General features: G+C 42.9%; 5 protein-coding genes across 5 annotated transcripts; all 5 read left to right on the forward strand.

Annotated features, from left to right (window-relative positions):
* The first annotated feature begins 22576 nt into the window (after positions 1 to 22576).
* On the forward strand, positions 22577 to 24590 carry LOC134437341 (uncharacterized). The gene is made up of 6 exons (XM_063186833.1): positions 22577 to 22701; positions 23193 to 23270; positions 23390 to 23455; positions 23541 to 23789; positions 23881 to 24211; positions 24306 to 24590. Exons 1-6 carry the CDS (start codon positions 22595 to 22597, stop codon positions 24588 to 24590), a joined length of 1116 nt encoding a protein of 371 aa, XP_063042903.1. The 5' UTR covers positions 22577 to 22594.
* Positions 24591 to 24932: 342 nt separating this feature from the next.
* On the forward strand, positions 24933 to 29005 carry LOC134437766 (uncharacterized). The gene is made up of 7 exons (XM_063187298.1): positions 24933 to 25159; positions 25245 to 25330; positions 25445 to 25549; positions 26421 to 26650; positions 28021 to 28185; positions 28540 to 28784; positions 28890 to 29005. Exons 1-7 carry the CDS (start codon positions 24937 to 24939, stop codon positions 28916 to 28918), a joined length of 1083 nt encoding a protein of 360 aa, XP_063043368.1. The 5' UTR covers positions 24933 to 24936; the 3' UTR covers positions 28919 to 29005.
* A 5931-nt stretch (positions 29006 to 34936) lies between these two features.
* Positions 34937 to 36837, forward strand: LOC134437342 (serine/threonine-protein kinase Nek3-like). The gene is made up of 4 exons (XM_063186834.1): positions 34937 to 35006; positions 36252 to 36338; positions 36449 to 36494; positions 36643 to 36837. Exons 1-4 carry the CDS (start codon positions 34954 to 34956, stop codon positions 36835 to 36837), a joined length of 381 nt encoding a protein of 126 aa, XP_063042904.1. The 5' UTR covers positions 34937 to 34953.
* Positions 36838 to 37382: 545 nt separating this feature from the next.
* On the forward strand, positions 37383 to 39990 carry LOC134437343 (apolipoprotein L3-like). The gene is made up of 4 exons (XM_063186835.1): positions 37383 to 37625; positions 37758 to 37901; positions 38701 to 38835; positions 39763 to 39990. Exons 1-4 carry the CDS (start codon positions 37383 to 37385, stop codon positions 39988 to 39990), a joined length of 750 nt encoding a protein of 249 aa, XP_063042905.1.
* Positions 39991 to 46427: 6437 nt separating this feature from the next.
* Positions 46428 to 52697, forward strand: LOC134437767 (protein translocase subunit SecA-like). Its single transcript, XM_063187299.1, has 4 exons — positions 46428 to 46528; positions 47624 to 47677; positions 48232 to 48330; positions 48436 to 52697. The coding sequence occupies exon 4, from the start codon at positions 48457 to 48459 to the stop codon at positions 52000 to 52002; it is 3546 nt and encodes a 1181-aa protein (XP_063043369.1). The 5' UTR covers positions 46428 to 46528; positions 47624 to 47677; positions 48232 to 48330; positions 48436 to 48456; the 3' UTR covers positions 52003 to 52697.
* The last annotated feature ends 19392 nt before the right edge of the window (positions 52698 to 72089 follow it).

The following is a 72089-nucleotide window of genomic DNA, read 5'->3' on the forward strand; positions in this document are numbered from 1 at the left end:
CAGCCTGGATAGTGAATCTGCATTGCGGTTTGCGACACCTGGGCGGTATTTAATGGTGAACTGGAAGTTGGCAAGTTGAGCCGCCCATCTCTGCTCCGTTGCCCCCAAGCGTGCCGTATCTAGGTGGACCAATGGATTGTTATCGGTGAAAACAGTAAAAGTGGCTCCCCATAGATAATCTTTAAATTTTTCTGTTACTGCCCATTTCAGACCCAATAGTTCTAGCTTGAAGGAGCTATAGTTTTTGTCATTTCTTTCTGGGGGGTGAAGGGTCCTGCTAGCGTAAGCTATAACTCTCTCCCGCCCCTCCTGTACTTGGGCCAGTACAGCTCCTAACCCTTGTAAGCTGGCATCTGTATACAGGTTGAAGGGTTTTGAAAAATCGGCAAATGCCAGGATGGGGGCGCTCACTAATGAGTTTTTCAAAGTCTTAAAAACTGCGTCACACTCAGGGGTCCATTTCACAGGCTGATCTTTCTTCCCTAGGGCTGCTGTGCCGGTCAACAAGTTGTGGAGGGGGATGGCTATCTTAGAGAAAGATGGAATAAATCTCCTATAATAGCCTACAAACCCCAAAAATGACCGAACTTCCTTGACTGTGGTGGGCGGTTGCCACTGTTGGACGACAGCAGTTTTTTCAGGGTCTGTTGCCACGCCCTCCTTACTCACCACATGGCCCAGGAAGTTGACTTTCCTTTGGAAGAACTTGCATTTGTGTGGTTGGAGTTTTAGGCCGTACTGCCACAGTTTTTCAAAGGCCGCCTCAAGGTGTTTTAGGTGGCTGTCAAAGTCTGGGGAAAACAAAAGGACATCATCCAAATAAATCAATAAGGACTCATTAATCATACCCCCCAGGCACCTTTGCATCAAGCGCTGGAAGGTCGCTGGTGCATTGCATAGCCCAAAGGGCATTCTGTTAACCCTATTCAGACTGGGCTTTTTTGGCATTCCTGGGCCTGGGGGGGGGGGCTCATAACTCATGAACGGAATAAGGTATGACCACCAAACTTTGGGGAGATGATCTACATATGGACATCTATGAATGACATAATTTTTGTGTCATTATCTGGTATTATGACGTCATTATGACATCATCTGTTTATAATACCCAAAATCTCGCCATAATGTATTTTCCATGAAATGTAGGTAATGCACTTAAATTTTAATGATTATATGCTTCAGACCACTTTAATGTTCACAAAGCTGTCTGATGCTAATGGAAATAGCAAAAAAATATGAAAAAGGAACAATAATGAGACTTAGATCAGTGATTTTCGGTCAGACATACCTGTCAGAAAACCGTTGCCATGGCAACGGCAAAAATGATAAACATAATGTTTTGGTACTAAACTGTAGCCAACTAAATGTTAGGAAAAGTCACCAAGTTTCGTAGTCATAGCTTAAGTCGTTAAGGAATTATACTACATCAAAGTTGGTGCGGGCACTTTTAGCCCCCCCCCAGTCTGGATAGTGTTAAATTCATACAGGCAGCAGCTAGACCAGCAGAGCGAGGAGGCGGCAGTGGTGGCTTTGGGCAGGAGTTTAGAGCAGGCAGGAGAGAGGCTCTGGTTCCGATGTTGGTGGAGGAAAGGAGCGAAGTGACAGCAGCCGTTCACCCAGGAGAAGCACTGTGAGTTTGAGTTTCTGGCTTTTTATGGAGAGAAGGATTAGCAACAGCACGAGCCCAGACAGAAAGATATGACAGAGACTCGTCTTCGTGTATAATGGCATTGTATATTCTATTATATACAATCTCTATTATGCTGTGTTGTATTGTGTTGTATTATATGATGATGTGTTATATATTATTATGGATACACAACACATACGGCAAACAATGTATTCACTTACGGAATGATGAAATCATTACTTAAAAGTCTGTGGTTACGGGAGTCTTCACCAAGATGGTGACCTGCTGAGAAATCCGAAAATCGTGAGGCCCCCTGCCAGTCTAGGTTAGTGTAGGTCTGTGACGCCACCACTCATAACATGTAGGTAAAATCGCTTCCGTCAAAACATCCAGGTTTCCCGGTTCTAATTTTTAAACAAAAGTGGGTGACATCATCAGCGTGCGACGCGGCCAGACTGTTGACAGCAGCTAGAACTGAGTTAGTTCTAGAGCAACTGCGTAAGGACAGATGGGAGAAGCAGATGATGTTTTTTATTTAGTTGCAATAGGTTGAGTTTGCACATATCCAGGATACAAAAATAAAATGTCAACTTGGATAAGGTACAGTTTTCACTGGCTTCCTCTCAGTAATTGGGATATTCTGAAGCTGTGGTTTGTCACAGCAGTCACAGAATCAGTCCCACGCTTACAACCAGTTTACAATGCTTGGACCATAGGGCGTGTATAGTGCCCGTTTCTCTGCAAAGGAATTTAATCTCAGGAAAATGTAGCAGGGGGAGGAGTTTGTAGCGACTACGCCACCTAGAGCAGGGAAATTTTACCTCCAGGAAAGATCTAAACCTTAAATTAGCACAAGTTCGAAACACATAGGACAGAGACGGGATCCCAAATATAATTCTCTTTTATTGTTGTACATATGTGTAAGACAAGAATATTAGAACAATGTGCAAGGTCGCACAGGTTTGGGCACAGTACACGGTAGCGGGGGAGGGGCCCCCGAGGGGGGGGGGGGGGGGGAGGGAGAGAGAGAGAGAGAGATGAACCTGGTCGTGCAGCCTGGGGCACCACTGAGATCACTAAACCTATAAGGATCTACTTATCTTTCACTGTGTGCACGCACAAGGGGTTCCTCTCACCACCAGGCTGCCGAAGCATTACACTCAATGGGTTCCGCTACACCACAAAGGGAATACAAGTGAGGCCTCTCTTTCACACACATACACACACACCCACACACTCACACACCCTAGGCACTACCCAAACTGCTGAGGGAGGTAGCAGTTACCAAGAGTTCCCTGATCCCACCTTAACCCAAAATAAACACAATAAATGCAAAATAAAGTAAATTAAACACACAGATAATGCACACAGTAAATGAAATGAAAAGAAGGATAACTAAAACAAAATAAGCACTGCACACATATCACCGTTAGCAACAGGGCTAGCTATAGCTACTGGCACACAAATACTTAAAGCAAGCAGCAGAGCACGCAGGCATGCGGGAGCAGGGCAAGCAAAATGGGAGCATGCAGCAAACAAAAGAAAGAAAAATAAACCAAAATAAACATGCAGAAGCAAAATAACGTGGCCAGCAAGCGGGGTACTTCCCCAACCCCAGCAGAGCAACGCACAGCCAAGCAGCAGGTGAAGCAGGGGTGAAACAGAGATTCTAACCAAACTCCAGCGAAACAGCAGCCGAAGGACATGTAGGCGCACCACACTGGCTGGTCCTTGCCGGAGGGGCCGCCGATGAAAGCTTACAGGATTTATACGGAGTTGGAACAAGTTTGCCGATTTTTGCATGTTTGGGATGAAATACAGTCACTCTAGAGCAAAATCAAGGCAAAAGGATGCGTATTGAGAAAGTTTGATAATATCACGTTAGCCTCGTTAGCCATATCAGCTATGCAGTATGAAAGATGCGGGCATCGTTTTTCGGCGGTTACACACATTTCAAAAACACAACATTTGAAAGTCTTGCACAGCTCAAAACAACGTCACACTTACCTCGTAATATGTTGAGGGTATCCACACATAAACCGAAGTGTCCAAAGTCCTTCATGTATTCTTGAAAGGTCTGCAGAATGTGTTTTGTGAAGCTACTACCTTGAGAATATCTAAATTACGGTCAAGACAACTATTTGACACTAAAGCCCACCAAGTAGATTGCCGAGTGCGTCGCACCATCAGCTATGATTATGTCCATAGCGAGTAACCACAGCTGATGGTGCGACGCACTCTGCAATCTACTTTTTCAAAACGCATCCTTTTGCCTTGATTTTGCTCTAGAGTGACTGTATTTCATCCCAAACATGCAAAAATCAGGCAAACTTGTTCCAACTCCGGATAAATCCTTTAAAACAAGCGAGTCACCGGCACCGTGTTTCCAAGGATCACCACGCCACACCAATTACCTCGAGCAGGCTAACTGGCCTATCAGCCAGCTCCCAAGCGCCACGTAGGCCACAGTGCGCTCCGAACGACCACAAGTGCGGGTGAGCAACGCCTCTCTGCAAGAGGAAGCGTCGCCACAACTCCCAAGTCACAAAACTCAATTGCCGGCAAACACAACAGAACAAATGCTCACCCTCGCAGACCATCAGCAGCCCCTCGGCAACCAACGCAGCCCAGGCCCACGCCCAGTGTTGCCAATTTAGCGACTTTGTCGCTAGATTTAGTGACTTTTGGCCACCTCTGGCGACAAAAAAAATCATCTAGCGACTTAGCGACTTTTCAGGCTCAATCTGGCCGAATCTAGCGACTATTTTGCTTGTCTTGTGAGAGGCAAATCAGTGTCCCTCCCCACGACACCACACAATGCATTTCCAGTGGCGGGTAGAGAGACAGACGTGACACATGATGCACCACGGTGTGACAACTTTTGTGATACGCACAGGAATTCTCATGCACGTACATCTGCTTGTATGAGACTACGGCAAGCGATATGGGACAAGGATATGGCAGGAACCGAATGTCAACATAAACCGAGATTACACAATCTTCGATATGGTCACCAAATGTTTTGGGACTGTCATTTATGTTATGCCTACACTTTGGAATTAGATCAGAATCTTGTTGTTACACAGGTATATTTGATTTACCTAAACTGTACCCTCTGTACTTAACTTTACTCGGTCTACCCTACAAGCATATGACACATTTAAATGAGCACTAGCAGGCTGGCCGCACCGACCGCAGTGAATCTCGGGCACATGGCGACAAAAAACTCATCTAGTGCCTTTAGCGACTTTTTGGTGCATGTGGCGACTTTTTAAAACGTGCATTTTCAGTGACAAATGAATAGTTTTTCCACATAATTCTGACTCTGCCGCCGTCAGAAGCGTTTCCCCACGGTTAAGCGGCGCTGCAGATAAGCTCTGATCTCCAAAAAGTAGCTAGCACCGCCCATTTGTACTGTGGACGAAGGCATGTGGGTACGTTTTCTGTAGATCAGCGCGCCGTGCGTGACATTGTGACGTCATACGTAACGTCATGACGTCATCTAGCGACTTCTAGCGACTTTTCAGCAAGCCCATAGCGACTTTGGCAGATTTTCTTTTGGCAACACTGCCCACGCCAAAACAATGAGTAGCGGAAACGAGACAGGACGCAAGGGCCCATTCATATTCTTATGCCCGCCCACTGCTGTCAATCAGCAGCTGTCAATCACACACACTAACGTGATGGCAGGGCCAACCTGCTACAATCAAGATGGCCAGGGGTTTCAACAACAGCATAAAAGAATGATGTGCCTCTGACAGCTGAGGAGCATACAGACTAAACTGAGACAAGATGTTGCTAGCTACCTAGCTTCCTGAATTTCTACAAGAGGTGCCAATGTTGTTGGAAGCTCAAGCTAACTCTAGCATTTACATCAGTGCAATGGCTGCAACTAATCCCATGAAACTCGACTATAAAAAGTTTAATTTTAAAAACAACAACACTATCTAGGGACGTATTGAAAGTGTCAGTGTTCATCTGGTTTAACTATTCTGTAACCGTTCAGTAACGTGGTGTAAACGGAGCTGCTCGAGTTGCCTACTGGGTACATAAAGATGACAGACTGTTGGCTTAACCTGACATAACATGGAAGTATCCGTATATAAACCGTATTGTCCATTAGTCTCTTCATGTGTTATGCGACGCGATTTACATGGTATCGAATGTGCAGATAGCATGTCTAGGGAAACGGTGACCACCAATGCGCTAACCCTATAACAGTCATGCAGGCATCTTCACGCCCAAACCCAGCCTTCGTATTTCACCTGTCTTGTCCCTTTGTGTTATTGTTGAAAACAATTGTTCCTCTTGTGTCTTTAGTAAATTATAGGGCTTCCTAAAAAAAACCTGAAAGTTGTCCTGTTTGTATGCAGTGTTGCCAAAAGAAAATCAGCCAAAGTCGCTATTGGCTTGCTGAAAAGTCGCTAGAAGACGTCATGACGTTACGTATGACGGCACGCTGATCTATAGAAGATGTGCCCACATGCCTTCGTCCACAGTAGAAATAGGCGGCGCTGGCTACTTTTTGGAGATCAGAGCTAATCTGCAGCCCTGCTTCACCGTGGGAAAAGCTTTTGACGACGGCGCAGAGTCAAAATAATGTTGAAAAACAATGATTTTGTCACTGAAAGTGTGCGTTTTAAAAAGTCGCCAAATGCACCAAAAAGTCGCTAAAGGCACTAGATGAGGCCTTTAGTCGCTAGGGACGTCTATAAGTCGCTAAATCTAGCGACAAAGTCATGAGGAATCAGTCTCCGTGGACGATGGGAGATGGTCTGATCTTATTCCTATCATTTAAATTAATTGAAGTTCAAAACTCAAATTAAAACCCATATTGTGCTGTATTAGCATGCCTGTTACGTTATAGCGTCGCAAAGGCATATGTAACGGGGATAGCACTGTCAAGTGGGGGAGGGTGCCGAAAGGTAGGTGCGCACCAATGTAAACAAAGATGGCTGCGCTCCCTACTGATGGGTAGCACCTGGGGAAGACTGATTGTAACTGTGCACAGGTGTATAGCGGGAGGGTAGAGTGTCATGATTGGGGGAAACTGGGGAGGTGATGCCTTTTTATGTCCAGGTGTAGAGACGGACGACACACAGCTACCGGAGGGAAACCTAAACGCAGCAAGCCGCCGAACGCAGGAAGCCTCTCAGAAACCCACACGCCAGATTCGAGCATCGGATGGTCTACGACCACAGACGGGAACCTGACATTCGGTCTGATGTGAAGGAACGCCCGGACTATTACGGATCCGATTGCTCAGCTGGAAATCCGAAGTTAAGTTCTCTCTCTCTCTCTCATTTACTGGCCTATCCCCCCTGCCTTCATAGTGCCGGTGAGCGTAAAGTTAATTGAGTCACGATTACTCTCTCCAGTCGGACTGCCCTCCCTCTCACTGAGCTGAGTTGACCGCCTACTACTGCCTGTGTGCCGTGCTTCCTACTTTCGTATGCTGTGCCCTCGGCTACTCACCATCGTGTTTGTTGTGCTTTGTAGTGTAGCGTGACGTGGCCCTTATTTTCTCGTAATATAGTAGCATTGTAGTGCCGGCCTATTTGCTGTGTGTGTGTGGGCTTGTGCTTCTGGAGACTGGCTAACTTACCTTGCATATAGGGGACTGACCGGTGTGCTTTACAATAGTGTCATCTCCACTGCTCCATATTTTGCTCCTATTGTGTGCTGTGGTGTTTGGGCCTTTGCAGTGAAATCTCCTCTCTTGTTGCATGTGTTGCTGTGTGTAGTGTAGTATATTGGGGAGTAGTCCTCTTTGTCTCTGGAGCAGTGACTTAATAGCGCCCTTTGCAGTAGTCGGAATAAATTAACCCCTTGCTGCCTGTCACTTGGCCTGTAAATAGTGCATAGTAAATTGCCCCCTTGCTTGGAAAACCTCCACCGGCCAGTAACTCTTCTCTCACTCCACCCTTTCTCTGTCCTCACCAGCACCACGGCAGAGTGACCAGCGCCACTGGGTCCAGGAGGGTCCAGGTCTACCAACCACTCACCAGGAGTCCCACTGTGGACTGTGCTGACTGAGGGCCTTGCAAAGCCCTGACGGGGCCGATCTCCTGGACTGCCGTATAAAGACTCTGTGAGCTGCTGGCCTCCTGGACGCCTCGCCGTGGTCTGTGTGTTGGACGTGAGTAGCCTTTTGCATTGGGCCTTCTGTGACTCTGCTACTGCAAACTGTAACTTACCTGTGAACCAAGCGGACTTACCTGTGGATTTACCTGCGGATTTACCTGTGGATTTACCTGTGGATTACCTGTGGATTGGGAATTACTGAGCGGACCATTGAACTATTAGGGACTCCTGCGGAATATACTGGACTTACTGGGAGGGTTGTGGGCCTTGGATTATTTTATACTAGAAAATAAAGAAACTGAACTTGAATCCTTTTGTCTGTCTTGTTTGAGTGTACTGTTTACTCCACAAGGTAACCTGTAACCAAAAAGGGGGGGCTAATTCACAACTCCCCCTACCTGTGACACATACAAATAACAAAAGTTATAGTTACCTTAACCAATCAGTAATGGAGCTCGCGGGTGAGTTCTACGTCACCACTCTCAACTGTTTGCTGATTGGCGAAACACTGAGAACCAAGCTCGAGGCTTTCGCCAGACGATGTGCGGAGCCAAAGTCTTTGGGTGGAGTACATGGATGGCGTCGCCAGGCTACCATTGTAGGCCTATATGAAGAAAAGGCATATTGAATATTCTTCACCTCTTGCCAATGTCTTCTAGACAGTGTTGCCAAAAGAAAATCAGCCGAAGTCGCTATGGGCTTGTTGAAAAGTCGCTAGAAGTCGCTAGATGACGTCATGACGTTACGTATGACGTCACAGTGCCACGCACGGCGCGCTGATCTACAGAAAACGTGCCCACATGCATTCGTCCACAGTACAAATGGGCGGTGCTAGCTACTTTTTGGAGATCAGAGCTAATCTGCAGCCCTGCTTAAACGTGGGACACGCTTCTGACGGCGGCGCAGAGTCAAAATTATGTGGGAAAACGATGAATTTGTCCCCGAAAATGCACGTTTTAAAAAGTCGCCAGATGCACCAAAAAGTCGCTAAAGGCGCTAGATGAGTTTTTTTGTCGCCAGTGCCCGGGATTCACTGCGGTCTGTGCGGCCAGCCTGCTAGTGCTCATTTAAATTTGTCATACCGGTATGCATATCCCAAGGAGCCGTTGTGGTAGCTTTTGTGATACGCAGTACAGTTAAGTGCAGGGTACAGTTGAGGTAAATCAAATATACCTGTGTAACAACAAGACTGATCTAATTCCAAAGTGTAGGCATAACAAATGACAGTTCCAAAACATTTGGTGACCATATCGAAGATTGTGTAATCTCGGTTTATGTTGACATTTGGTTCCTGTAATACCTTTGTCCCATATCGCTTGCCGTAGCCTCATACAAGCAGATGCACATGTGTATGAGAATTCCAGTGCGTATCACTAAAGCTGCCACACCGTAGTGCATCCACTGTGGTGCATCATGTGTCACGTCTGTCTCTACCCGCCACTGAAAATGCATTGGGTGGTGTCGTGGGGAGGGAGACTGATTTGCCTCTCACAAGACAAGCGAAATAGTCGCTAGATTGAGCCTGAAAAGTCGCTAAGTCGCTAGATGATTTTTTTTGTCGCCAGAGATGGCCAAAAGTCGCTAAATTGGCAACACTGCTTCTAGACCAACCTGTACAAGTTTGACAACTAATGTGTTCATTATGGTTATATGCATAGTTATGTACCACGTATTGTGAAAGTAAAAGTGTGTGCAGGAGCTATGGAATGCTAACACAAATGTATGAATATATTTCATATCCTAGGCTATATAAATGTAAAAGTATATAACTTTTCCCTCCACTTTATTCCTAACCAACGACGGCCAGGAGTGGGCATTTGAAACAGAAGTATAACATAAATATTTGATAGTTGTAAATGTAAGGTTTGCCATTCATATTTATGTCATGGTCAGAAACTAAAACAACAGGTAAACTGTCTTGCATGTTTACCAGCATGTGTAAGTGAGGCTGTAAAATGCTCAAGGAACCACTCCCCTTCCCTGAGGGGGGTCCACTCATTTTTCCGACGCACCGTTGGTCCGATGCGTCAATGTTCCGAACATTTCCCATTGATCCTACAGCACTTAGTCTCAGATAACTTTTTACCAATTAAATGAAACCCTTTGTCCCGACAGTCCAATGTTCCGACCAAAATCTGCTTTAGATCACCGTCATCTCTGAAGCCTACGCAGTGGTCATGCTGCCGTCTGTGACAGGTTAGGTTAGGGAAAGTTTTGGTCAAGGCACAAATTTCAAACTCAGAAACATTGCAATAGCCTACTGACAGGTTAGGGTTAGGAATGGTTTTGTGTAGGGCACAATTGTAAAACTTGGCAACATTGCATTAATGACAGGTTATGTTTAGGGGTGGTTTTGGTAAGGGCACAGCAAGACCGACTCAGACGGCCTCTATGTGCTCGTCTCAGCGCATGCAGCTGAAGTCTACTTGGCACCGGGAAAAGCAGGACATACGACCTGGGATGACGACCAACCCCAAACAGCCATTGGTCGGAACATTGAGCTGTCGGAGCAAAGGGTTTCATTTAATTATTTCGAGTTAGTGGGCTGAAGGATTAATGGGAAATTTTCTGAATATTGACGAATCGGACCAAAGGGGTGTCGGAAAAATGGCATGCTACCTCCCTAAGCACCTTTTTTTGCCACTTTGCTTCTGACATCATATCTTTCTACTTCATCAAGGCATGAATACCATGAATGCGAAGGTTTGTATGCAGACTTCAGCTGTTCTATACGACGCAAACCCCAAATTGTATACCAGAGTGGTCATAGCAAAAGCAAGTGGGAAATGGGAATGCATAATGGGAATGCATAGTTATTTGGTCCCATAGTGATAATAAATACGGTATTAAACGGTAAACGGAAAATACGGTATTTATGTTTTATGTTCCACAGTACAGTATCCCAGGGGGAGGCTAAACACTCATCCACGACAATTTAACAGCGCTGCCTCCTTTTTCAAATAAACGCGTAAAGATCTCAGGCTATCGGACCTACTGCAGAACAGGTTTATGGTGCTTCACCTTGACATACTGTACTAAATGGTTAATTATCTGCATTTTTATAAAGCATTCCGGCATTCAGAGGAGTGCCTGAGACGATTTACTGTAAACTGAATGGCTTATATTCATTCATGTGAAGACTGCCACACACTCAACCAATCAGCATTCACAAGAGTAGCAGAGTAGGGATCAGTGTGTTGCTCAAAGACACCGCAGTCTAGTCAGGAAGAGGTGCACTTAGGCTACGTAAGCAAATAGCCCTTTGGCTGATGGATGCCTCATCTACTTGGATATTTGCTCAAACGTAAATAATAACAATGTATTGCTACAACTGTCCCACCACTGGGTTTTCGTCATTCCAAATATTCACATTCACAGTAATATAGGCAGTGTTACTGGCAGTGGTCCCAGAGTACTCTGTAAATGTAGAATTAAAACAGCATTTTGTACTGTGTTGAAGTGTGATAATGAGTAACAAATGGTAGGGTTGCATTTGTCATTTTTTATCATATTACAAAACCTAATAGGTAGGCATACACAACACAGGTCAGTCAAATTATTTTTTTTCCGTAGTGGTCCATAGGCCAGACCAGGCACTGTACCATGAGACAAATCAAATTCTAGTTGTTGTGATTGTATTTAGGCCTATACCTACACATGCCTCGTTTATGTTTAGATATGATAGACCTCTGAGATCGTAGCGTTTTAATGGTTATCATCAATATCACCTATATTCACCTTCAATATAATGAAGTAGTCCACCTCATTGAAAATCAATAACATTTAGACACCACGTCCTGTGTCAACCCATGGATAAGACACTTGTCAGTGGTGTACGATATATGGTATCATTTGAAAGAGTATATCCTGCTTTTATTTAAGCGTATTGCCGAAGCTCTCTGATAAACAAAGGGGTCACTGGAGCTTTCTGAACTGACAAAATACAACATTTCTGCCTAAACTTCTTTCTTTATACACTGTGGCATCGGCATACCGTACATTGCAGACACAGCAGACAGGCACTACAATATTTTCAGGACTGCACAGATTCGGGAAAGGTATGATACATCTTATTTGGGTGCATTTTGAGGGCTGAACAACAAAATATTATTGTTAACGTGGGTATAAATTCTGCACATGGAATTTCTATGTTCTTTCCTAAGAACATCTCAGGATCAACTGTCACTTGTCAACTGCCATATTTTGTTGAGACCATGCTCCAAGCATGTATCTGCCAATCTCTTTTAATGTTCATTTTAATCTAACTTAAACTGTAATAAAACCTCATCATTCAATAGGATAGAAAGCTTTTTTTGTTGTTATACAAATAGCCTACAATGAGATTTAAAGTTTCGCCAGACGCATGAATAGTCTACATAATACAATACTAAAACACAACATACACATGAAACACTGATGCAAATGCTGGGTGTAGTCCTAGGTAGGCCTACATAAAGTATCAGGGCTGAGAATAAAGGGACTTAGTATCAATAGGTTAAGTGAGAATTGGTGAACTTTACTATGGCAGAGGGAAAATGAAACTAGGCCTACAGTAACTGGTGCAAGCAGAAGGGCAAAATATGCATGTTATATGCTATATAGAATACCGGTATACACACACATATTGCAGCCTATTTGACGAGCTGAGGCATACCAAATATATAGATAATTCTGCGTATACACAGAGCAGTTTATAGTGTCCACTCTGGACCCAGTGTACAGTAGCTTTTTGCCAGTGGGCAGGAACTTCTGAAACCAGATAACCCAACACTGCCTATAGCCTATAGGCTATGAAGTATGCTTCTGTGTATCTCTGCGTGTAAATTGTGTATAAATGTGTCCGTGGCGTATAGTAAGTAGGCCTACGTCAATCAATTGTATAGTGACAATGGCCGACGAGGTTGCAGCCAACCCAAACGGAATCATACGTGGAAAAAATGCAGACAACAAAAAAAAAATGTAGCAGATGTCCAGATGTGTGGTGGCCTATGCCATCATCAGTGTGACAGTCTAAATAAATAAGAGATGAGAATAAGTCAGGGTGTGTTTTTCTGCCTTATTTTGAAAGTATTTTAACTCAATGACATTAACTCAAACTCAAAAGCAGAAATATTCTCATCAAACAACTGTGTAACAACACAAGCTCAAATATAAACATCACATCAACACCCAGGTATGCAAAGTCACATTGTGTGAACAAAGACAAGCTTTCTATTTTTTTTATTATTATTAGCACTGTGTCAACGATCTCCAATAATACAACCAGTTTGGCAAGTTATCAGAGTAAGTGCATAACTACATGTAGGATTTATGTATTCATTGTGAAAGTAAAAGTAATGCGGGAGCTAAGGAATGCAATATAACTTCTTTATATGACTACATTGTAATTTCATTCATTTATATCCTTGATATTTCACAAGCTATTGCAAACATACTGCAAATGCAGAATAATTTCATGTTACAGTTGGTCTTACATATAGTGTCTAGTGTTAACTTACATGGCAATAGTACAAGATACAAGATACAAGATATTTTATTGTCATGTGTATATATATGAAACATATATATACAATGAAAAGCTTCCCTGCTCTGGTAGTCCCAAAAAAGGTAAAAAAGAATGTTAAAAAGGCAAAAAAAGTAGGAAAAAATATATATTTAAAAAGTTGAAAAAGTTGAAAGCTGCAAAAAAATAAAAAAATAAAAATAAATAAAAAAAATGGCAGGTTGGAGAAAGAGGAGATGTGATGAGTGAATTCCTTCCTATGTCTGTGTTTTTGAATTCAACAGTCTGATACACTGAGGGAAGAAGCTGTCCCTGAGTCGGCTGGTGTGAGCACGTAAGCACCTGTATCTCCGGGCAGATGGTAGAAGGGTGAAGTGTGTGTAGCTGGGGTGGTGCGGATCAGCTATAATTCGTTTGGCCCTCCTCAGACACCGCTGATTGTAGAGATCCTGGATGTTGGGTAGATCTGCTTTGATTGTCCGTTGAGCAGATTTGATGACTCGCTGGAGGTCTCTCCTGTCTTGGGCAGTGGTGTTACCATACCAGGCTGTGAAATTACCAGTTAATATGCTTTCTATTGTACAGCGATAGAAGTTGGCCAGTATCCTACTCTCCATTCCATATCTGTGCAGCCGTCTCAGAAAAAACAGTCGCTGTCTAGCCGTCTTAGTGATGCAATTGATGTGATGAGACCAGCTGAGATCCTCCTTGATGTTGACTCCTAGGAATTTATAGCTCTTAACCCTCTCCACTGCAGTATCAGCGATGTAAATTGGCTGGTGTGGCTGGTGTTGTGTCCTTCGGAAATCCACGATCAACTCCTTTGTTTTGCTGACATTCAGGAGTAGATTGTTATCCACACACCAGGTTGACAATGCCGCCACCTCAGCCCTGTAGGCTGACTCATCTCCATTTGTGATGCAGCCAATTACCGTAGTGTCGTCAGCAAACTTAATGATGGTATTGGAATTGTGAATGGCTCTGCAGTCATGTGTGAAAAGGGAATAGAGTAGGGGGCTGAGCACACATCCCTGGGGCGCGCCGGTGCTGAGGCAGAGTGTGGAGGAGGTGAACTTGCCCAGTCGCACTGCTTGAGGCCTATCGGTGAGAAAGTTTAAAATCCAGCTGCAGAGTGAAGGATTAAGGTTTAGAGATTGCAACTTTAACACTAGTTTGGATGGAATAATTGTGTTGAAGGCAGAGCTGTAGTCGATAAAGAGCAACCTCACATAAGTGTTACTGTGATCAAGATGGGTAAGAGCGGTGTTAAGTGCAAGGGCAATGGCGTCATCAGTTGATCTGTTTGACCTATAGGCGAACTGAAGTGGGTCAAGTGCAGCAGGAATAGATGATGTGATATGCATCTTGATAAGCCTCTCAAAGCACTTCATGGCAACAGGTGTAAGAGCTACTGGTCGGTAATCATTCAGACAACTCACTGTAGATTTTTTAGGGACTGGGATGATGGTAGTCCTCTTGAAGCATGCAGGGACAACAGACTGCTGTAGTGAGAGGTTAAAAATATCTGTAAAGACATCAGCTAATTCAGATGCGCAGGCTTTAAGCACACGACCTGGGATGTTGTCAGGTCCAGGAGCCTTGTGAACATTCACTTTCTTGAACGATGTATAAACGTCTGTCACAGATAGTTAGATGGGGCAGCAGTCACTCTCTAGCAGAACTTCAGGCTTTATGTTGGATTCAAACCGGGCATAGAAGGAGTTCAGCTCCTCAGCAAGATTGGCAGAGCCTTGGCCTGAACAGGTGTTTCTGTCTTTGTTGTCAGTGATTATCCTTAATCCCTTCCACATATTCCTGCTATCTGAGTCCCTGTAGTAATTTTCTATTTTTTCTCTGTACTGCCTCTTAGCCGACTTGATGATTTTTCTGAGCTCATATCGTGTACTTTTATATTCTGCAACATCACCAGACTGAAAGGCTGCTGACCGCGATCTTAAGGCTGCGCAGACCTCCCCATTCACCCATGGTTTTTGGTTGGGGAAACTCCTAAAAGTCACTTTTGGCACAACTTCATCTATACAGTTGGAGATGTAGTCAGTGACGCTCTCTGTGTAGTCGTTGATGTTATCAGAGGCCGAGCGGAACATATCCCAGTCTGTTGTGCTGAAACAGTCGCGCAGAACGGCGTCAGATTCGTCCGTCCAGCGCTGTACAGAGCGAGTCACCGGTGGTTCAGATTTTAGCTTCTGCCTATAAGCAGGGAGTAAAAGCAGGGGCGTATCCAGGACATTTTTACTAGGGTGGCCAAGATGACACACAAATATAGTCTGAGGTGGCCATGGAATCATGGAATTATATACACATACGGGGGTCCTCCCACACAGAAAATGTTGCATTTATTCTATGCCATTTCCTGCATTTTAAAGAAAAGCACCAGTGAACTTCAAATACAATATTTTGTAGTAGTATAAAATATATATATATATATAGTATTGAAATGTTCTATGTTTAGGTCTTTGTTTTCTATGTACGTATTCACAGAAATTAAAGATAAATGCACACACATATCCTCATTAAGTTATTTTAATGTGCCAGGCTTTTAATTGAAAGTGCAGTGTAATCTGGTTAAATGCTATGCATTCACATATAAATATGCATAATTGGCCATTTTTAAATAACTGAAGTATGAGAGAGTAGACACCAACTTCATGAATGACATCTGAACCTGACATACCATGCTCAGTAGGTGGAGATCCAGACAACACAGATTCACAGTCAGTCTCCTCCTCCTCCAAATGTGGCTGGTCAACTGTGGTAATACAAGGATAGTTTAAAATGACAGACAGACAGACAGACAGACAGACAGACAGACAGGTCCATGCACATATACATATAATACAAATCTTTAGTTCATCATCTTCTGTCTCAACATTTGTCAGCTGTTAAACCCTTTAATGCATGGCGTTATACCTTTGTCGTTACCAGAGTTACCATAGTGTATTACTAAAGACCCTGTGTTATGTAGTGTGGCACTATGATAGAACCTTTTTGATGACAATAACAGTGTTCCACTGGTTGAACGGTGTGCATGAAAGGGCTACATGTAACTAATTCAAACTTTCCATGCATAACCTACCATCTTGTATTGGGGTAGTGGACTGCTCATCAACACTATCCCTAGGCTGCTGGCTTGTGTGGGCATCTGCACTGGTGCTGGTACTGGCTGTAGCTGACTCTGACTCTTTTTTTTCTTGATAAAGAAGCTCTCAATATCGTTTCTTCTCTTCATCTTAATGTCACTCACTGGAGGAAATGTAATCAAATCAATGCAACCAATTAATCATTCAATCAACTCACTTTTAAGCATAGTAACTGGCTACAATATCAGAGGGATTATTGTCGAATTGGCAGAGTACACATGTTGTGTTCATGAGTTTTGTGTTCGTGGTTGTGGTTCCCCTTAGAGTAACAACTTTGACTTCATTCAACAATGTCAGAATACAAAAAAACTATATTATTGATGTTGACAGTGTCAGATGTCAAAGCAGTGGCATATGGTTTTAACAAAGAAATTACATGACGTGAATTTCAAGTCTGAGGTGCCGTCGGCCTGCAAGGCAATTACAACTGTGAGCAGTGGCTGATTCTAAAGCCGTGGCTGCAGGGTTTTAGCAAAGAAATTACATGACGTGAATTTTGTTGGTGAACAAACTCACATCTGTACCATGATTTTGTGTGCGTGACGATTTATTTTCGCTACGTTTGAACAAAAGGATTACGATATATTGACACATTTGAGGTCAAATATGTACCGCAAATTTAGCTATTGGGGGGGGGGAGTCATACTCTGAAGTGGACTAGCGCTGTGGGTTTAGGCAACACATCTGTGACTGATGTGAACTTGCTTACTCTAAAGAGGCAGAGGTGCTCTTTACTATGACTTACTCCGACTTTATTTAAGTTTGATTTAAACTCCAAGTGTCATAATGTGATTATAATAGTAAACAGTAATGGTGTTCTGTACCTTTAAGAGGTTATGGCCAGTGCGCGAGTACAGCCAGTGCGCATGTCAATAACTGGCAGTTAGAAAGTTAAGCTACAAGAAGTAAGCTGTATCTGTTTGTGTTCCCTCTGAATCTTTTATAATATAATAATCCTTTGAGGAATCCTTGTGTGGACATTTGGATTATTTACATGGTGTCAGAAGTCGTGACGGACTACTCGTTTCCATCGAACAATGGCCAAGTTTAACCCACCGGAGAACTTTAAGTTTGATCGTCCGAATGAATGGGCAGATTGGCGTCAGCGTTTCCAACGTTATCGGACGGCTACAAAACTCTTCAGAGAAGATGGAGATGTACAGGTCAGTTCGCTGATATATGCTATGGGCTCTGAGGCGGAAAACATTTTCAAGTCATTCACTTTCGACGAGATGGGAGAAGAAGATGACTATGATACAGTATTAGGAAAATACGATGAGTACTTCTTCCCCAAACGGAATGTGATTCACGAGCGCGCTTGCTTTTACCAACGGTCGCAGCGGCCCGGTGAGAAGGCTGAAATGTTTATCAGAGCACTGTACGAAATGTCGGAATACTGTGACTTTGGGGTTCATAAAGAGGAGCACATCAGAGACCGTATCGTGGTGGGGATACTGGACAAGGAACTGTCTCGTAGGCTACAGCTTGAGTCGAAGCTAACACTTGCCGACACTGTACAAACTGTTCGCCAGTCTGAGGAGGTGGCATTGCAGGTGCACCAGCAGCAGGGCGAAGGCAGAGTAGCAGTGGAAGAAGTGCGCGGGAAAGCGACGACGAAAGGTAAACATCAAAGATGGCAGCCCCCACGAAAAGAAAACGGACAGACAAACGATCCGAAATGCGGCCGATGTGGCAAAATGAGACATGGCAACCCCGATACTTGCCCAGCTAAGAACTCTACCTGTAATAACTGTGGGAAAAGGGGCCATTGGGAGCGAAAATGCCGTAGTAGCAAAGCAGTGAGGGAAGTCACCGAGTGGGCAGACGAGTCGCCATACTTTCTGGGAGCGGTGACCAACGTGAAAACATCCGATGAATTGTGGACTGTGCAGTTGAAAATTGGGGCTACACCAGTTAAATTCAAGATCGACACTGGGGCTGACACAAACGTCATGGGAGTGGAAACATTCAGCAGGCTAGTTCCCCAGAGACAACTAGAGCCCTCAAACATCACACTGTACAGCCCTGGCGGTCAGCTGGACTGTCTGGGGAAATTCACCACCAACATCCAGTACAAAGGCAAGCCCTACTCGTTCCCAGTGTATGTCATCCGAGGCCAGACAGCAAACAACCTGCTCAGCAGAGACACAGCAACCACAATGGGACTGGTGAAGCGCATTGAGGAGGTTCACGGGGCGTTTGGTGAGCATGGGACTCTCAATACTGAGCCAGTCAAGATCCAGCTCAGGGAGAACGCTCAGCCATACGCCGTGCACGCTGCCCGCCGAGTTCCCTTACCCCTCATGGCCAAAGTTCAGGAGGAACTAAAGCGCATGGAGGAGAACGACATCATCAAGGCGGTGACCGAGCCAACAGACTGGTGCGCGCCCATGGTGCCTGTCCCGAGAAAGAACGGCAAGGTGCGTATCTGTGTGGACTTAAAGCGCTTGAATGAAGCTGTGAGGAGAGAGAGGTACATCCTTCCTACTGCAGAGGAGATAACAGCAAAGCTCAGCGGTGCAACAACATTCACCTTGCTTGACGCAGCCTCCGGGTTCTGGCAGATCCCTCTGCACCCTGAAAGCAGTAAGTTGACCACCTTCCTCACACCATTCGGGAGGTATGCTTTCAAAAGGCTCCCGTTTGGCATCACCAGCGCTCCTGAGATCTTCCAGCGCAAGATGGCGGAGACTCTACAAGACCTCGACGGCGTGGCGCTGTTCATGGACGATGTGTTGGTGTACGGCCAGACAGCAGAACAGCACGACCAGCGCCTCAACAAAGTGCTCGAGCGGATCGAGTCGGCCGGCCTCAAGCTTAACAAGGAGAAGTGCAAGTTCAGGCAGAACACTCTTCAGTTCCTGGGCCAGGTCATCGACGAGTCAGGGGTGAGACCAGACCCTGACAAGGTAAAAGCCATCAGAGAGCTACCAGCACCACACAACATTGAAGAGCTGAGACGAGTGCTGGGTATGTTCAACTACCTAGGGAAATTCATTCCCAAACTCTCCACAATAGGTCAGCCACTGTACACACTGCTGAAGTCCAAGTCAGCCTGGGTATGGGACCATGCCCAGGAGGAGGCATTTCGCAAGATCAAACAGTGCCTCTCCACATCTCCAGTGCTGAAGTTCTATGACGTGAACAGACCAACTGCCGTCTCAGCAGATGCCAGCAGCTATGGCATTGGCGGTGTACTGCTTCAGCTCCACGACAACGACTGGAAACCAGTGGCGTACTGTTCTAGGAGACTCACCGATGCGGAGACCAGGTACGCACAAATAGAAAAAGAGTGCCTGGCTAGTGTGTGGGCGTGTGAGAGATTCGAAAAGTACCTGTATGGTCTGGAGGACTTTAAGCTTGTGACAGACCACAAACCCCTCGTTCCCCTCATGAACAAGAAAGATCTAGACAATGTGCCTATACGGTGTCAAAGACTGCTCATGAGACTCATGCGATTCAAACCAACAGCTGAATACGCACCAGGAAAGACACTGACTGTGGCTGACACACTGTCACGCAGTCCACTACCGTGCCAGCAGGAGGAGAGTGACACTCACAACGAGGTGGCATGCTACATAGCCGCCATCGTGGAGACCATGCCGGCTACACCAACGAGGCTGGAGGCCATCAGAGTAGCCACAGCGGCCGACCCCAATCTACAGCTGGTGTTGCGGTACATCAGAGCAGGGTGGCCAGAGTACATTGGCAATGTACCAACAGCAGTACGTGAGTACTTTCCATTCAAAAATGAACTGTCTGAATTCAATGGCATTGTCACCAGGGGCAGCCGAATGGTGATTCCAGACACGCTGAGAGAGGACACACTGGACCGCATTCACCATGGGCACCAGGGACTGACCAAATGCAGAGAGCGCGCCCAGGCGGCTGTATGGTGGCCCGGCATCTCAGGTGAAATCACGCAGAAAGTCCAGTCATGCCAGGTATGCCCTGAGTTGAAACCCTCACAGCGCAAAGAGCCTCTGATCTCAACTCCACTACCCGAACGACCCTGGAAGAGAATCGCCATCGACCTGTGTGAGTACAAGAGACAAACTTACCTTGTTGTTTCAGACTACTTCTCGAGATTCCTGGAAATCCTCCACCTAACAACAACAACTGCTTCACAAGTCATCACAAAGCTGAAGGCAGTCTTCGCTAGATTCGGCATCGTCGACGAGGTGGTGAGCGACAACGGTCCGCAGTTTTCCTGCCAAGAGTTCAAAGACTTTGCTAGAGACTTTGACTTTACACACACCACATCTAGCCCTTACAATCCCCAAGGCAATGGACATGCCGAGCGGGGAGTTCAGATAGCAAAGAGGATACTCGCCCAAAAAGATCCTCTACTCGCCCTCATGTGTTACCGGTCCACACCTTGCACCACCACCGGTATGAGCCCAGCAGAGCTGCTGATGGGCCGCAAAATCAAAACAACCCTGCCAACACTGGAGGCGAATCTTCAGCCACAATGGCCTGACCTTGTGGCAGTCAGAGACAAAGACACGAGTGAGAAGCAAAAACAAGCCTTCTACTTCAACCGGCGACACGGCGCGAGACACTTGCCATCACTGCAACCTGGTGATCCCGTCCTTGTGCGGCTGGACCACCAGAAATCATGGCACACACCTGCTGTGATCACCGGAGAGAGCATCACGCCGCGCTCCTACATCATCACAACGCAGCGCGGTGAGAGAGTGAGACGCAATCGGCGTCATCTTCAGCACGTCCCTGCAGCAGCAGCAGCAGTCCCCGGCGTCATCCCCGAGTGCCAGCCAGGCGGTTCCAGTCATCCGCCTGATCCAGCACCAACCACCGACACCCCTTTGCCAACCAGCGGTGTCGTACCACCTGACAGGCTAGTCAGACCTTTCTACACGCGGTCTGGCAGACTCAGCAAACCTGTTGAGAAACTGAACCTGTGAAGGAACTAAAAAAAAAAAAAACATGTTCATTGTAAAATCCATGTTGATATTACCTTGTTTACTCACCTTTCTTTCTTTCAGAGACTGGGAATGGACTGTGGGGATCTACCAAAAAAAAAAAAGCACTATCCTTTGATTGCACTTCTTGAATGCATATTAAAGGTGGGATAGGAGATGTTTTACTGGAGCATTTTTTACTATATCATCTGAAAACCTCATGACGCCATGGCACCCATTAAAATAGAGTGTTTGGAAAAAAAACGAAATCTTTTGGTCCAGTCTAGAGGGCGTAATCAGAGGAAAACGGCAACCAATAGAAGTAATACTCATCATTACTTCAATTGGTTTCTGACATGCCAATCAACCGTCAGCTCTCCCCACCCCTCCTCCTTGCGCGTTCACAGACACATGACGCAAGGGGGTAACTTCAGGTAACTCCACCCTCGGTATTGGTGAACTTCAGATGCTACAGCTCTAGCTAGCAAGCGCAAGCCACGGATTTATTTCGCACAGCCAGAGAAAGTATTGACTATGGCAGAAAAGGCGACAACAACGGGTTCGAAAAGAAAAGGCAAAACTGTGCTTGAAAAAGCAACTGCTCGGATGAAGTCAACAGAAGAACGAAACAGGACGAGAGTGGTAGACGAGAGTGGTAATCAGTACAGCTCTCTAACATTGGCGTCAACTGAAGGAGGAAAAGGGGCTACAAAGTGATGCTAAGGTGGCCCTGTTTTTACTCCATAGGTAAGACGACGTCATGTTTTCTTACATGTTGAGATATTAATTGGATACGCGCATCTTATTCACCATATTAATGATAAAATTAAAGATTTTGACTACATGTAATGTCCCAGCATGTTTCGCTAACTTACTGGCATAGTCTGAACTGTGATGTTCTAGTGTCACGCTACACGGTAGTTAGTTATTATTATTAGGAATTATCCTCCTTGACGCGGCAGTTGTGTTCGATCCATGCTTTTAAACATTGTTTAAGATACGATTTATGTGGTACAAACACTGACGGTCGGTGTTAGGGTGGCCAGGCGTCCTTCTTTAGGGAGGACTCTGCTTCTTTTCAGTGCCTTGTCCGGCGTAAGGCACAGCATAAACTTTATGCCATAAAGCCGGACAAAATGCAGTAAAATTACATCTAAGAAACGCCAATTTGAATAAAAAACCCAAACCCCCCGTCTTAAAATATGTCCTCCTTTTTCCTGTAACGGAGATGGTCACCCGACTTGGCGTGTACTGATAACTGTTGCTTATTGTTTTTGTTAGCTATGATGCGAGCATGGCACACACCAGTTCGATTCCAATGAAAAGCAGTGTCTTCAAGCCCCCTCCTCCTCCTCCTTCCTTGTCGAACATCGGTCCTGAATCGAAAGCAGACTCAGACGTGTAAGTAATAGCTAGTGCTATGGATTTCTGCCCTGGAGAAACCATTTATTTTTACTTGTGAGGCATGTGATAAGTGACGTTTTAGTTGTAGCACGGGCCAGGGTGCAAACACTGCTAATGCCACTATTTTATATTAGTTTGTTGTTAGTGGGTTATCAGTCATCGCAGTACATTACTGACTGAGAGCACCAATTACTTACCATTACCAATACACCAATTACTGATTTATGGGCATTAGCTGTGGTAACTTACCACCTGGTATTGACCCACATTGAAGATCAAGTCTATGTGAGAGTAAATGATAACATGGTACTTATCTTTTTGCTGCAGTAATATCGCAGCAGCCTGTATTCACACAATGTAAATATACTGCGCACCTTGTGTCTGTGCAGAATCAGTTATAAAGAAAAACACTTCATTGTCAATTGTCAGGGAAATGATATTGCCCTAATTATTTGCTGTTTCTCCATGTTATGGTATTTATTTCACAGAGATGATTTGTTCATTGAGGGGATTGAGAATTTGGACAGCAGAACGCAAGAGGCTGATGTTGAACAGCCGGGTACCAGGTATTTGATCATAAACACTTGTCAGCCACAACTCTGTGGAATATACTGTATAAGGAAACCCTGTAAACTTGTGACACAAAATCATGATGTTATCTCCTATGCTTTATTCATCTGATTAGTTCGTCTACATTGGACGCATATGTTGATGTCAGCGAGGAGCAGTTCAATGACATTCAAAATTCTACGTAAGTGTTGTTTAAAAAAATCATTGACAGAGCAGCTAAGCAAAAAAAAGGGGCTGGCCTTTGAATACTGTGCATTATTCTTTAGAATTGACTGGGGTGATGATGAGACCTGGGACCGTGACATGGAGAGAGAGTCCGTTTCATCCTTGGAGGAAGACATGACCTGGGACCGTGACATGGAGAGAGACTCCGTTTCATCCTTGGAGGAAGACGTGACCTGGGACCCTGATATGGAGAGAGACTCTGTGTCATCCTTGGAGGAAGACATGACGAAGGAAATGGACACAGACAGTGAAGAGAGTGATGCTGATTATGTGCCTCGTATTTGTGTGCGGTAAGCTGTATTCTGCAGTAGCACTACCTTAGTGGGAGTATTGTAGTTATTGCTGTTATCACACTTTCTCTGTTTCTTGTTTGTTCTACAGAACAGGAGGTGCTCTGACAACGAACCTACGTTTGGAAACGCTGCCAACAGTCAGCGTCGAAGAATCTGTTCTTGATGTGGACTATAACCGTGATTCTGCAAGGCCAGACACACCATTGCCAGAGGCCATGAAAGTCGTCGTGGAAGATGATGTGGTCGGCCATGCTGCATCAATTGTGTACCACGATTGTCTGAAGCAGCTCGCAGGGTTGGTTGCCTTGCCAATGACCGAATGCACAGAAAAAGACCCGGTGACAAAGAAGCCGTGCCCTGCAAAGGCGCCCTTTGAAATTCACATTAAATCCCGGGGCACAGCAGCTGTTGCAGAATGGGTGAGTTGTCACATATTTAATATATTTTTTTATTTCGGTCATATGGCGAAGTGGCTGCTTTATGTATTCAGTTTGTTTTCACATGTGTTCTCAGGGTCATTTGGTGTGGCGTTGGAGTTCACAACCCATGTTCAAATTTGGGATGTTGGTCGGGGACTTTATGCTAGCAACCAATATATTGCTCTCTGGCAACAATTACGCCAAAATATCCCTGCTTTTCAAATTTATGAATATGGGGATGGCTGACAGGTCCAACTTCTTCAAAATACAAGACTCCTTCTGTGTTGAGAGCATAAAGGAGTTCTGGAATGACCAGAGGGCCAAAGTGATTGATCAGCTTCAGCCACGAGGGCCTGTTGTGGTTCTTGGTGAGTTTTAAACACACAAACACACACACACACACACACACACACCAGAGCCATCTAATAACAGAGTTGCGCAAACCGGGGACCATCACATACCAAACAAAGATTAAGTACAAACAAATTACATTACCTTTACCACATTTTCTGTGTTCTACGGCCACCTCCTAGAACTAAGTAACTTCTAATAGAACTAAAGTCAATAGGGATTTCCATGTTAACGCTCCGTGAGGCTCCATGAGAGCCGCCATTGCTGTGGAAAGATTGGTCCATAGAGGTCTATGGGAGTGGCGTAACTCTGTTATTAGATGGCTCTGACACACACTAATTATTCCTTGTGTTCTATTCAAAGGTGACACTCGTATGGATAGCCCAGGGTTCTGTGAACAGTACTGCACATACACAGCCATGGACAATGCTTCGAAGGAAATAATTTCCATGGTGAACATTGACAAGCGGGAGACTAACAGAAATTCTGTTATTATGGAGAAGGAGGGTTTTGTCCGTACCCTGGAGACACTTGGAGAAGAGCTGAATGTGACCGAAGTCTGCACAGATGCACACAGCCAAATAGCAGCACTTTTTAGTAAGTGTAATTTCTGCATGATTGTACCACTTCACCATATAGCTGTGATTGGGCATTTCGTTCATCATCTCTCTGCACCATACAGATAAAGGGCTGTTCAAAGACAGTGGCATCCACCATTCTTGGGACATCTGGCATGGGTCAAAGAACCTCAACAAGAAGCTTGTTGCGGTATGTTTATCTGCATTACAATTGCATGCTTTGCGATCCACCAACTTCATATGGTTTTTGCCGACATGAGATTTCTGAAATTATGTTTATTCTGATATCCTGTTCAATGTCCAGGCAGGGCAGCAAAAGGGATGTTCGGACTTGCTAGCATGGAGCAGAGACATTTGCAATCATTTCTGGCATTGCTGCAAGACTGCAAATTCCTATTCGCAGTTTATGGTAAGTAACCTAGTACAGAAATGTTTTATGTTTTATGGATGTCCTCATTGCCAGGACAATGTAAACATACATTGGCCACATTTCTCCTCAATATGTTGGTGGTAGATGTCATCCTATTGCATGTACCATTCTTGTCACTTAGTAACCTTACATATTTCTTATATAGCCAAATGTTAGGATGGTACAGTGTTATGACTACTATTGTACTGCGGGTAACACCATCCTGCTGGAAACGACATGTCAATTTATACATAGCATGGGTCATTTGTCTAACAACTTTGACACCTTTGTTAGGCACATTGAGAGTCCTTATTTAAAAATACAACTACTAACTACGGAGAGTGCATAACATCCTGCGTGACAGCCACCATCCTGCCTACCATCTGTTCCAACAGCTACCCTCAGGTAGAAGGTACAGGTCCCTTCAGAGCCGCACCGAAAGACTGGCCAAGAGCGTTTACCACCAGGTCATTAGACTATTAAATTCACAGGACTGCTGAGGAACATTACTGTCTTAAATGTTATCCATCTATCCTTTGGACATTCTGTGTGTGTGTGTGTGTGTGTGTGTGTGTGTGTGCGTGTGTGTGTGTGTGTGTGTGTGTGTGTGTGCGTGCGTGCGCGTGTGCGTGCATGTGTGAGAGAGGGGGGGGGTGTCGTACTATGCACTTAATCTCTGCTGCACTTTAAGTGGGATGGGGGGGGCTGGGGGGGTCAAGCACTGGTGTCACAGGGTGTCACTTTTACCTCGTTTTGCACTTTACTTGGAAACCTGCTACTACTAAGTATTGTACCCCAAACACAATTTCGTTGCCTTTTTGACAATGACAATAAATTCTTGAATCTTGAATCTTGAACTGTTTGTCCTCAGGACATGTGGTTGGGACTACTGCACCATGTCATCGGAGAGCATGAGTGGTCCCTTGATTCCTGTGACCATGGCCCCTTGGGGGAGACCAGAGTTACCTGTGACCATGGCCCTTTGGAGGACAGCAGAGACAAGGACTGGATGGAGGCAGACGGTTTGGCACACCAGAGACTGAGAGAAATTGTTCTCGACGCACGCTGGCTGAAGAACATTGACAAATATCTTCACTTCAGGTAAACCAGCAAATGGTCATGTTTTTCCTCTGCCCAGAGCAATGGCCCTTTGACACCGGATTATTGTTTATATTTCATCCTCCTACATTTTGCTCACTACATTACCACTCCTCAACATTTCAGGTTGCATTGAACTGTGAGATACATACTTTGTCGCAGACCGCCGGGTGTGTGTTATCTGTAGCTACAAGTAGGTGTGTGTCTATCCATATAGTTGGGTTACGTCACCATGTCATTACCTAACTTGCCTACTGCTTTGTCTGGACTACACAATTGGACTGTGTAAGTAACACACAAAACTGCCAATTGATAACTCATTCTTGCACATGATACATTTAGAATTGACCTCGGGCCTCAAAAGGCCATCAACTGTCTCTCCTGAATCCGCACTGCCTTCTCAGTTGACACCACTACCGGTCGTTAGTATCCCCCAACCCCGTCCTTCTTTCTCCCAACCCCCTGCTGTTGTCTGTTATCTGTGGAGGTGTCTTGGCCCGGCTGCCACGGCCATCAGGTGTGTGTGTGTGTGTGTGTGTGTGTTACAAATTGCTCCAGACTAGTGTGTATCAACTTTTCTTGAACAAACACCCTCTGGACCTCATACGCATTCCAAAGCCCCCCTAACCTCATCATAAGCCTGCCAACGTCCCCTTAGTACTTACAAATTAAATGGACTACTGCCACCCATTGGCAAAAAATCACCCCCTCCCCCCAGCTGTATCTATGTCAATGCCCCCCTAGGGCTCCCCAACACCCTCTGGGGGACTGTACAGCCCCCGTTGAGAAACACTACTCTGAATCCTCAAAGGGCCATCAACAGACTGTCTCTGCTGAATCCACAATGCCCTGCCAGCAGAGGCTATTGCCGCCGGTCGTTAGTAGGCTAACTATCCCACCACCCCCTACCGTTGTGTGTGTCTCCTTGATCTCTTGGACATTTTCCTCTTAAGCTCTAACCAGTTGCAAGGCAGACTGGGGCCACACACGTATGTCTTGGCACAACTGGCACACCCATCGTGTGTGTGTGTGTGTCTGTCTGTGTGTGTGTGTGTGTGTGTGTGTGTGTGTGTGTGTGTGTGTGTGTGTGTGTGTGTGTGTGTCTGTCTGTGTGGGCAAGTGAGACGGTAGTATAGTTTGTCTAGTTCTCTATGCACTACACTAACACTCTAGTGTGTATTGCTCATTCTCTCTCTCTTTCCAGGTGAAATTGATTGTATGCAGAAGGTTGCCAGATGACTTATCTACCTATTGTCTGGCCATATAACAAATTAGATGTATGGTTAATCTGCATATTTGTCTTGCAATGTGTTAGACTTTGTGTACAATTAAAATCCATCACAGGATCAATACAATTACTGCTTTTTTCTCAGGTCAACGGCAGACTTGGAGTCCTTCCACAACCACATCCTCATGTACGCGAGCAAACGCTACAGCTTTTCCCCTCCCGTCTATGAAGCGCGGACGTTATTTGCTGACCTGGACTACAACCATCACCTCAACAGACCAGCTAAGAGAAAGGCGGACGGCTCAATTCAGTATGTATCATCAGTGACATTCCTATATAAGTTCTGTTGATGTACACAAAGTTCTTGGCAGCGAAGCGAATGCATTTACATTGAACACATTTTTTAAAAATGTAAATTATGTTGATCACGAAACACAACTTGAAGTGAGATTTGAAGCAGCCATCGCCATATGAGCAGGCCACCCTTTTACCCTCTCTCCCCTTACCCTTACCCTCACACCTCCAATCGTGGCAGAAATGCACTTGAGCAAGGCACCTAACTCCACATTGCTCTAGGGACTGTAACCCACCCTGTAAAAGCACAAGCTAAGTGTAATGAAATGTAATGTAGCTCTAAGACAGTCTGACACACTTCATGTTTCAGGTACGGCAAGTTGTACAACAAAAGGTCCAGGACCTGGAGGCTGCATACAGTGAAGGTTGAGAAGGACTATAGCTACATTACTGACCTACAGAGAACCATTCTGCGTCGAAGACTGGCTGCCGCAAGAGGGATGGCTGACACCAAACCCTCAAGACCTGATGATCCAAGAAGACTTGGCCCTCTCTGTGGTGTCCCTGCCCCAACTACCCAGGAGCTGCTACAGAAGCAAGTCAGCCGAGGGCTTGGTAGGTCTCATTGATACTCACATTTTAAAATGTGTAGTTACTCACATTTTTAAATTTCAACAATGTCAGACATGTGATTTATATTCTCTTTTTATCTCTTTACAGCACAAACTCCTCCGCCAACAGGCTCTTGAGTTGTTCAAGTACCCTTTTCTGTGTGATGGTTATTACTGTAAATATGTATATATTTTAATTTGTAATATATTGTTTCAATTGTCCATTCAGTGCATTATGTCATTAAATTATTTTTTTTACACTTTTTGACTGTGTATGTCTGTGTTTCTTAAACCTTTTCTGGTAATAAAATTGATGGCAACAGTATATTCCACAAGACGACAATCTTTAAAGTTATTTGAAATGATTCTTTTAATTTTCAAATGTATAAAATAAAGCAAACGTCAAAGGAACATGGTTCTTAACCAAAACAAGTAAGAAAAGTAACAATTTAGATCTATACTAAAACGAATAATAAAAGTAATTACAACTATGTACATTGATTGTTTGAAAACAGTTTGCGTTTACAACCTGCTTGGCACAAACCCTTTGTACTGCCCCTGTGGATCAGGATAACGGTCCCGAATCCTCCACACACAACAACTGGGTATAACTACACGTCTTCCTTGTCCCAGTGCCCCATAATGCCACATCACGAATTGTCTATAGGCTGCATGCCTGAAGCTTCTGTTGTTTTCTCCAGGTCCAAAAACAGTAGGCTCTGCCCGTACTTCAGCCCAAATCCTTGAGGCAAAATAAAGCACCCCCTCTAGTAATATAAAATGGTCCATGTGTCGCTGCATGGACGTGCAAGAGTCAGCCGGTTCACCACAACACTTCCTCTCGATTAAGGTTGGCATCTCCTTGCAGTGGGTGCAGACGCACCAGGTAGGTTGGGCTGCAGGGGGCTGTGGCTGCGGACCCGGAGGTCCAGATGTCTGGTGTACCAGGTCAAACATCATACTGGGATTTCGGGTCAGGGCGGCCCGCATCATTTGTTGCATTTGATGTAAATCCAGGGATTGAAGTCGGGCCTGTAAAGAAGTAAATGTGTTTAATGTAGTGCCATTCATTTTTCACTCACTATAGATGATGACTTGGTAACTGTATTGACCATGAGCCTGATGTGGACATTACCAATTCAGTATTGTAGCCTATTTATGTTCCGCCATAGCATACAAACTGTTGAGCATTCAATTTAGATTAAGAAAAAAAAGAACTGGTATTGTGTCAGAGGCAAACAGATGTACTGTATGAAGTACAAGGTCTCTTTTGGATGTGATTTCAATACTACTGATGAAATGTACAACCATGTAATGTTACACTAGTTGTGAACATTTGCAATAATATTCATTACAACACTTCTACTTTATACACCTTTGGAGCTATAAGCAGATTGCGGCATAAAAAGTGATAGGCAATGTGATCAACTTACATCCTCATCTGCAATCATTTCGGCTTGCAGCTCTTCAATCCTGTCGAAGTCCTCCTGTGTAAGTTGTAGACCGGACCTCTGAGGTCTACGTCCCCTGGGTCTTGATCCTGTTGCCCCAGCTCTGCCCCTGCCCCTGCCCCGGCCTCGGCCTCTGCCTCTGCCTCGATCTCTGGCCCTCTGTCCACCTCTGGGCTGACGTTTCGTTCTTTTGGACGGCGGCACAGGCGAGTCAGCCGGGCTGGAGGAGCTGTCGCCGTGAAAGGTCTAAAATAAATAAAGCAATGTGGACAACACCGTTACAACCCACCTCAATTTCATTAGCGTTGCTCTGTTTGGTTGTTTTCTTTGCTCGTAGTCAAAGTTGCGTTATAGCCTAGGCTACGGCCGACATCCCATTTTACAGGTGAAAAGAAGTCAGGTTTAGCATAACTTCGACTGTGAAATGTACCCGTAAAATTCGTCCGTGATAAAAATCTACGGATTACAATGTCAGGTATGCATGTATATAATAGTAACGTGCATATTAAACATATCGAAATAAGTCCATGATGGAACTTTTGGCTAGAATGACAACAGTAGCCTGACTGATTACCAGCGTTATTACTACAATGAGATTGTGCGAGTAACACGTATCAAACCAAACCGTAAAAAAAATAATAACTAGTCTAGTATAGATCTACTATCAATATTTCTTGAAATTACAATCGTAATGAGTGTTCAACACTCTTACCGTATGTGGAGAGGACGACGCCATCCTTGAAGTAAACCACTGTTCTGTTGTGGTTAGCTGGTAATAGACGTGCGTTTTCTCGTCCCATCTCGTGTAGCATTGCGTGCACTCGTGAAGTCTCGACTTGCTTCGTTCTTGATTTCGGGAGGATCCGAACACACCGACTGACAGCATGCGCGTTCATGTATTTTGGAGGCGTGGTTTCGAGGGGGAGAGGAGGGGAGAGGGAGGGCTGTGTACTTTCAAAATATAGTTTGCAGGAACCGTTTATCCAAGATCTCCTACTCCACCTTTAACAATGTTCAGTAATACTGTGTTGTTATGAATGCTCTATTGTGAGTATGTTAGAAATATTGTTGTGCCTTGCTTACATGAGATGATCTACACTTGAAAGGGGGGATGTGATATAATATGTTGTTTACCTATAAGGGAATTTTAAATCTTAAAAGGGGAGATGTCATAATGTGATTATAATAGTAAACAGTAATGGTGTTCTGTACTTTTAAGAGGTTATGGCCAGTGCGCGAGTACAGCCAGTGCGCATGTCAATAACTGGCAGTTAGAAAGTTAAGCTACAAGAAGTAAGCTGTATCTGTTTGTGTTCCCTCTGAATCTTTTATAATATAATAATCCTTTGAGGAATCCTTGTGTGGACATTTGGATTATTTACACCAAGAAAAGTCAAGACAATCGAAGAAGCAAAGGAGAAGCTTCTCACTGAGAGAAGGCATCACAACAATCATAGTCCAGCTTAGCATTAGTTCATTTCACATGCTAGGTTTCGAGCTAGGTACTGACGTCTGCCTACCGATCCTGACTGTAGATAACAACCGACTACCCTTTCCAATGTGTGGCCAATGCTATCCATGCCATGTCCCTATCCAAACGGTTTCATATTAACTATCCTGTTATCAACAAAAAAATAAACTGACGTGCACGTTAGGATTGTGCTGTGCTACTAACTTGGTTTGCAGCTGCCACAACACTAACTTGCTCTCATTTAGTCATGTTGTTGTTTCGTGTAGCTATCTCGTATTTTGGCTCTTCCTGGCTGCTAATACTTGCATAGAGTTTTCAAAATTAGGTTTTCCAACACATTCAGACAACCAACAAATCATTAAATTGCCATACCTTATTGTCCAAATTAGACTGTCGCAGGCAGTTAGTGGATGCGGTCTCTCGTGAAGGAACTGCAGGTGACACAGTGCTCCTCAGCATCGCTGGTGCGGGGTTGCCAGATCTTTCACGATAAATAAGCGACTATAGGGGCAGCAGGCGACACGCAGTGGTCATCTCGTGTACTGATCAGAAATCAGCCTTGTGCAGCATCAGTCCAACGACTGTCGTGTTAGTTAAAGTGTAAAACTGACCCTAGATCTGTCAGCCAGCGATCACCATGGATTGACAGTTTTCTCTTGTTTGTTGTTGGGTTGACGAACTTGAATGATTACCTGATAATTACCTGCTATTGGTCTTATACTGTTGTTATTATTGTAGGCCTATATTTATTTATTTATTTTTAAAAAATATATTTTTTTATTAATTACTTGTCGAATCAAGGGTGGCCAGTAGGGTGGACAATAGCGTCCCAGGGGTGGCCCTGGCCACCCCCTGCCCCCCCCTAGAATCGCCAGTGAGTAAAAGCACTGAGGCGTGATCTGATTTGCCAAAAGCCGGACGAGGGCGGGCTCTGTATGCACTTGTCAGCCAGCGATCACCATGGATTGACAGTTTTCTCTTGTTTGTTGTTGGGTTGACGAACTTGAATGATTACCTGATAATTACCTGCTATTGGTCTTATACTGTTGTTATTATTGTATATTTATTTATTTATTTTTAAAAATATATTTTTTTATTAATTACTTGTCGAATCAAGGGTGGCCAGTAGGGTGGACAATAGCGTCCCAGGGGTGGCCCTGGCCACCCCCTGCCCCCCCCTAGAATCGCCAGTGAGTAAAAGCACTGAGGCGTGATCTGATTTGCCAAAAGCCGGACGAGGGCGGGCTCTGTATGCACCCTTTAAAGATGTGTAGACGTGATCTAGCGTGTTCTCGCCTCGAGTTGGACAAGATACGTGCTGGTGGTATTTCGGCAGCATTTTCTTCATATTAGCTCTGTTAAAATCTCCCATGACGACAAAGGCCGCTTCTGGGTGCTGACTTTCATATCTGTCGACAACTTCGTACAGTTCAGACAGTGCAACAGTACAGTCTATATTTAACAGGTGCTGTTATGACAGTTGGAGCAAACTCTTTGCAACATCACCAACAACAGCTAGCCTACACCTTCTTGGACATTTGTCAGCATGTGTAGAAGTCGGAAATGCCACAGAAGTCACACAGATTCACCACGCCTCATTTCAACGAACCAGTAAAATTTTGTTTTTCCCGCCTGGTTACTTCTGACATCATATCTGTCTGTACCATCAGGACATAAATACCATGACCACACATAAAAAGCTACGATTATGAAGACCTATTTCAAGAAACGAATAATAGATAGCAGGTTAGTAACTTAAGACAGAAATTAAAAAAAAAACAGAGCACATAGATGTGAAGATATTATTTCCTTATGCATGTATTAAGTGTGTAATGTTTTGCTATTTAATCCAGTTAAAAGGCACATCATGGGCAATGCACAGTGCATTTTGGAGCAACATGGATACACAAAGATGAGAAAAATTGGGAAAGGTGGTTTTGGAAAGGCAATCCTGGTTAAGTGCAAAGAGGATGGAGAGCATTATATCCTCAAAGAGATCAAACTGGTGAGAATAAACTCTTATGATAAGGAGTTACACATATTTATTGTGGGACTAAAGGGTCCAATGGCATTGAATATAACTGGCGTTGTACCCCGATGGTGGGTAGTTCATATAAAATGTTAGTAGATGAGTACAGGGCAGTTTCATTATGTTAACTGCACAAATGTCAACCAATTTCAACCGGCTGTTTGTGTCTACTGCAGCTGTCGGATGAAGCTATCAGAAATGCCAAGCTTGAACTTAATCTGCTGATGAGGATGGACCATAAATTCATTGTTCGGTACAAAGAATCTTTTGCAGGTATCACTATCAATAATAATAATAAGTAGAAGAATAATAATAAGAATAATGATAATGATAATTATAAATAAGTAAATAAATAAATGTATTATTTAAATCATAACAGCAATAGATGTCAGTATTATTTTCATTATTTTTATTATTGTTCTTATTACTATTAATATGGATATTAATATTGTTGTCATTGTCGTAGTCATTGTTGTTGTCATTGTGTGTGTATTGCCAGAAGACAATGTTAATACTCTGTGGAATTAATGTTACCATCTTTTTCTTTTAATCAACAGAAGGCCGCACCTTGTTCATAGCAATGGAGTACTGTGAGCAGGGTGATCTCGACAAGGTAGTGAACAAGCAGTTGGAAAAGGGACTCCATTTCCAAGAGAAAGAGGTGGGTAAGATAGATAAAAGTGGTAATAAGATGGATAGAACCCCTACAGGTCTTCCAACTGTCCTAAATTCATGGCACTCTTTGTGTGTGTGTGTGTGTGTGTGTGTGTGTGTGTGTGTGTGTGTGTGTGTGTGTGTGTGTGTGTGTGTGTGTGTGTGTGTGTGTGTGTGTGTGTGTGTGTGTGTGTGTAGGTTCTTGACTGGTTTGTCCAGATCTGTCTGGCTGTGAAACATGTTCATGATAAGAACATTATCCACCGAGACATCAAACCACAGGTAAATATTTTATTGTGCACTTATTGTGCAGTCAGCTTTAACTCATACTTTTCAGTCACTATATATCCTATGTATGGTATGTACACATACAGTATGTCTTGGCAGTGAGACATGTGTTATAATCTATGTGAGAAAATGTAGCAGAGTAAAAAATACAGTGTTAACACTTAGAAAGTATGGGACAAAATAAAATAAAGAGTAGGCCTATGTTGAATTAGCACAGCATTTGTAGTTTTGATAATATACTCTCTGGCTGTCTTTTGCACCACAGAACATATTTGTGACAATGGAGGGTACAGTGAGGCTTGGAGACTTTGGGATATCCAAAGAGCTTCCTGGGTATGTATTGCTGCATTAAACATAGACATTCATAAGTCATTGTTTTAGTAAACTAAACGGTAACACTTTTCACTTGTTTGCCACTAATCTGTATAAGAGACTTTTAAGACGTGTTAATTAAGCTCAATAATGTATTAGGCGTGTATTTACAAATGTCTTGTTCACAGCCAGCCAGGCCTTGATTACTGATATAATCGCAATAAGGCTCTGGTAGGCCTCTAACACAGTGTTTCTCAACAGGGGTGCCGTGGAAACATAGCTGATGAATACATTTTTGATAAGTTAATGCTAGTCAGTGGAATCTTTAATCTGCCATTTACGCACAATAAAGTCAATATAGGTCGCAACTTCGAACGTAGGTCGTGTGACGTCTTCAAATGTGTTACTTTTCTAAGATTGTGTGGTATCGGATGCGATGCCATGTTATGGCTTGTTGGTTTGGGGTGCCTTGACATTTTCATCATTCATGAATTGAAAGGGTGCCTCGCTTAAAAAAGGTTGAGAAACACTGCTCTAACACATGTGTTATAATACCATTATACAGTACAGACAGTAGATAGGTGTGTATCATTGGCTTACATGTGAACCCTATTCTAAAGTGTTACCAACTATAATGGCACTCAGCACATATATCCAGGAGCAGGTTACACCACTACTGTTGCATAAACAAGTTCAGAGAATCACACTAAAATAATTGCATATGAGCAATGTTGTTTGTGTTGCATTCAACAACTGCTGTCGTACAGTGTTTGATGAGTTGAAGAACTGTCAATATTGTGTTGATATTGACATGCCACTCCTGTCATTAAAGCGTTGGAAACCTACTCCATTTTAGTCATCATACTTGTTTATCACATCCCCACTGATGCCATCAGCAACAGAACTGAAAGTATAATGAGACATCTACTTTAGCATTTAGTCTTGCTATATAGACTACTCAGCAGTTTTACATCTTTTGAAGAAAAATCACTTTTACTGTCATTTGCTTGCAGTCATGAAATTCAATGACTTCATTTCACTGATACTGTTTGTTAGCCTGGCTCCTACCAAACCTCTGTGTGTTTGAGCTCTAGAGCCCCCTGGTGGTACTGGTGGAGCTCATGAAGCTGCACGGAAATACAGGTCTGGCAAGAGCCAGGCCAACAGTTTGTATCAGTATATGTTAAAAAAAGACATCAACACAATCCTTTTTGAAATAGTTCATTTCTTTCAGTTTACATTTTATATATACAATTTTACATGTAGACCAAAGGCGTATGCAGAAACCAGAGCAGGTACATTGTTCTACATGGCACCAGAGGTACTCCTCAGTCGACCATACAACATGTCAAGGTACTGCACATTAACATCTTCTATCAATCAATCAATTATCACATTACTGAACCTACTGTATGTTGTATCTTTTCACATATCTAGCCTGTAATTCTATCTAATTTTTGCAGTGACGTGTGGTCTCTGGGTTTGGTGCTCTACAGCCTGTGCAAACTGGTAAAATGGATTTTATTTAATTTCATTCCGAATTGCCTGTTGTAGCGCTGTTCTGATCATTAAGTCCCCTAACTGATAATTCTGTCTCTGTGGCTTACACAACAATTCTATAATCCTACATCTTTTATTTGTTTTTGCTCACAAAAAGACCTACACACAAAAAGATTTCTATGCAGCACAAACAAAACAAACGGATCTCGTCATACCACACATCTACTCTAAAGATCTCCAGAATCTTGTCAAGGAGTTACTGAGGATGCGGCCAAGAGACCATCAATCAACAATGTTCTTAAAAAACCTTTCTTGGCTCGCCGTGTACCAAAACACCTTCCAATTGAGGTAAACTTAACAATGGTTTTAGTCGACTAACTTCAGAAGAAATTGCAATAATGGAACAATGCAGAGAATTTATTTAATTTAATATCCTGTTAACTGAAAATTCTGTTTGGTTAAAGGAATTAAAAAAGGAATTTGACTCAAGTCTGCTATATGCAATGGGTGAGTGAACATTAAGTTTCATACATTGAGTACTGTCGAAAAAAGGAATGACAAGTGGTGAATTGCGATGATATAATTTAATGATTGTGATGCACTTTTTAGGTCTCGATGGCAAAGGATCATTTTTGGAAGATGAAGAGTAAGGGCAAGCACGCATCACACACACACATACGTACATGTACAGGAATATTTAAGCACTGCTACAGTAGTATTGATCCATGATCCGTCTTCACTGTACTGTATTTTTCCCTTCTCATCAGGTTATTGAAAGAAATGATTATTGAGCTGGTGGAAAACCTCAAGATCTTCTGCGCCTTCTTCCGCCACGACCACCAGCACCTGAAAGGCCAGATCAAGGCCCTGGATGACATCACCGACCAGCTTGAGACCATGCACCGCAAGACCACCATCGGCAGCCTGACTGGTGGGGTGATCGGGGCTGCTGGAGGCATCACCTCCATTGTGGGTCTCATCTTGGCCCCTTTTACCCTGGGGGCATCGCTGGCGGTCACGGCTGTGGGCGTGAGGATAGCGGCAGCAGGTGGCGCCACTGGCGCGGCGTCCAACATCGCCAACATGGTGCGGCAAAAGACCCTGCGCAAGACCATCGAGGACATCCTGAATGACTTTCAGGTAGGAATGTCAAGCTTACCAGTACGCCAGCTTTTTTATATTTCAATGCTTTATTTCTGGTGTGTGTGGTTGTGTGGTGAATGGGCAGTTTAGTACATCCTGATTGACATGAACCTCCATAACGACTTCCAGGATAAGGTCAACCCCGTGCTGATGAGCCTTAACAAGATCAACTGCCGGGTGGCCAAGATGCAGGAGTACCGCAAGTTTGCCACTAGCACCCACAAGCTCCAGGCTGGAGCGAGCACAGGACGTGGGGCGGCCGGGCTTCTGCAGGTGAGGAGGTGTCAAATGTAGCGGTAGATGTAAAATAAAATAAAAACCCTTCCAACGAGATACCATGGCACAACGCATTAAAGGGCAGATTACAGTTTTGCAACTGCGACAGTTGGGTCTGGTCGCTAAGCACTGTTGAAGTTATAGATCTGCACCCGAGGTCTCATGTTGTTAGCAACATTTGGCTACATAGCTACAACACTACTCAGACTGCAGGCATTGTGCCGCAAGTGCTTAACTGATGTATTGTTCGTTTGTTACAGACTAATTCAGTCGTTGTAGCTAAATTTATTTACACACACTAGAAAGAAAGCCGTCGTATTTCACAGAATAATGACAGGCTTGCTCTCGTAAACTACCGGAGAACGGTGCTACCACGAGAACAAGGAAGTAGCGAGACGACCAATCACAGCAGCTTTTCTCTGCGACCTTTGCGTCCGTCTGATGTGTAGTCAGGATTTTCTTGAGTTGTGCAACGATGGTTGCAGAGCCTCTGCGCGGGGGGCGTGGTCGTGAACAGACCGACAGCGCCAAAAAACAAGAATTGGCCTTGAGCCCTCCACTTATGAGCTTACAAGCGCATCCCGAGGTTTGAGTTCAGCCCGGATCATGTCCCAGCCCTGCCACATTTCTCACTCTTTCTGAGCTTATTGGATTAAACTTGTGGCCTGTTTTTTTAAGGTATTACTGTATTTAAGTTGTGTATCTCATTTGATACAGTGGAGCAACTGGTGTTAGAAATATTTAATATCATGCACTATCATCACAATTTACTTTTACTTTTGACTCCCCTTTCCAGGTGGTGCGACTGGCGAAGGCTGTGAACGTGGGCCGCGTAGCAGCTCAGGCTACTCGGGCGGTCAGCGTGGCCAGCAAGATGACGGCGGTGCTATCTGGGCTCATGCTTATCCTTGACGTGGTCTTCATTGCCAAGGTTGGTTTCGTAGGTTAGCTAGTCCAGTTAGCTAGTTTATTTTTAAATTAGGGATGATGAACATTTTAAATATTGATATTGTAAATGTTGCCATTTCATGCATCGTACCATAGTGAGCCTCAGACTAATTTACATCTGGACTGGTGCTCTTCTTTGATAGCCTGATAAACCAGCCTAAATGTGAGACTGTATGTGTAATTTAGTCTGGCCCCGATGAACGATACATCCGAAGATTGTTGATGAGAACAACCAGTTGTTTTTCAAACCATGCCTGTGCCTATAGGCCGGCGCGTGATTAACCAACGTTGCGAGCTTCGTCGTCACTCCCTCAAAACCCTGCCGGCTTTGATTCCAAACAAATCTCTGAGTTGTGATTGGTTTGCCATACTCAGGGCAATGTGTTCAAAATGTTCGACCGATCCGAGGCTAGACTACTTTTCTGCGTCCAGCGAGTGCTGCTGGCTTACTAGGCTACTTCTTTGATGTGGTCTTCAAAGGTTACTTCTCTGGGTGACACGTTGTTTAGTGTGGCAGGCTGAAGAGTAGGACATGACCCTGTTGTTAAGTTGCTGTAATCAGACTGGCAATGACCAAGTCGTAATGTAGGCCTATTACGTTAAAATCATAAGACATGACCCCTGCCCTGTTATACACTTCCTGTTACCAGAATGACGAATCAAAACTAATTACTAAAGGCTGTGCAATCATGTAGTCGTGTGGTACTATGCTAGCAAGGTGTTTTCAATGATACTGCTCCACTGGTGAAACAGTGCACATTATAAGGCCACATACATATATTTCTGTAATTTCAAGGTAGTTTGTTGTACTACGGAAGTAAAATCTTGTCAACTAGTACAGCATTGCACTGATGGAACAGTGTTCATAATGAGCCAACAGCACATTAAATTGTACTACTATCATTATTAGGACGCCAAGGAGATCCACGAGATGAACAAGCTGAAGAAGGCGGCCGACCGGGAGGCCACTGGCAGGATATCCATGGCACGAGCCAACGAGATCAAGTCCAACATGCTGAAATTCATCAACGAAATGAGGAACACCTCCCGCCATTTTGAGACCCTTCTTGCAGAGCTGGTGGAGACGAAGAAGGTTCTGGAGGTGGAGATCATTCCCAAGATCTCTATGAACACATGAAAACGTGGTAAATAAGATCTCTAACAAATTTGAGGATGTGGTGGCTCAATGAGCTAAGATGTCATAACATTACACCGGTTACATTATGAGGTCATTTCCTGATCCTTCCCCGCTTTCTCTCCACTCGTTTTTTCCAACCGTACTCTCTCAATTTCCTATACAAAATAAAGGCATAAAATCCCCAAAATATCTTTCAAAAAGATCTACAACAAATCTGGAGATAGGCTATATAATATGTTGTTAGGTGAGAGTGACAATAATGTGTTCATCAATATCAGATAACTGAGTGGTTTAACCCAAATCTGTCCTTTGTACCATACCGCTAGAGACACTATGGCGAGATGCCCTTTTGACCGTGAATAAATATTGCCAGCATGGTTATATGTCGGGTCGATGTGTGTAACAACGCCACAGGTTGGACCTCTCAAAAACACAGACACCAAGCAGGATAACGTTTTAGAAGTTTATTTACGGAAGTACGGGGAGATGCACAAGCAACTCAAAGCAGTTCAACAAGGCAGCAGACAGACGCAGGTGACAAGCTCTCCCCCCCCAAAGGCCCAGAGATACAGAGTTGCACACTGACTACAGCACTCAAAGCAGAGAGAACCCGAAAGCAAATCAAACGAACACAAAAGGCAAAAATAATCACACAAGGAAAATAAACGTAAATCACTCCTGGGCATAAACACTGCACACTTAAGATGCCCACACAGGATAACACATCAGAACGTGGTACAATGTTTCAAGGCACAGCACTACACGATATTCCACTACAAAAATAAATCCAACACAAAATCCAAACACAGAAGTAAATCGCGATTGAGTCTCTCCGTCCTTGGGACTGCACTCACTGTGCACCATAAAGGAGCCTAATCAGGCAAAGTTGACCCGGGCGTAAATAGAGGGAAGTTTTGCTTACCCACGAACGCTGCGCCACCTCGAGCGCAGTGATCTCCCGTACCCAAGTCCAAGGAAAAATAAGTTGGTCGGCGGATCGCCCCTCGCCGACCAAAAGAAAACAAAACAACAAAACAAAATCCCCCCCTTGAGTTCCACGACGTCCCAGTGCAGTCCAGTGAACAGTCCCGTCCTCAGTCACAGGTAGGCTACGGCAGGTAAACCCAGGACCCCGACAGTCCACTTCCTGGTTCCAGTCACTCCGACTCCCAGGCGCAGCAGACTCCCTGGCAAGCAGTAAAGAGAATCCCAAATCAGCGCAGAGCTAAACTCCCCTTGACCCACACACACAGCATATCAGGCCAGGCAATGGGTACTTTCCTTTGGCTGGCGTGTAACACGCATATCATGATTTCCGCATCATCCTCTCCGATCTCCCTCTGCTCCGGCGCGCTGCTCCATCATGCGTCCAGCCGCAGTCGATCGCCTTCAACAAGAACAGACTTTCAGGGCATAGCCAGCCCAGCATTGGCCCAGTCACACAAACTCAATAAATGGCGAAATCACTTTCCTTTAGTTGGCGTGACCACACGCATATCAATACAACACGCCAGCCGCCGGTCCTGCTCTGCTCAGCTGATCGCCGCGATGACGTCATGGGGGTTCCCTCCGGCCTGTCACTCCTGCCGCATTCACCCTATAAAAAAAGGAATTCCCTTTCCCTCCTGGCCAATCAGCCACCGCCCCGTAGTCCAGTCCCATCGCCTAATTTGCTGTCCATTAGTCCATGATAAGTGACAGCTGGAAGTTCACCATCAGCCCACAAATAACAGTGTCCCACACCAACCATACAGTACATGCATGCACACGATTCAATAACCAATCCCACCACATGACATATATTCTTATCCTATATTAGCTCCCAGTGGCAATTTATTCAAGTCCAACATCCTTCCTTAACAAAATCAAGAACTCATCCTCGTTTTTTGAGATCACTTCAGTGAAGAGGAAGGTTTTGGTGGTGAAGATCTCTGAAGTCCATGGATATGCAATGTAATTTGGCATGTTTTTAAATGTGTACTGTAGGTATTCCTATAGGTATCCAAGTGGAAATATTGTTTTAAAAAAACTAAATCTAATTGGTTTAACACTAACTTCCATTTGTTATACAGAGTCCCTATGAGGTCATGTCACAAACTGACACTATTACTGATTTCTGACGGGGTACTCAACTGGTGCTGAACTACCATTAACAGTGTGTAGGTTGCATGAAGGGTTTACACTAGAGTGAATAGGTGAATGGGTTGCATTTTATACAGAATCATTTTCTGCATGGTAGCCTATAGGCCTACTGGTTGTGGTGCGTACATTTTTTTTTTTTGCTGCAAATGTTCACCAAAGGATGCTTTTGAAACAGTCCTTTGCTGTAAATGTTAACAATATAAAGAATAAAGCATCATCAGTGGTGTCTTGTGACTTGTATTCTTTTCCAGATGTATTTATTGTACACACACACACACACGCACACACACACACACACACACACACACACACACACACACACACACACACACACACACACACACACACACACACACACACACACACACACACAAATTTATATGAATCCAAATAGAGTAGCCTACTTACACTTTGGAGAGTCGAGTTGCACAACATTGAGTAGAGTAGGCTACCTCTGAACTTTAGATGTCCGTAAGACCATTTTGACATACAGTGCCCTCCATAATTATTGGCACCCCTGGTTGAGATGTGTTAAAAGCCTTAAAATAAATTCAGTGTTTATTGCAGAAGAATACTGTCACACTGAAAATTGTAGGAAAATGTAGCCTTCAACTCAAATGAATTGTAAGAAAATAAAAAAATCCCTGACTGAAAAATAATTATTTTTCATTAAATCACCTGTTCCACAATTATTGGCACCCTTAACAATTCCCAGGAAATAAATATAATTGAAGCATTTCTGTCATTTCTACAGTAGTTTACAAAGTTTACCAGAGTATGTAGGAACATTTAATTAGTAATTCATCACTTCCTGTTTCCCTGGGGTATAAATATGACGTGACACCGAGGACATTTCTCTTATCCACTCTTAAACATGGGAAAGACAAAGGAACACAGCATACAAGTGAGGCAGATGTGCGCCGACCTTCACAGGTCAGGCAGAGGCTACAAGAAGATTGCCACTCAACTGCAGCTGCCCATATCCACTGTGAGATGAATAATTATGAAGTTCAAAACACTGGAACAGTGGTAAACAAGCCTAGACGAGGACCCAAGTTTCTTTTGCCACCACGCACAGTGAGGAGGATGGTAAGAGAAATCAAAAGATCTCCAAAGCTCACTGTTACAGAATTACAACAAATGGTAGCATCCTGGGGTCACAAAGTCTCCAAATCAACCATCAGGCGCTGTCTACACACCAACAAGCTGTTTGGAAGGCATGCACGGAGAAAACCTTTCCTCACTCACAATCATAAACGCAAATGTCTGGAGTTCGCCAAGCGGTATTGGGGCCTCAACTGGGACCGTGTGCTTTGGTCAGATGAGACCAAGATTGAGCTTTTTGGCAACAAACACTCTAAGTGGGTCTGGCGTGCCACGAAAGATGCGCATGCTGAAAAGCACCTCATACCCACTGTGAAGTATGGGGGTGGGTCAGTGATGCTGTGGGGCTGTTTCGCTTCCAAAGGCCCTGGGAACCTTGTTAGAGTGCATGGCATCATGAATGCTTTGAAATACCAGGACATTTTAAATCAAAATCTGTTGCCCTCTGCCCAAAAGCTGAAGATGGGTCGTCACTGGGTCTTTCAGCAAGACAATGACCCTAAACATATGGCCAAATCTACACAGAAATGGTTCACCAGACACAAAATCAAGCTCCTCCCATGGCCATCTCAGTCCCCAGACCTCAACCCCATTGAGAACCTGTGGGGTGAACTGAAGAGGAGAGTACAGAGGAGAGGACCCAGGTCTCTGGATGATTTAGAGAGATTCTGCAAAGAGGAATGGCTAAAGATCCCTCTTTCTGTCTTTTCCCATCTTGTGAAACATTATAGGAGAAGATTAGGTGCTGTTTTGTTGGCAAAAAGGGGTTGTACAAAATATTAACACCAGGGGTGCTAATAATTGTGAAACACTTTATTTATTTACTCTATTTCTTTATGTGGGATTTTTTCCCTACTGAATAAATGCACTTGTATTGAAGGTTGGATTTTTCTCTTTTTTTCCATTAAGGTCCCATATTATTTAGAAAAAAAAAATAATAATTGGAAGCTAAAAAACACATCTCAACCAGGGGTGCCAATAATTATGGAGGGCACTGTACATAGGCTATTTTACTTCTGGGCAGCACTGGGTTAAGTTTAAGGTCACCAAATAGACAAACATGATGCTTGGGCAGCAATGAGCAGGATTTGTTTTGAATCATTACACTTTTATATGAGTTGTGAACCACTTTTATCTTATCTAATTACAGGGATTAAAACCAATTGTGTGACCTTCATACTGTTAACAGCACAGGCATCCATCCACAACATCTACTCTATGTTGTCGTATTACAGCTGTGTCACTTTCATTCATACTTTTATGCATCCACGTGATTTAGCAGAAGTGCTTGTGCTGCTGTGCATGTGTGGAAACTGAAAGCATCCCAAACAAAGTATGCTTACATGACAATCAAACCACACCTCTCAGCTCAGTAACACGGTTGCTGGCACCCTTCACCACACATGGCCCACAAGGGTTTACCATGTGACTTACCAGAAGTGTCTGGGCAAATATGGAAGTTATGCTTGACATCACACATAGCCTACCATACCAGGACCAGTCTTTACCAGCCAGCATTTCTCTCTCTCTCTCTCTCTCTCTCTCTCTCTCTCTCTCTCTCTCTCTCTCTCTCTCTCTCTCTCTCTCTCTCTCTCTCTCTCTCCTTCTGCTGAGTTTTTTTTTTTTTTAATTTTATTTGTGTTCATTTGTTATGGAACATCTCTATCAGGAAGGGATAGTAGGATGGAGCTGGCAATACCGAGCAGGCCAGGATATGTTGTAGATAGTAATTTTCAAGTTTTATTTATTCTAATTCTAATAATTCTATATCCAAATTGTAAGGCTTATTGCGATGAATGTGTTTTTGGTCATTCTGAGACACTGTACAACAACACTCAGTGGACATAATGAAAATCCTATCCCATTGGAAGTGGGTAGCCCCCAAACACCAAAGGGGAGTAGTGGTACCTCAGTGATGGGGGAGGATAGAGCTTGTCAAGAGCAAACCCCACCAAGAGTCGAACAATCAGGCCAAGAGTCGAACAATAAACCCTCAGGCTATAAGTCTGACTCTTGGACAATTTGGCTGTGACTGCCACCTCATTGAAGGTTGACTGTCCTTGCTTACAGTAATGTACTGTATTGCCAAATTAATGTCACTTGTTCTGCTGAAACAAAATGTTACCCCTTAGTGTAAACAACAGTCCCAAAAAGGAGTGTGAGCTAGCATTCATTATTTTTTTGCATTTTAGGCCTGCTTCTGTGTAAATGCAATTTGCTCATATCCAAATGGAAAAAATATGCTTTGACAGGTCTGAGCCAGTGCAATCTCAAGTAATTTTGGAATTGAATTCATTGAACTTATACCGTGGTACAACAGTACTTGATTGTACATGATGCCCTTCTTTTAAACCATTTGTGGAATGTGGCTTTTTTTTTCTGATGCGTCATCATCCATGCACATTAACTCTCCCATGGAAGAAAAAAAGTGATTTGGCTATGCTTGTGTCTGTCAGACAGATACATATGCACCTTAATTATCTGAGTATCTGATGCTTTATTCCCTTGTTGCCATTCTCATACTATATAGGCCTACTGTACCTATTTCTCAAATGCATGCAAGCACCTACATAAACCTTTGGGTTTGTCATCTCTAATCCCTTTGTGTAATGATTGAAAACCAAGCAATATTTTCCTTTCGTATATTTGATAAATTGTACTCATTTTATATCTGGCAGTTGTCTGTCTTTTGTTCCATTGCGGTCTCCTGTCTTGACTCGATTTGGCTAAGACTTACTGTATCTTCTCATCTTTGTTCCACTCCGCCCAGACAGGTTTTTTAAAACCATGTGATGAAACACACACACACACACACACACACACACACACACACACACACACACACACACACACACACACACACACACACACACACACACACACACACACAAACACACACACACAGTGTAGTTTATTTTCAATCACGTGATATAAAACAAAAACAGAAATTCCGCCTCCATTGTACACCGCAAACAATGGATGTTGTTGTTGTATTGAAACTATATATCATTAAACTTTTACCTCAACATTGCCACTTGTGATTTATGGGCATGTTTTACAGTGACACCAGGCAACGTTGTGGCAAAATGTTGGGTTTGTTTGGTAGGACTGTGAAGAATGTAACTGAAGTAGAGAGAAAGTACGGGATTTTCTGGGGAGTTCCATTACGGATGGCACATGGTATAAGTTCTGCTTTGGAGGGAGTTGGGGAGTTGTCCGTAGACTGGCGATGTCATACCAAGACAATGGCCAACGCCACAGAGAGGATAAACAGCATCTCATCCAACATCAGGTGAGAATATAGTCTAATTTACAGTAGTCTGTTACAGTGTGTCATGAGAAGCGATTGGTTTTTAAAAGTATGTTTTAAATGTAGGCTATTAACAGTTCCACTTCATCAGCATTGTGTTAACAAATTATCTCAAGTAAGTCGTGTATATAGCTCTCTCTCTCTCTCTCTCTCTCTCTCTCTCTCTCTCTCTCTCTCTGATCTATGGATATTTTCTATGTTTGTGAGGAACAACAGGAAAAAAGGTTTTCCTCACAATCTTGGACATTTTATTTCAATGACAAAAGTAAAAGTGCAAAGCATGTATGTGCTGGAAGGATGAGGCATTCTTTAACTTGTTTTTTATGCGAGACATTAGATGGTTTTCACAAGCATGTGAAAGCAAGTGTGCGTTGTGCTCGTGTGTTTGTGTGTGTGTGACTTCATGTGTGCCTGTGCGTGTGTGTAGTTGGGGCAAGGCAGGGAGAGTGTTATGAAGACCAGTAATGGGTTGAAATGTTGGCTGACTTGCCCTTTCCATTACTTCAATATTGTGAATTGATCACTTACTTCGTTCCTAAAACATGATTCAAACCTGTAGGTGCCCCTGTCCATGACCATACAGTGGCATGCTCTTACATTTGTTGACGTTATGCTGTATAAACAAACAAGAGTTAAATTCATGATGCTTAGAGGTATTTGGAAAATTTGGTAACGTTTATACTTCATTGGCATTTGTGTTGACTAATAATCTCAAGTAAGTTGTGATATGACACTGAGTCTTAAAGAATAGCTATTTAGAATGGGTATTAGGAATACATCTCTGTCTGTATGTCTGTATCCTTCTCCTGCTTGCACAGGCCATGAAAACATAATAATGATGATTTTAAAAAATAGTGTTAATGACAAATCTGGAAAAAAACATGTATTCAGTGGCATATGCGGCATTCTTTAATTTGTTAATTAGAGTCAATGGAGAGTTCTGACAAACATGGGAAAACAAGTGTATCATGCGTGTGCATGCGTGCATAGGGGCAAGGCAGGTTGTGTGTTATGAAGAAAACAAACTGGGACAGGAGTTGATATTTAGACTGATTTGTCCTTTTCTTAATATTGCAGACTTGTCACTGACTTTGTCCAGAAAGCATGATTTTAACATCACATGTACACCAGGTAGGTGTCTTTGTCCATGACCATACATTAACATCATCCATTCAAATGTAAAAATTGTAGTAATTGAACTTTTTGTATATCATTGCCCATATAAATTGTACAATATGTCAATGTAGGTGCGATGAACTTCTGTGTGACAGTGAGATAAATTAATATTAGAATTGTCTCTATAAGAGACTGATTATTTTTAATAACAGTTAGAGTATTAAAGTAAATGCGGATTAAAAAAGAGCAACAAAGATTAAGAAGTGAAGTGTACGGCCTACTGTATCAGCCGGAGTCATTTCACTTTGTGGAAAGCATCTGACATTGCAGCATTAAGATTCAGTATGTGTATGTTTATTCTTACCTTTTGCGTATTTTGGACGTAACCAATTGCTGTTCTTTTGGTCAGAAATTGACCTAGATCGGTGGCATCATGGATTCACCTTTTACTGTTGCTGTTATTATTATTATTATTATTATTATTATTATTATTATTATTATTATTCATTGCATTGCATGTAATGTGTCTCTACATACATACCCACAGCAACTCTTTGTCTGCCCTACAGAATGAGGAATGTGATAAGAGATTCAGTTGATGAAATTCAGTTGCAATGCTGCTGGCCTTGCAGAACCACATTCATCTGGCACAACAGAGTCATATCAAAGTAAGAATTATTTATAACAGACTTTCCAAAAAATCGGTTTAAATGGAGCTGGAAGTATTGGTTGAGTGGCAGTGAAAACCAACCACACATATTTGTGTTATACAGGTGCCAATGGAAGTGGTCTAAATGTTATCTTTGAAGCGGAAAATCACCATGGATAATGATAATGAAGATTGCAGTATGGAGCTAAGCATTCCCCGACTCCACTGTTTGTCAGAACACATTGGGTGGAAGAAAGAAGATGTGAAAAAGCTCTTTGAGGCTTTAGTGGACCGTTTTATGTGCCAAAACAAAAAACAACAAAAGGTTAATTTTGACAAATGGATGGCAAAAATACTGTACACAATAGAAATTCACAAAATCGATGCAGCAATGAAAATTTCAGGAGATGCAGGAGATTTCAATGTTGTTCAGTTAGTGCAGGATTCCACAATTGATGATCCCAAACTGTTTAAATTATTAGAGTCAGAGAGAGAGCAGAATCTTGAGGAGATCCTGAAAGACATTGCCAGACAGCATGATGGGGTTCATGACAATTTGATTGAAAAGGTGAGAGCAATCGTGTCGAATGTTTCCAAAGCCCTCAAGCAAAATAACAAGAAAGTCTGTAAAGACGGAATGGAGGAAACCCTTTTTGATATATGTAAAGCGGTGCAGGCCCAAACAAAGCATTGGAAGCCTCGTTACACACAGATGGTCAGCTGGTGCATTTTGGCACTCTCCCATAACAGCTACCTGCTTCAGGTAGGCACAGGTGAGGGGAAGTCGTGCATTGTGGCAATGTTTGCTGCCTACAGAGCTCTGAAAGGTCAAAAGGTTGACATCATCTCCAGTTCCCCAGTGCTGGCCGAGCGGGATGTGGAGGAATGGAAGGTGTTCTATGAACAACTTGGGCTTACGGTCAACTGCAACACAAATAAATCAGAAGAGCAGTTAAAAAAATGCTACAAGTGTCATGTAGTGTATGGCACTACAGAAAACTTTGCGGGAGACTGGCTAAGACACCATTTTAATAGAGAGTATATTAGGACTGACAGAAAGTTTGAATGTGTGATTGTGGATGAGGTGGATTCTCTCATGTTGGATAAAGGCCTGGAGGTTGTTTATCTGAGCTCCACAATGCCGGCTATGCAATGTCTTGACATTCTTTTGTCCAGAATATGGTTTCAAGTAGATCAACACAAGAAAATGAGTTGGGGGGAAACAGCAGGCCCGATTCGGCCCTTTGTCGACATTCTACAGGAATGTACTGGATCCAATGTGCAGCCCATTTTAAAGTTGGCTGAGGACAGAGGCATTTTCCCAACTGGTTTTGCAAAAGAAATGACACAGCCCAAATCCCAAGACATGATTCAAAAACTAGAATGTATCAGCCAATCCCAGATTGTTGATTTCTTCAAAGTTGCCAAAGAGAAACTTCTGAATTATTCCTTTAGCTTGTTTCAAGAAGATGGTCAACAGAAAGTGAACATGGCACAAAACGGAGATGAGGGGGATCGCCACAAGATTTCCTTATTGTTCCTCAAAGGAGGTCTCTGCCGACGTTTGTTCCCAGACAAAGAGGCATGTATCAACTCGGTTGAGCAGACAATTAAAGAGGATCTACAATTTATTTGTCCTGAAGTTACGCCTGAAGACTCACCCATCCCAGGCATGCAGCACTTTATCAAAGCAAAGTTGCGAGTGTGGGTTTTAAGTGCCTTTCAAGCCAAAGAGATGGATTTAGGGGATGAATACATCATACAGGGGCAGTCGGTGGTCCCTGTTGACTACACTTGCACAGGTGTTGTACAGAACAACATGAGATGGAGTAATGGGCTACAGCAATTTATCGAAATGAAACATCAGGCTAAGCTGAGCAACATGACAGCTATAACAAACTTCATGTCCAACGTGAGGCTTTTTAGGATGTACAAGAGCCAGGTGTATGGAATCTCGGGCACTTTGGGTAACAAAGAGGAAGTTGAAATGCTTGGGGAACTGTACAAAGGCATGCAAACCTGTGTCATTCCTTCCTTCAAGCGGAGAAAACTATTTGAGGAAACAGGACAAGTTGAGAGAAATGAGGAAGACTGGCTGAGCGAAATCTGCAGTGCAGTCAAGGAAAAAGTCAGTGCAACAAGTTACCGTGGTGAGAGAGCTGTTCTGGTTATTTGTGAGACAATAAACCGAGCCAAGACTATTGAGAAAGCCATCACAAATTCCCTCTCTGATCAGTCCATCCATATTAAAGTTTACACGAACAGCAACCTCGACTCCACTGAAATCACTGGTAGGCCACTTCAGCCTAGAGATGTCATTATTGCAACTAATTTGGCCGGTCGGGGCACCGATCTTAAGGTCTCCCAAGAGGTCAACGCGTCCGGAGGTCTCTTTGTGCTGCAAACATTCCTACCGTTGAACATCAGAGTTGAAAATCAAGCCTTTGGTCGCAGTGGGCGTCAAGGGAATCCAGGGTCTGCTCAACTGATCATGTGTTTCGATCATTTCTCAGCTTCGACCATTGTACAAATGTTTGGAAATACATCTCTCCTGCAGATGTTAGCACAACGGATCATGCATTTGCATATGGTGGTGCTGGAAATATGTGGCGAGCATGTGAAGAGGAGACTGAGTGAAGTTTTGAAAGAGTTCATCAAGCAAGAAAACAATAGTCAACAGTCACGTGAGGAAATGATAGCAACTCTGGACATAGTTGTATCCTCCCTGAAAAACCCAAACAAAGCAGCTGTTATAGATGCAAAAATGGCAAGGGACAGCTTAGTGGAGGAGAGGATGTCATCATACCTGAGAGAAGACATACCAAAAATGACTAAGAAGGAAGATCTCTTCTCTGATTATCTGAAGCTTCTTGATGAGCTATATAAAAAACACAAAAACAGCAAAAAGCTTGATGCAATTGTTGAGTCGATGCATGAATGCTGGGGCCTGTGGCTTCTGATGCGTTTCAATGAGAATGAAACTGAAGAGACCCTGAAAACCACTTTTAGGAATGCAATGAAATATGCTCAAGAGTGCTTGGAAAGAGGGAAATCTCCATCGTCCGCTTTGTCTTTTTACACCAGATATGGAAATGAATTAAGGGTTCAGGGTCGTTTTGGGGAGAGCATTGGGATGTACACAAGAGCAGTGGAGGAAAATGATACGGATGCCATTGCCTTGTATAACCGTGCACTCTCAGTCATGCATGCAAAGGATCAAGGCTATATCACAGCAGCTTTACAAGACCTTGAAAAAGCTTCAGAATCTGTTAAACTTTCCAAGAACATCATTGAAGAGAAATTGGTGAATGTAGTGATATTACAAGCAGATCAACTCAATGGAGAGAAAACTGGATTCATCAAACAGCTACAATTGAAGAATCAATTGCTAACAGGTCTAAAAGACAACATTGATGAGGCTGTGCAGAAATTAAAGGATGCTCGTAACTTTGGAAAAAGAGTAAAGATTAGTGAGTATCCTGTATCTTTTTTGCTTTCGGAAATAAGGCATCTCGTACAACTATTTTGCTCAGTTGGATTGCCTCAATCCGGTCTACACCCTCTTCTACATCAATTAAAAGTCAATGAAGAGTTGAAAAACCTAGAGGCTCTTGGATTAACTCAGGTATTTTGCCTTGAAACAACAATTTCATTGTCAGGATTTTTTTCAAAGATTTTCAAAGCTGATTGAGGTTCCTGCCTTTGAATTTACTGTAGCAATCTACCATATCAATAGTATATTTCAGTGTGCAACACAACAGTGTGTATGTGGACTTTATAGTTTGACTGAATCAGAGGGTTGCCCGGGCCCTGCCGTGGCCAACCGGTAAGGCACTTGCCTGCCATGTGGCTGACCCGGGTTAGATTCCCAGCCCGGGTCCATTGACAACCCCTCCCTGTCCACCTCTCACACTGTCCTATCAAAAAAAGACAAAAAGAATATTTTAAACAAGAAGAGTCAGACAGTTGCACGTTTGAATCCCACCCTTTCCCTTCTTTAAACCACCATGATTGAAGTGCCCTTGAACAAGGCACCTACCACATTGTTCTACTGTAACTCTTATCCTGTACCTAAATAAGTGTAAGTTGGAATTGTAATTGAATGCATTAAATACAAGTTCATCATATCATGTCATATCATATCACATAAGGGTCTTTGTACTGTTGAATCACAGCATTACTATCATTCAGTTAATACGTTACATTATGGTACATTACAGTCATTACATTGCATCTATTTTCAGTATTTTGCCCACTATAGTACACTATTGTGCATTAAGTCAAAATTACCATCCTGTTATATCTCATACTGATGTTACGTATCTCATATGTAATTTATTGTGATCATGTCTGAATTTTGTAGTTATTAATATACTACTTCACATCCAATCAATAAAAACATCTCTTCTTCATATAATTGAATATATAGACTTCAACTCTACTTTCTGTTTGCCTACACCATGTCCTACAAATTACGGAGTGAATACTTTACACTAGAAATATGTTATTGTCTTATCAATGGGTTTTGGTATAAGTGCAAGGCATTTCATTTAATTAAACAGGTTACTGTTTTATTTAGCAAATTTACATATTGCAAGGACAAGAATGAAGAGACATCACAGTCTATTGAGCAACAATTTACCATATACTGTATCATGTGGAAAACATTGAGGTTAGTGTTCATTTATGGCCTATATGTCCAGATGGTAACAGGTGTGAACAGGTATTAACATACAGTAACACCAAAAGGTTCGCATAGATTTTTTAGTAGCATTCAGGGTTGTAAAAATCAATCCACTCCACATTTTCCCAACTTGCGAATTATATAAATGCATGTCATCTTCTCAACTGAGAATGCAGCACCTCATCATCTGGAAAAGAAGAAAACCTGCAAAATTAAATGAAAGTAATTAGAACAAATAACTACACAAAAGTGCATCTCCATTCTTCTCAATATTTGCGCAAACACATTTCTGTCACTGCACCTACGTATTCAAGACTGCCATTCCCAAGGAGATTATTTCTCCACTGTTTTGTTTGGTTTGTTGTGCCCAACTCAAACGGTTAGAAGTAAATTTTGATGGTGGATGGGTGACAATGTGGCTGCCTTAGAACGGATTAGTGACTAAACATATTGTATCTACAAACCTGTCCAGCATAATCCACGAATGAGGACATCAGAAGATGAGGAAACAGCAGTCAGAGCCATGGTTGCTCCAGATGATGTAGCTGTTGCAGATGTGAAGGTCCCTGAACTAGAATTAGTTGTCATGGGTGCATAGCTACTGTCACCCATGGAAACAGATGATGCCGTGGTAGCAAACACATTTGAAGTGATAGCAGCAGAAGCCCCTGCAGTCCCAGATGGCCTTGTGGTTGCAGTGTCTGTTGATGCATTCACTGTTGGACTGGCAGAGGAAGTCGAAGCAGCAGTTGTGGGAGATGCTGTGGCTGTAGTAGCACCTGCTGCCGTGGTAACTGCCATAGAGGTGCTGAGTGTTGTAGAGACCGTAGTGGGAGAGGTAATGGATGATGTGGATGTCTGAGATGTGTCGTCACTGGACTGGGTGAGTGTGGCGTCAGATAGATCTTCGGTGGTGATAGGTGGGCTTATTGGAGAGTTGGCAGTAGTGCTGCCCTGTGCTGTACAGGTCAAGATGGCTTCTGACAGCAGCATCAGCAGAAGCATCAAAGTGACACACAGACCCATCTAAGAGAACGATGAGGGAATGAAGGAACAAATCTGCCTATTAATTCAGTAGTCTTAATCCACTCTGCGGTACAGCAAATGCATATATTTTTTCTAGTATATTCAAGTTATATTTAAGTACAATACACGTTAAATGTTTTTATAATTTTAAAAAGCTGATTTGTCTTCCAATAACAGTCTATATGAATACCACTTGGAAGAAGGAATGAGGTCCGAAATGTCGGACCTCATTGACCAACTGGGAACATTAACAGTGTAGCGGACATACAGTATCATTCACTTCTCTGCTTTCTTCTATATGCCATAGGCCTATATTAAATAGCCCACTTGCTGAAACATGTATCTTTCAATTTCACTGTGAATGTGTATAAGATGTACATGTGAACAGTGAGAGTCAAACACAGTCTATTACACATGAACTCTGTTAATCTCCTTTCACACACGGAAACAGTTTATTATGCCCTGTTGCGTTTACTCCAGATTGTCTTCATATTGCCAAGGGAACATCATGATATTGATACTTGTCTAAAATGAAGGATTTTGTTTATTCCACCATTTGCAATTCATGATTCATTAAAGGAAAATTGTCTTGGACATAGCTGCCGCATAACACACAACACATGGCATGACAGCCAAAAAGAGAAAAAAAAAGAAAAATAAGTAGCCTAAATTGCCATAAAGTATAATAATGGGTGATTACTAAATACTCCAATGTCCCGAAAAATTCAGATTCGACAATATAAAAAACACTTCTTTATCCTTATCGCATAAATGATGACACAAATGGGTCAGGAAAAACATGGTTTGCTTTATCTTACCTTTTCTATCCCGAACTTAACTTAGAACAAAACGCCCGAGGTGAAGTTTGATCTCCTTAGTTTACTTTCCCTCCTAATTGACAGAAGCTCGTTTATAGCCGACTCCTGCCAGTGCAATCACCACTGTACTGCTTGGGTCACTCCAGAACAATGGAGCTTGGAGAGGAGAAGAAATGTTGATGATGCATTTCAATGGCAACACTCAGGGACGTAGCAGCAAATTGTGGGCCCTATGGTACAATCATCTCCAATGGACCACCCCCCAGGCATATATCTGCATAAATCAGACACTGTGTGGGCCCCCTATACACATGGGACCCTTGTAACTCAGTCACACTTTATCCCCCTGAACGACACCCCTGCAACACTAATCCTCATATGATGGTAAAATGATATGGCTGCAGGAGACGTTCACGGGCTCTGGGGCCTACGTACAATGTCAGTTACGTAATCATCCAGGAACATTGTTCTGTTTCTACCCTGATGGCTTTGTAGCACAGGCAACACAATGTTACTGTACATACTCTTCAGTTACTGATGGTTTTGTGAGACTCTGGCATTGTTTGTTTTATACATATTGATTTTTTTGTAGTGCTGGTAACAGGTAGCATGGGGATTCCCATGTTGATTTATGTGCTTGTTTCTATCTGAAGGAAAGCATGGAAACATTTGCTGAAATCTTTGTCTAAGTTGTGGATCCAAACCACAGAGTAGGGAATAGGGAGGGGAGGCAAGCCATTAATAGGCAAACACAAGCTTGTTGTTTATTCACAGGTGGATCATGTCGACACCTGATGCAAAACCACCAAGCTGTGCGCATACTAATTTCATTTCAAATAGTTTAGATCGACCCCTGTGCGAGAAAATGGGAGCGTACCTATGTTTAGAAAAAGGGTCCTATGTTCCCCACAAGGGGATAAGGCCCAGGGTGCTTATGCATGCATATTTCTTGCACAAACGGTTGACATGCGTATTTCATGTCAAGTTTGCACACAGTGGCAGATTAACCCTAGCCCTAAACCTGAACTCCATGACCCTGTGGTCCAGGCACACACCCAGAAGACCCTGGTGGTCAGGCAACAGAACAAAAGGCGGATGACACCCCAACATCAAGATTCTTTAGGGCAACATTATAATAATGACAACAATAATAATAAGAATAAGAATAATGATGATGATGATGATAGTAATAATAATAATGATAATTAATGTATTGCTTTCATCATGCACATACAGAGCACGCACAGTGTGTGAGTGAGTTTTAAACTCGTAGGATAAGAAGACATGAAGTAGGCATGCAAAATGAGAGACGTCACAGATGCCATATTTCATACAGCCGATGCAAAGAGTTGTAACACTCTGCATTATGTACACCAGAGCACAGGGCATCACACTAAAGTAGATGTTTATTAAAAATCATGTAATCTACAAAGTAGCCTATAATAGAATTTACAAATACAGTATCAATTCAATGTTTTGTTACCACCTATTCCCAAACGAATGTCTAAAGCCTTTTCAGCCACTGAAAGGGGATGCTGACATTAAATGCACAAAAACTTTGACAGCCGTGCCTGGACCAGAGTTTTAGAACAGCTGGTGGTGATAAAGCAGTAAAATGATGTCTTTAAATTCTATGAAACATTGGAAATTACATGACTTTCAATAAACACCTACTTCATAATTATTAAAATGCTGAATACATTTTATTGGGATACCCTGTGCCAGGAGGGCACAGCCAATTCAAAGAGTTGTAATAACCCATACTATGCACACTGGTATATCATACATAGCTGCACATCCGGCTAAATTCCATATCAATATTGTAGCCCCTTAATGCGTGCCGTACCTCCAGTGGCACGCTGTAATAGTCATTGAAATGTACCTACCATAGCTAACCAATACAATGACACAACACAGGCCCTTTAGTAATGCACCACGACTTGGTCATTACCTTACTGGTAACAACAAATGTATAAAGCCGCGTTTTAAGGGGTTAAGTGGTTGGGCCTTACGTCTGTATGTGTATGGCTGACAGTTCTGAGCTGAACTGGTTGAGCTGGTTTCTAAGTGTGGCTTATTTGATAGTCACGTCTGCACGTCCATGTCAAGTCTGCACATCCATGTTTCTGATTAATTTAGTTTGAAGAGCCGCTATCAATGACACCCTCTGTTCTACTCAAATTTCAGTCATGCATTGCAGGAAAACTAAAAATATCAAAAAAGGAAAAGAAACCACGGCTGAATGAAGATACAATAAAGGCTTAAGATCTACCTTCAAACTAATGACATGAAAAGAAGCAAAGAAAAAATGAATATTTTTATGAAGTTGAAAGAAGGCAGTGTCACTGGGCAAATCCAGCACTAGATGTCAGTGGTGTAACAAGTCAGCCCTGATGCGAGTATCTTCTGTACCACTGGCCTTCAGAGGTTGACGTGATTTTAGGATAATTCACATCTAATACACGGACATCAAGGCTGACTTCCACTGAGGAAATGTAATGTGGTTTTGATAGCTTGTTGTGACAGACCAATTTGTTTCACAACAAAATCAGAATTTACGAAGTTCTCATTTTATTTTCATTTTGGGGATGCTACAGTATATATATATATATATATATATATATATATTATTTATTTTTTTACTTGGAGGCTTGTTTGGGGATGTTGACGGGCCCCTGAATGTCATTGGCCCTGGTGCGACCACCTGCTGAACCCGCCACAATTACGCCCATGCTAGATGTTCTAATTCAGTATTATGTGTATAAACAACTACAGAGTGTAAATGTGATGATTACATATACCCTGACTTTGACCAGTCACTAGATGGCCCCCAAGGGCTGTCTTGACCAGAGGGGTACGAGTCTTGTCCAGAGAGGTAGATAATTCCTCTGGTCTGAACCTTTCCTCAGAGAAGTTGCAACAAATAGATGCCAACACAGATGTGAACTAATGTAACAGTTATTCATATGACTATAAATCATAATTATTTCATTATATGGTCAATTCATAATAGTAGTACTTCAACAAATCGATGCCAACACAGATACTTTGACATATGAGTGTGGAATATGAATGAATGAATGATAACATGTGAAATCAAATGAAATACTTTATTTAAAAACCGAATTCAACATTAAACAGTGGCTGAATTATATACAGTAGTCACAAAAGCTTGAATGATTTAATAGAATCTGCTCACATTTTGTACTTAAATGTTTACGTAATTTTGTGTGTTGCTGTGTAGTGGAGTGGAGTGTAGCATAGTATTGAGTAGTGTAGTGTTGTGTATTTAGGGATTTTTCTTTCAAATTTCTAACGAAGGATACAGTGGCAATGCATTCTAAAGGTTATGTCAATATTTCCATACTAGACAGAAAAATATCATTGCAAGATTACGTTTTACGTCTTAATATGCAACCTTGCCTCCTCCACTTGCGCTTGTCTCCTCGTCCCGCTTCCTGGCCCCTCCTCCGTGGAGAAAACGATAAAGTTTCCCAGCTGTCAGCCTAGCCACAACAACTTTTGAGGGACTGTTTTTCATTCACCATCCCAATTGCAAATGAGAAAACGACTCTACAATTGAGCTTTTGCAAGATATTGAAATATAATGCTGTTGTCAGTGATGTCATCATGACGAGAAGCAAGTGGAGGAGGCAAGGTCGCATATTAAGACGCACTCAATGAGACCACTGGAGTTCAGCAGCCACAAGAGGCCAGCAGCATCCTGGACACCCCTGCAGGACACTCACAGCACTGCAAGACAAATACAAAGAGAGACATATACAATGTGTATTAGGGATAGTTCAAGCTGCAGTTTTTTTTAAAGCACACAAAAGGGCAAAGCCCTTGATTAAGAAAAGGTAATTTACTCTCCACCTCACCTTCCTTTTAGTGGTGGACACTAGCATGCATGCGCGCACATGCATGCACACGCACACACACACACACACACACACACACACACACACACACACACACACACACACACACACACACACACACACACACACACACACACACACACACACACACACACAGGTACACACGTACACACACACATACAGACTCACACACGCACACATAATACACTCACCCTCCTCAGTGGTACAGATGAAGTTGAGTCTGGTGCTCTCGGGCAGGCTGACCCACTGCTGCTGCCCTCCTGACTGCACCGCTCCTGCCCTCCCCTCCTTCCCTGCCCCACACTTCTCCCTCCCAGTCCAGCCTCCCGCGGCCCAGTTGGTGTAGCAGACGCTCTGCCTGGTGGTCCAGTGCCAGATGTCCAGGGGACACATGAAGCGCAGGCCCAGCCACACCTGGGGGTTAGGGGAAGATCAAGACATTTTATAAACCATAGTAGAGTACACCACTTTTAAAGACAGTTCAATCAATCATTCAATAAAGAAATACATTAATCATCAGTCAGTCAATCACATCTGAAGGGGTAGAGGCACAGACACAGACACATCTCTCTCCGTCTCTGTCTCTGTCTCTGTCTCTGTCTCTCTCTGTCTCTCTCTCTCTCTCTCTCTCTCTCTCTCTCTCTCTCTCTCTCTCTCTCTCTCTCTCTCTCTCTTTCTCTCTCTCTCTCACCTGAGGGGTGGTGGCACCTGTGGCTGCATTCATCACCATGGTCTGGATCTCCTTAGTGAAGACGTTCACCAGATACATGTCACGCTCCCTGCAGTGCATGAAAGCCTCCTTCCAGGTCAGCTGCAGAGACACCAACACCAGTTGGTCTAGAAAAAGAGGAGAGCAGGTGTGGGTTTGGTGGAGTGTAGTTTCAGTATGAACAAAGGGGCAAGAAAAAACATGATGGAAACTAAATTTCATTACAAAACTTATGAAATACCAGTAAAGACCACAAATTAGCTCTTTAAATAACGGATGTGTAAGGGGGTTTTATGGACAGGCAACACGGACACATGACTTGCCATTCTGAAGAAGGCTGAGGCAAAAAAAAAAAAAAATCAATGAGCCAAATAGCAGAGGCAGCACCAAACATCAAAAAATCTGCGGCACAGCTCTTATTCCCCTGGTTAGCAGGTGCGACTGGACTCCAGTACCTGAAAGTGAAAGCAGCAGGCAGTCCTATTGGTGATCATGATCATACTGCACAGTAAACAACAAAATTCAACCATTTAATCCAGGGGTGGGGAAAGATATCTTGAGAGCCGTTTATGGCCCTTGAGGCTGCTTTATCCGAATTTGAAGTGGCCCCTTGAATGAAAAAGGTTCCCCACCCATGATTTAAACCATGGGTCCCATGAGCAGGGGGCAGCCATGACAATGACCTTATAGACAGAGTCTGGACTGATACGGTCTTACTGGTACAACTACCTAACCATCATGACCAAGGTGTGCCAGAACCCTGTGTACTGACCCCAAATCCTTCCCTCCCGTTTTAACCCCTTAGCGCAGAGCTTATGTTATAACCTTACTGTCACCAAAATTGTAATGACTATGTCTTAATTTGTTACTTAAGGCCCGTGGTACTGTCATAGCAATGTTGTTATGATGTAGATCAGTATTTTCAGAACATAGTGAATAGGCCCGCCGGCGACCCCATTTACAGTAAGAGGCTAACTTCTTCATGACTGTACCTGAAGGAGGACTTGTTCTGGTCGGACCACACCCAGTCGTCTCTGAACAGGCCGATCCAGTTGTGATAGCCCTGCCACATAATCTCCTCCTGCTCCTCCTTGTTCTTCACACTCGCCAGGTCTGTGTGGTGTTCCCTGCAGTAGCTCTGAGCTGCCCTCCAGGTCCTTCTTGCATCCCTCATTGGATGATATGATTCAGTGGACTCTGCAAGACAAACATACAGTATGATGTCGTTGTGCATTGAGGCAAAACAAATACAAATTCCATCATGGCCATTCTTGTTTGCATAATCTAGAAAATAAGAGCTTAGAGAAAAGAGATGCTAAAATCATTTGATTGCATTCAACTTCACTGTTGAATCAAATGAGATGTAAAGCAATCTAATGTAGTCTAATCACGCCCAAAAGATGTGAAGGCCACCATGCTGACTTATTCCTACTTAGAATTTATTTACCAGCTATGTGGACGTCTAATATTGTAACTTCTGAAAATCTATTCAATATTTTCAATTCATGCTACCATTCATCACAGCCACATGAATGGCATGAAGGAAAATCATAGGTTTATGGGTTTGGTAACACTTTATTTTAGGGATACATCTATTAGCACTAATACATAGGCCTACAATGTGCCTGTATAAGTACTTGTAAGGCATACAAAGCAAAATCAAACATTTGTTAGGCATGTATTCGCAAATGTCTTGTTCATGCACAATAAGGGATTTATTACCAATTTAACCTTAGTAAGGACCTAGTAGGCCTTAGCGTTTGCTTAGTACATCCCTTACAAGTTACTTATGCAGGAATTAACATTGTATGTATTAGTGCTTATAGATGTATCCCTAAAATAAAGTGTTACCGGGTTTGTTTTCAACATGGTGTGAATGCATGGAACAATGTTTTTTTTTGCACATTCTTACCATTGTAACACACTGGATAAAACTCTATTCGACACGCTTCATCATGCCATTGTCCTTCTCTTGGGGTCATTATTCCACAATCCCCTATGTCCCCATTAGGCTCTCCTTCTTCCCATGCAGTGAATCCAGTCTCTTCAGGACTGTAGGAGCCTTCCTCCGCCAGGGACCACTTCCAGCTGGGCTCTCCGCTCTGATGCAGCCCGATCCAGGCAAACCCGCTGTAGTCTTTGGCACTGGTCCTCATCATCTGCACGTCATCCATGTTGCCTATGGTGGCCAGGTCAGTGATGTATCTCTTCCTGCAGTACTGCTGGGCCTCCTTCCAGGTCATACGCTTGTCCACGAAGACAAAGTGATGGTGGTGGGGGATCATCACACACTCCATCGTGACACCTGTAGCATAACAGATTCTGAAGTTGTGTAAAAGGGCAATCACTGAACCTCCGTGAACACAAACTATCAAACATAGTAGACAATCCACCAGTACTCCCCCCAAAAAACTCGCTGAAAACTTGCCCACTGCTGTATCAACACTCTTAAAACTTCAAGCTCTTCGGGTGCCCAAACTGAAGGGCCCTGCATCACTGGCATACAGTACATTCTTTTATAATGTCACAATAACGCATAGAGGCGCTACAGGTAGTAAACAGGAACGCTCTTGCATGCAGCTCTGTGGACAAAGATGAGCATTGTTTAAACTAAAGTTTACATTTTAAATTAAACTAGACACCGTACACCACAGTACATCCTTCTTTACACCAATAGCCAATTAATTAGTATTGACTTTGTAGTTACCATTTGTAGAGGTTAGGGACCATGGAACCTTGCTTTGTCACCTACTTGTTATCCAGAAAATGCACAGTAATACTTGTGTAAAGTGTAGAGTGTAAAAAGAAGGGTTACCAAAAGTTTGACATTTTTCTAAGGAATCATACTGGTGCTGTAATGTCTATTTGCACAGGCCATCTAAGGGACATTGCTGATCTTTCCTGAAAACTTTATACACCTACATCCTGTAGAGTTTTTTGCATGAGTTGCTGACATAAGAGACAGACAAATGAGCAGACAAGCAAATCAAATAGACCCAAAAGCAATACATGGCTTCACCTCTGTATAGTATATTCCATACACGATGGATATGCATGGTCACAAATACTATATTCCATACACGATGGATATGCATGGTCACAAATATTATATTCCATACACGATGGATATGCATGGTCACATATATTATGTTCCATACACGATGGATATACATGGTCACAAATATTATATTCCATACACGATGGATATACATGGTCACGGACAGGAATTATGTGCAAAAATCACACACACACACACACACACACCCATACTGCCCTACAATATCAGAACGCAGTATCTTGAAAATGGTCGAAAATGGGTTTAGACCGGAAATTGGCTTTAAAATACCTTCTTTTTCTTGTGTTAACATTTTTTGGCCCAACTTGGTCCCGTTTCGGAAAAAAACGCGAAAAACTGATTATACTGCGCTTTTTGGTTTTAGGAGGTTACGTCGTACTAGCCAAGAACGCAGTATAATGCCAATTATACTGCACTTCTCCATTGACACCGTGGTTTTGGTGTAGACAGTAATACCACAACAGAGCGCAGTATAATGATTTTTCAGCTAAAAAGTAATGAGAATGTTGTTTTTTTTGCTTTTTTCTTGTGTGCATAAATTTTCACCATAAAAAAGTATTATATGGAAGTGTCATCACCACTTTACCTCCAACACAGTCGCGTGGACAGAAAGGAAACTTTAAAGCCTTTTTTCTCAGTTTGCCATTTTGAATTATACTGCGTTCTGAAATTGTAGGGCAGCATAGGCTACATGCACACACACTGTTAATAACATTGTACTGACCTGAGAACAGCAGCAAGGCTAGTCTGAACTCCATGACCTCAAGGCACCAGCACTCACCCAGACAGATGACCTTGGAATTCACTCTAAAAAAAACCAATCACCCCCATCCCCAAGGAGATTTGTAGAAATGCATTACATTTTTCCACGATTTTTTTCACAAGGTTTAAATCAATGCTTGCTTCACTTGCTTGTAAACTTATGTGATTAATAAAAATATGTTTTCAATTTAACACATTTTAAATACATTTTAAATACATTTACATACAAGTGGATTCCAAAATTCGGGACACTTGTGAATAAAAGCAAAATGCTGCCATTTTCAAAACATTCAATCCGTCTGTAAGATGCACAATGGCACAAGGTCAACATAGCAACAGTTAAAGCAAGGCAAAAGTATTTGTTTTGAGGGAAATAAGTGCTCATTTAAAATTCGACACATGCCACAAATCTCAAAAAAGTTGGGACAGGGCCAAAACAGTAATAGTTGGGTAATTCTAAAAATAACACAAGGAAGAATATTTTAAAAGGAACTATTTTGACTGTCACCATGAATGCACAAATAAAATACCATCACAGAGAGCCTCTGGCTGTAGCGAAGATTTTGAGGGAATTACTGATCTATTACACAGACAGATTGAATTATCAAAATCGCGGGCATATAATGCCTATTTCCGTAATGTAGAGTTATTTTTTTAAGTAGGCCTATTTTTGGGGGGCTTTATTGGCCTTTATTATTTTATTATAGGACAGTGTGAGACAGGAAATGACTGGGAGAGACGGGGCAGGGGCGGGAAATGACCCCGGCCGAACTCGAACCGGGATCCCTGTGGGCATTGTAAGCCCAAATGTGGGGGGCTTAGCACGCTGCGCCACAAAAAGGTTTGCATGGTGTGGAATTAGAAAGGTTTGCATGGTGTGACCTCTTCTTACTTTTCAGTTACCGGTATACATTATTTTGGTCAACAACCTCAAAGAATCGAACATTTTGTTTGGGGTTAGCCTTCTCTAACCTTAATGAACCCATTAAATTAATTTTTTTTTAAAGTAATGGTTCAAACTGCTAAGACACTGACTGTTGTGATGTGGATCCGGGTTCGATACCAACCCGAGGTCCTTTCCCCATCCTCCCCCATCTGTCTGTCCTTCTCATTTCCTGCCATACTCGTCAGCTGCCCTGTCAGGATAAAAGCTAAAAAGCCTTAAAGGGACACTGTGCAGGAAATGGTCAGAAAAGGTACTGCAACTATGCTGCTCATTGAAATTGGGCTGCCTATTGCCAAATTTGACATTTACATGAAAGTTTACTAAGTAATAAACTAATATTTTCTAGTATGGTCCAAGTACAGTTATTTTTGCAGCTAAAAATGGCTATTTCTGGAAATTCAAAATGGCGGACCATGGAGAAGATCCCCCTTTTCATGTATGAAAAACGCAATTTTTCCAGTCATAACGAATACTTAGAATGCGATGGTGGTGGTAAGTATTCTTCAAAAAGATAACATTAGTGAATGGGCAGCATGAATTCAGGAAATAAACAACTAAAAATCTCACACAGTGTCCCTTTAAAATGTACATGTACTATAAGGTTTTTTTCCAGTATCAGTAAATAATCAGTAAACTAGTAGTATTAGACAAAAGACCAAACTGTCATGCATAGTGAACCAGGCTATCAAAATGACTGGCTCATATCAACCCTCCCTATCTGAGCTGTACAGTGATTCAGTGATCAGGAAAGCTGACCAGGACTCCGTTTCTCGATTCTTGCCTTTGCTAACCGTCTTAAGTCGGTCTTGAGTTGGTCGTAAGTTGCTCTTGAGTTGGTCTTAAGTTGCTCTTGAGTTGATCTTAAGTTGGTCTTCAGTTGGTCTTTAGACGCAAGACCGACCGAAGTCGCGACCTACCTTTGGACGTACGTACGTACGTTCTCAGACACGAGGAAGTCTTCGGAAATGCTTGGAGTGTCTCGCCTCAGCTCGGCTGCATTGGTCGCAATCAAAGTAGTGACGGCGTCATGATTCACGTGGCTGTCAGATACAATAATTACAACGTTATCAAAGTCCACAAATCGTTGTCAACACAACCGTGCCCTCAAAACCATCCCTCGTCGACAGCAGAAACCAAATAATGCATTACATGTCATAATGTCTTATATTTTATTCCGGTTTTGCTAAATCAATTTACGATAAGTCTTCAGTAACTTCTCTCAGAAACCGGTGGTTGGTGGATGAGTGGTTGTCATGCCTTGCCGGAGGGTAATAGCAATGATTCTAGACCCGAAGGGATAAATGTATGCATGGACTTTTAAATCTCTAACATCCATAATATTCTCCTCTGAGTCCGCTTGAGTTCTAATTTTCACAATATGTTGTCGCAGTGGGAAACAAATACCCACGCGCGCACAACGTGGTCGGATTGCGCACACATTGTGAACATTTCTACTATGTCATTGTTGTCTATAGACTACGCTACACGAACTCCAACCCATCGCAACCCTGGGGAAAAAATGCAGCTTAATGAAATAATGTGAGGATAGCCTACTCTGAAAGGCATGCGACATCACATTGGGATCATTTGAATCATTGCACATTTACTTAACGCGGCCCGCTGTCATATGCGCGAGGCAGAGGGTTGAGAGTATGGACACACACACACACACACACACACACACACACACATGCGCGCGCTCGCGCGCGCTACTGATATGTCGCGCTGTCTTTGGGTCTCTGTTTTGGGTCAGATATGTGTAACCTACGTTGTTACCCATGTCTCTACCTTGAAGTGACGAGCTGGTTGCTTGGGGCTTTTTACAACGATGGAAGAAAGGAGGGACAGCTGTGAAGGTGGTTGCTGGAGAAAGCGCGGTCTTACTGTAGTTGAAGTAATTTTTAAAAAGGCTTCAACTGTGGATACCCCGAGGGATGCCTTCATTGCGCTCTTCAGTGCGAGAGGACACCAAGTTAAGTCATTTCCCTTTGAACAACCACACAGAGTGGACAGTTCAATGCTGCTTGAAATGATAACTGAAAGGAGTCGAGAAATAATAACAAAAAAATATTTGTCTGTTTGTCGTCTTTCTGCCAGCACGTCTTTATGCGCAACGGCTACAAGAAAAACAATTGCCATTATGACCTTTACTCGTAAAGATGTGCAGGAAGGGATGATGCACGGAGGGTCCGTCAAACACAGTAGGCCTACACATGACATCTCCATGAAAGTCGTTAAATACTTGTCAACGCAATCATGTCACCGAAATCCATCCCCAATAACCAAATGTCGGTCTACATATCACTGTAGCATAATCACTCCAAATAACTACACAGAAATGGCCGGTGAAAGCGTGATGGCATGTATACTATCCTAATTCTCACTTGCTGGTGGTAACTGGTAACATCTCTCTCTCTCTCTCTCTCTCTCTCTCTCTCTCTCTCTCTCTCTCTCTCTGTGTGTGTGTGTGTGTGTGTGTGTGTGTGTGTGTGTGTGTGTGTGTGCGTGCGCGCGCGCAATTCGGGCATATTCGCAACTCTCTGCCTCCTCTCCCTGGTGCGCAGTGACAGTGGACCGTGTGGCTGACGCCATTGCGAAGTTATTTGGCGCGATTTTATTGTGCAGTGATATGTACAGCGACATTTGGTTATTGGGGTGGATTTTGGGGCATGATTGTCTTCACAGCTATTTAACGACTTTCATAAAGATGTCATGTGTAGCCTACTGTGTTTGACGCACCTTTCAATCTTCCTGCACATCTTCAGGCACAATGCTCTTAATGGCAATTATTTTTCTTGTGGCCTACGTTGGACGTAAGGACTTGCAAATATATTTAAAATTGTCTAATCATTGGACATTTTGTGTGGTAAAAGTTAGACGCTTGTGCACTTGGTGGCAGTAATCAATCACTGTCACTTGAACTCTGCCTGAACCTGCCCCAAGACGCTGAAATGTCAGGAGCAAGACCAACTTAAGAACAACTTAAGAACAACTTAAGACCAACTCAAGACCAAGCCGCCGGAAGACTGTCTTACGAGCGACTTAAGACCTTGGTTACAACGTTGGTCTTAAGAACGAACAAAATGGCTAACGTCGTTAGCAAAGGCACTGTCGAGAAACGACCCCCAGATCATAGAGGACCCCTCTCACCCCTCCATCACTCCTTCCAACTGCTGCCATCGGTTCGACGGTTCAATGTTCCATTGGCGCTCAAAAACCGATACAAGAAATCCGTCATCCCCTCAGCTGTAACCCTACTGAACAAGAGATGAGCTGTCCAGTCTCAGCATGCACGTATTGTCTTGACTTTTGTCTTTTTTTTACGTTTATGTCTTGTTTTGTCAAGTCTTGTCTAATGTCTGTGAGAATCATTGAAGCCACGCCAAAGACAATTATCTGTTTCATGTGTAACAGACAATAAAGCTTGATCTGATCTAATCTAATCTAATCTATAATAATCCATCCTTTATTTATCAGAGTAAAATAAATAGGACGCTAAATCTCACATCAGTATGTTAGAGGCTGATACTCACCTGGTAATGTGATGCGTGTTGCAGCCTTAGCTGCCCGGTCCAGACTGAGAGACGGAGACAGTCTGACCGTCTATCTTATTCTGACAGACATAAAGCATCTTTCAGGCATTTTGGTATTCAAATAATGTCCAGCAGATCAATGTGTCTTTTCCTGGGGTACCATATTGTTTGTTTAAACAGGTGACATCATTGGCACACACTCTTCCATTCACGCTCTGAATAGCAGTCATTCATTACAGAAATAATAAAATCATAAAACAAGACCATGTGGGACTGAAGAAATAAAAAGACTAAATAGAATAGGCAAGGTAAGGCAAGGCAAGTTTATTTGTATAGCGCATTTCATACACACGCGCAACTCAATGTGCTTCACAAAAAAAAGTTTGAAAAAAATTGCAAAAAGAAAAGAAACAAGAAAGAAAGAAAAGAGTCAAAGAAAACATGAACCCTATCCAGACTAAAAGTGCCCGCACCAACTTTGATGTTGTATAATTCCTTAACGACGTAGCCCCTTAATGCGCGCCGTACCTCCAGTGGCACGCTGTAATAGTCATTGAAATGTACCTACCATAGCACTACAATACTATGACACAACACAGGCCCTTTAGTAATGCACCACGACTTGGTCATTACCATACTGGTAACAACAAATGTATAAAGCCGCATCTTAAGGGGTTAAGCTATGAGTATGACTACGAAACTTGGTGACTTTTCCAAAAATTTAGTTGGCTACAATTTAGTATTAACAGATTAGGTTTATTACTTTTGCCGTTTTCTGATAGGTATGTCCGACCAAAAATCAAAAGAGCCCCCTTCATTAATCATGAATAAATACACAACATACTTTGAAATTGAAGAAAATATAATCAAAATTGAATAAAAGGCTATATTTATGAAATGGCAGTTGGAAGTTAAGGTACTCTGCCTTTGAATCATGGGCGAAAAATATAGTGGGTGCATTTTTTTACGTCATCTGGAATAAAGAATGAAGAGATGGGAAGAGAAGGGAAGGCAATATTAATGCCAGAAATAAAGTATTAACTTTAGAATAAAATTAGTCCTTTCTTTGTCAGCCTAAATTCCCATTATTTTTGTCACACAGCACACCATGCACAACAAAAATGCATTTATAGTTCACCAATGAAAGAGGACAGCCCAACGGTCACCCCAAGGGAGTAGTGTTTAATACTATGGTATTGTACCATGCTCAGGGTACCTGCCATGGAGGAAGATGGATGCACTTTGGGAAATCGAACCAACAACCCTCAGGCCACAAGCCCAACTCCATAACTGCTTACCCATGACTACCCTAAATCTGCCCCGAATCCAACCTTACATCCACACATATTAATCAATACATTCAAATGAATTAATAATAAGAATAATAAAAAACAAGGATATTTTACTCGTCAAATAGTTTCCAGTTCATGTGTATATGGTGCTGTATCTTCATCTTGTATCTTTTAAGAATGTTTGTCACATTAAAACAAATGTTTGTGACTGTGAGCGAGCGTGGCTGGCACGTGTACATCTTTCAGGTATTTTGCTAGTCAAATAATTCCCAGTACATACTTTTACTGTGCTTTATTTTTTAACGATGTTTGTTAAAAGAAATCAATGGTTATGACTGTGAGCAAGAGTGGCGCCGCTCATAGATCTTTCCCGACACAAGACTCCCATTTTTCTTGCATTTTGCTAGTCAAATCATTTCCAGCAGGCCTGCTCACGCCATCCTTATGCAACAGTATGTTTGTTTTAAAACAGAGATGTGTATTGCTATAACTTTGAGCAGGGGTGAAAGTAGTTTTCATGTCTTACCGGTGCTAACCCCCCCTCTATCCCTGCAAATAAAATGAACAAAAGCCAACATCAGAAAGACAGCAAATCTATAGGCTATCGACATCTACGTCTATATCGCTGCATGACTATTCCGGGTAATTTTGAGCTATTCTCTTCATAGGACACTTGTCTCAAATAGTGTGGTTGTATGTGTTTTCTACTTAAATAGTGCACCTTACTCTTTTCAAATGTTCACATTAAACCTATTGTCTTACCAGTACTGTACACCCACTTTAAATTTGATACCGGTGCTACCCACCTGTGCGCACTGGTCTACGTTCACCCCGTCTTTGAGTAGGCTACTACTTTTGAGATACTGTTGCTATAGATACAGTATCTCTGTATATATACAGTATAGTGTGTAAACAAAGAACATTGATCTAACAAGACGTGAAGGCCAGTACAACATCCCATTTCTCATGAGTTTTGAGAAATGCCCATTCACACTGTGCACGTGCAGCTGAGGGGGACTCTTCAGCCTCTGACTGCTTGGAAGCTGCTGTCACTCAGAAGCTGCGCTCACATGTGATTGGCCACTTAGCACTGGCCTTCCCTGAGATGCCCACATAGCGCGGATGTTTATAAACAGAGAAACCCATGTATACAAAGGCCACCCCTGCACATACACCTAAGCGACCATCCATGACTGTAGCTGAAGGAGGACTTGTTCTGGTCGGACCACACCCAGTCTTCTCTGAACAGGCCGATCCAGTTGTAATTACCGCTGCCTTGCTCCTTAATCTCCGTCAGTTTCACTTGGTTCTTCACACTCGCCAGGTCTGTGTGGTGTTCCCTGCAGCATCTCTGAGCTGCCCTCCTGGAAAATGTGCAATGTTGAATATGGGCATACGTTTTAGTTTAGTTTATGTTTAGTTTACGTTTTTAGACAGCAAAGAAAGAAGATCTGCCGTCCTGAAGCGTGTACGTTGATAAAAAAAAAATAGAGATTCAGAAAAGTACACTTGTTATGCTATTTTGAGAGGGAAGAGGCTGCCGGTAGCGGGGGAGCAGGACATGGGGAACATAAGAGCCGGGTAACATAGGGATGACCCCCAAGAGAATTAATAGATGGTTCCCTTTAATTGTACCAAAGTCAATCCTCTGTAAGTGGACCAAAAAATGAACCAACAGAAAAAGAACTCCGTTCTGATTGTCTTAACATGTGTGAGTATATCACAAAAACAAGGTGCTCTTTCTTGTCCTTTAAAGCTTTTATGGGGTGTTAGTCCTCTTTTTAGATCACACACCTGTAGAGCTCTCCTTAAATGATACACCTATTCACAGGTGAAACTTGTCAAGACTCTTTTTCAAACCGTACTGAGATCATGTCAACAAAGGTAGTAGGGTCATTTCACGTGAAATCAGACACTTTGGGACCCGACCGACCCGGATTTCAATCATACTTGGTGTGCCTTTTCAGTAGCAAGGTAGCACCACAGAACTGCATTGGTTTGAATCTGACACTAATATTAAGGGAGAAACAGACTAGGAAAGGTTCACATGTGAGGGTAGGACACTATACATTCAGCCTTGAATATATCAGTCAGTGTTAGTCACAAAAAGATGCCTGTGGTGTTGTTTGAAAGCTCTTTTCTGGCTCTACATATTACACAATCACCTTGGAATACAACTACTCTCAGAATATGAATTATGATGAATTGAAAAATTAAAAATTGAATATCTAAAAAACTCATATTTTAAAATGGCCAGTTCCTTGTCCAAACGTAGCCGGCAATGTCATGAGCAGCACCTAAAATGCTGGTGTTCGGTTTGTTATTCATTTCAGAGAGAAGTTGACTCACAAATATGGCATCATACAGACCACTTACTAATAATATGGTAATACCATAGTAGCATCACATGACAAAACAAAAACAAAACAAAAATGGTCAGTGTCCATGGTCCCAGGTTTCAGAAACTAAGACAGATGTCCATTTATACACACCAAATGATGATATGTGAATGTTTGAACATTCCTTCTCTGTGTACCTGTGCCATCTTCCCTTTACCGTACCGTACCGTACCGAGATAATCAATGGCTACACTCTCATTTTGTACTCTACCAGTGCATTCGAAGCAGCAGCTGTGTCTTTTGTAGATAATGTATAAGTACGTCCCGTTGCAGTTACAGGTTCCACTACCAGAAGCACATCCTGATGATCCATGACAAGTCTATCTAGTCTGAAGGGAAAAGTGAAGGATGGAGATGGCCCATGAGGATGCAGGAAGTTCAGTTTCACCTCTCCAGTGCTCGGCATACATTCCTCAGCACATGCTAGCCACCAGTTGCCATCATATACAGCTACAATATACCCTTTGATGCTTGAAAATGTAACACATTCCTTTACTGAGCTCACTCTTTCAACTCTGCCTTCTCTAAATGCTGAAAATGGCCTAACTTCCACTGTGTCCATTGACAATGGGTAGAAGCTGTGTAGTTTTTCAGTACCTGGAATAGTTCTTGCAGATTCAAACCTTTTCAA

Source organism: Engraulis encrasicolus, chromosome 21, assembly GCF_034702125.1.
Source record: "Engraulis encrasicolus isolate BLACKSEA-1 chromosome 21, IST_EnEncr_1.0, whole genome shotgun sequence".
NCBI classification, from domain to species: domain Eukaryota; kingdom Metazoa; phylum Chordata; class Actinopteri; order Clupeiformes; family Engraulidae; genus Engraulis; species Engraulis encrasicolus.

Coding starts and splice junctions, on each gene's coding strand:
- LOC134437766 (XM_063187298.1), top strand. CDS start 24,937: ATGGATAGCCCAGGGTTCTGTGAACAGTACTGCACATACACAGCCATG. Junction 25,331..25,444: donor TCAACAAGAAGCTTGTTGCG/GTATGTTTATCT, acceptor TTCAATGTCCAG/GCAGGGCAGCAAAAGGGATG. Junction 28,785..28,889: donor GCAAGTCAGCCGAGGGCTTG/GTAGGTCTCATT, acceptor ATCTCTTTACAG/CACAAACTCCTCCGCCAACA.
- LOC134437341 (XM_063186833.1), top strand. CDS start 22,595: ATGGCACACACCAGTTCGATTCCAATGAAAAGCAGTGTCTTCAAGCCC. Junction 22,702..23,192: donor TCGAAAGCAGACTCAGACGT/GTAAGTAATAGC, acceptor TTTATTTCACAG/AGATGATTTGTTCATTGAGG. Junction 23,456..23,540: donor AATGACATTCAAAATTCTAC/GTAAGTGTTGTT, acceptor ATTATTCTTTAG/AATTGACTGGGGTGATGATG.
- LOC134437342 (XM_063186834.1), top strand. CDS start 34,954: ATGGAGGGTACAGTGAGGCTTGGAGACTTTGGGATATCCAAAGAGCTT. Junction 35,007..36,251: donor ATATCCAAAGAGCTTCCTGG/GTATGTATTGCT, acceptor TTTTACATGTAG/ACCAAAGGCGTATGCAGAAA. Junction 36,339..36,448: donor CGACCATACAACATGTCAAG/GTACTGCACATT, acceptor TAATTTTTGCAG/TGACGTGTGGTCTCTGGGTT.
- LOC134437343 (XM_063186835.1), top strand. CDS start 37,383: ATGCACCGCAAGACCACCATCGGCAGCCTGACTGGTGGGGTGATCGGG. Junction 37,902..38,700: donor GGGCGGCCGGGCTTCTGCAG/GTGAGGAGGTGT, acceptor TCCCCTTTCCAG/GTGGTGCGACTGGCGAAGGC. Junction 38,836..39,762: donor ACGTGGTCTTCATTGCCAAG/GTTGGTTTCGTA, acceptor TATCATTATTAG/GACGCCAAGGAGATCCACGA.
- LOC134437767 (XM_063187299.1), top strand. CDS start 48,457: ATGTTATCTTTGAAGCGGAAAATCACCATGGATAATGATAATGAAGAT.